This window comes from Diadema setosum, chromosome 2 (assembly GCF_964275005.1).
Source record: "Diadema setosum chromosome 2, eeDiaSeto1, whole genome shotgun sequence".
Taxonomy (NCBI): Eukaryota; Metazoa; Echinodermata; class Echinoidea; order Diadematoida; family Diadematidae; genus Diadema; species Diadema setosum.
In genome coordinates this window covers 11,466,977-11,539,065 of record NC_092686.1, presented here as the reverse complement: position 1 = coordinate 11,539,065, position 72,089 = coordinate 11,466,977, and the positions used below count along the sequence as shown (strand labels likewise).

At 36.8% G+C, this 72,089-nt stretch overlaps 1 protein-coding gene across 1 annotated transcript; it reads right to left on the bottom strand.

Annotated features, from left to right (window-relative positions):
• Positions 1 to 26,543: 26,543 nt before the first annotated feature.
• Positions 26,544 to 70,553, bottom strand: LOC140239785 (uncharacterized). Its single transcript, XM_072319608.1, has 9 exons — positions 70,449 to 70,553; positions 69,094 to 69,673; positions 68,583 to 68,747; positions 67,095 to 67,270; positions 65,290 to 65,436; positions 63,825 to 64,042; positions 40,192 to 40,380; positions 34,186 to 34,281; positions 26,544 to 26,856 (listed from the first exon to the last, which is right to left on the bottom strand). Exons 1-9 carry the CDS (start codon positions 70,551 to 70,553, stop codon positions 26,664 to 26,666), a joined length of 1,869 nt encoding a protein of 622 aa, XP_072175709.1. The 3' UTR covers positions 26,544 to 26,663.
• Positions 70,554 to 72,089: the final 1,536 nt, after the last annotated feature.

Genomic DNA, 72,089 nt, shown 5'->3' with positions numbered 1-72,089 from the left:
TAAGACTCGAACTCGGGAGCTCCGTTTCAAATTTGGTCTAGAGTCTTATCCACTAAACCACAGAGCCCAGGCAACTGACTGCTGGTACACATTTTCGTCTCTGTTAAAAAAAATAAATGAATAGATAAAAAATAAAACTGTACAATAAATTAGATTCGATGTAATCGGTTAAGAGTCTCTGTAGAAAACCGTGATTGAATGTTCCTCCTAAAAGAACCTAGAATGAAAGTCCATCTTCAAGACGACGTATAGAAATATGAGTAAATGGAATAAACAACACAGTTTCATTCAAACATGTACATGTGAACATGAAACAGTGATATATATAGATATATATTTATTTATTTATTCATTTATATAGAAAAGATGACGAAGTAGGGAAGTAATGCATTTCATAATTGTTATTGTCGACCCTGAGGAAGATGTATGTGTACGTCAAAAATTTGGTCTGAATAAATAGCACATGTTGGACTGAAATGCATTGCTACCCTACTTCTTCTACCCGTCATCTTTTCTGTACTGGTACCAACACGCGGACTACAAACATCATTATATATATATATATATATATATATATATATATATATATATATATATATATATATATATATATTACATTACATATATATCTGGTATAAACTACAGGTGTTGAAATACTAGAATTACAAACAGCACGTACTCTAACACTGATCTGGTATCACACACAACTATTTGGTAGTGATACTCTCTCTCCTTCTCTCTCTCTCGCTCTGTCAGAGACAAAATTGGCCATTAAGGGGACGCACCCCCTCCCATGTCAATAAGTTAAACCTTTCAAGTGTTCTTGAGTAAAGGTCCATAAGTGTTTCAGTATACATAGCTTGCTTCTGTTATGTCTTTGTTATACGTTGAGCTCCAGATCTATTTTTATCTTTGCTGGGGTTCGTTTCGGGTAAAGAAAAAATACTGGAAGATTGTAAGAGCACATTGAAGTCGATTGCAAAAAAGAAAAAAAAAAGAAAAAAAAAAAGAAAGTTTTGTTGCATCATTTGATGTACCAAAACGACTCACACTGTACTATCAGGGTTGGGGAGTTGTTTTGTGAAGACTGTTCAATATGTCTGGCATCACTGTAGTTCCATTCAGATTCTTAAGATTAAAAATACAACTGATGACGAACTACACCATTTGTTAGCTTTTGGCGGATAGACAAGTTGACACTGAATATACCGCTTTTTATCATTCATTTATCTCATTCGTGTTTACTCATTAGCTGTAATTGTGTATATGTTTCGAGATTTTGCAGTCGGAATCAGGATCAACAAAATGTTGGAAATACCCTTCCCAAGTTTTGTTCCGTTGGGCTTGGAAAGTAAGCCGTCGAGCAAATAGGACGAGAGTCGGTAGGTCATATTGTCTCTCCTTGTTTTTCTTGGGAGGAGGGGGAAAGCTTGTTGCAGAAAGCGCATCATTGAAAAAACAAAACAAAACAAAACACAAGACACACACACACACACACACAAAAGAACCAAAACCAGACAAGAAAGACATTAAAATTAAAACGTTGTTGGTTCTGGTGAAGAAGGCAGCAAACATTTACTGAATACTGTGGAGATTTAAAGCACTGAATGTTCCTCTCTTGTTAATATTTTGTATTATGCTAACATTTTACGGTGTGTGTTTGCGTGTATGTGTGTATTTAGGTGCGTGCGGGCGTGGTGTGTTTGATGTAGAATCTCTCTGTGATCAAATTCTCTATCCCTCGAGATGTTTTCAGTTTCTTTTGGTCTTATGTGTGTTTTTAGATTAATGCAAAAAAAAAAATCCCTTTTTATTCACGAAGAAGTATTGGTAACTCAACCTGAAAGGACGCGTCTGCGCATGAGCGCTTGCGAACAATGCACAACATTCTAAAATCATTATCTCAGCATGTTACGGAGCAATCAAATACTTTGAGTCACACATGAGGAAAAAAAAATGAGCAATTGCACCTCATGCTAAGTTTTAGTAAATATGACGTTTAATCTCTGGCCTCAGCCTATCCTTGAAATCACGTCTAGATACTCGTAGCCTTGGACAGCGTTGGAATGAATCCGAACGAACGTGTCACTAACAAATATAATTACAAGTAGGCCTTATATACCATCAAGTCATGGGTGTGATTTTCGCTGCCAAGATAAATTCCTGTGAACTGTAAACATCCCACGCAGGAGGCTTATATATCTTTGAGGGAGCTTTCTTTATAACTGTCGAAGGAACAAAAACTTACAAATCTTTTCCAAAGCCTGATAAAAATGATAATTTGATACATGTCTGACAGCCTTATGAAAACACTTCCACATTATTATAGCTTTGTAGAAAACTCATAAAAACTGAATGAAATTGATTAGCTGAAGCCGTTATGACTACTGAATGCTTCAAAAGGCTTTCTGAAATATTTGACCTCTCCTTGAAACAATTTCGAAATCGTTTTAAAAAAAAAAGTTCCTTCGATTTTGCTTTGAAGTGATCCCAAATCGCAATAATTCAAATCGAGTGTCAGTTACCGTTAAGATGCTTCTAATGAAATTCTTTCATGAAAAAAAAAAAAAATCTTTCGTGAAATACATCCTATCCGTCATTGTTTTTGGATTATTGTACAGGGTGAAAATGAGCAAAAAGATATATGAATTAGCTTTCTGGTGTATATCAATAATATCTCTTTCAGAGCAATACTAAATTCTCATCAAAGGTCAAGTTCATATTTGAAGGGGAGATAGGCCTATTCATAGTGGCTAAAAGCTTATTATGGTAAATGTAAATGTGAAAATCCAGCATCTCAGAGCCCGATCAGCTCCTTTCGTATACAGACACACATTTTCGCGTGAGTAGTTATCACCTGCTTGTTCTCGACATCATAATCACTTGACAAAGGGCAGGGAGCCCGAAAATTTTTGTATTCTTCAAATAGACTGTTGGTATTGATAGCATGATTCATGCCCATTTCTGGAGTTCTGTTCTGTTATTGATAATAATATTTGACCAACATGTGGAATACGAATCATACTTAACATAATACCATGGAAGAAAATCAAGTTTGAAGCGGACGTACTTGCTTTCTACTCTTTAATCAAAAACCTTTTGGCCTGTCATGGCCTTAATCAGGATCTATACCAAGAGAACATATTGCAATTTGCAATTGTCTAGAAGGCATGATATGCCCTGAATTATCAGGTGCAATACATGTATCTTATAATGCATTATCAGACAAGAATACTACATTTCGTCGGAAGTACATGTATTACCTTTGCACAAATCAATCAAATACTTCAATGCGGAAATGCAATCTGACACTACCTTATTGACAGAAATGCGTTGTTGTTTTATCCAAAGGGTAGATTAAATTCCCGCATCATACTTCTGAGGTACAATAATCATACTTGACCATAATTTTATACATAAAATATATATTATTACAGTGGTATATTATCATTGTTATGTAAGTCAACATTATACATTCGGATATTAACAATAAGATATTATTTTTAAAAAACAGCTTCTGAATTATGTCATCTTTGGGATCAAGTATATTGTAGTAACAATTTTATATATAATATATACATATATATATATATATCATTCTTGGAAGTTAAAAAAAAGAAGAAATAAGTAGATGAAGCCTCTTTAGTGATTGAAAGTTGGACTCACCGCTGAACATGACCTTATGTCGATCTGCAACTTTCCAATCTTTGTGGATCCCTGCGAACTGCATTCTCTTGGTATCTCTTGCTGATCAAAATGGCTTTCTCCATCACCTTATGGGACCTCAGTCCAGCTCCTGTCCCGAACTGTTCGATGGGAACAGACGACATTTAACCTTCCCTCCCCGTCTTTCAGTCGATCACTTGATGTCCACGTGCATTTTGCGTGCTTTGAGTATGTTTGCGTAGATGTAAGATGTGTGTGTCGACTTCTTTTCCAGGGACCTAACCCCCAAAGCATCTGCAGTTCTGCAGAGTTCCCAACACAGTATTCTAATTTCAAATATGAATATGACAAGCTCTAGACGAATTGAAGTTCAACCTATGATTAATTATAATAATAATTAATTATGTAAAGTTTCTTTTGTGCACATGCTACTTTCACGTTCGTTTATTTTGTTTTCTTTACTATCGTTTAATCTAAAGACGGTAGATGTATATGCTACGAAAGCAATTTATGGAGAAGTTGATAAATGAAATGATATGAATAACAATGAATTCTTATTCTGTGATTTATGAGACATGATTGGACAAGATGGCGGTCAGCTTTAGGTCCACTTCTCCCCCCCCCCCCAACTCTCTCTCTCTCTCTCTCTCTCTCTCTCTCTTTCTGTGTCTCTGTGACCCATTGAATTTTTGTTTATGTGTATCGCAATTTGCGACACGACTGAATGCGTGGTCTGTATCGTGGAGTGATTGTGGTGATCGTATCAGATCTTGAGGTCAGTCGTGGAAATCACGATGATCGTAGAAAAGTTTGTCTACGATCAACGCGATTGCCGCGACTGACCTCAAGATCTCATACAATCTGATACAATCATAACGATTACTTCACGACTGAGGCAACGATGCCGATCGTTGCACAAATAATAATAATAATAGACATTAACCAAAAATTCCACAATCAGCTACTAATGGCCAATCGTGGCGTGTGTAGCGGATCGCAATTTGTCATGGCCTTAATCAGGATCTATACCAAGAGAACATATTGCAATTTGCAATTGTCTAGAAGGCATGATATGCCCTGAATTATCAGGTGCAATACATGTATCTTATAATGCATTATCAGACAAGAATACTACATTTCGTCGGAAGTACATGTATTACCTTTGCACAAATCAATCAAATACTTCAATGCGGAAATGCAATCTGACACTACCTTATTGACAGAAATGCGTTGTTGTTTCATCCAAAGGGTAGATTAAATTCCCGCATCATACTTCTGAGGTACAATAATCATACTTGACCATAATTTTATACATAAAATATATATTATTACAGTGGTATATTATTATTGTTATGTAAGTCAACATTATACATTCGGATATTAACAATAAGATATCATTTTTAAAAAACAGCTTCTGAATTATGTCATCTTTGGGATCAAGTATATTGTAGTAACAATTTTATATATAATATATACATATATATATATATCATTCTTGGCAGTAAAAAAAAAAGAAATAAGTAGATGAAGCCTCTTTAGTGATTGAAAGTTGGACTCACCGCTGAACATGACCTTACGTCGATCTGCAACTTTCCAATCTTTGTGGATCCCTGCGAACTGCATTCTCTTGGTATCTCTTGCTGATCAAAATGGCTTTCTCCATCACCTTATGGGACCTCAGTCCAGCTCCTGTTCCGAACTGTTCGATGGGAACAGACGACATTTAACCTTCCCTCCCCGTCTTTCAGTCGATCACTTGATGTCCACGTGCATTTTGCGTGCTTTGAGTATGTTTACGTAGATGTAAGATGTGTGTGTCGACTTCTTTTCCAGGGACCTAACCCCCAAAGCATCTGCAGTTCTGCAGAGTTCCCAACACAGTATTCTAATTTCAAATATGAATATGACAAGCTCTAGACGAATTGAAGTTCAACCTATATGATTAATTATAATAATAATTAATTATGTAAAGTTTCTTTTGTGCACATGCTACTTTCACGTTCGTTTATTTTTTCTTTACTATCGTTTAATCTAAAGACGGTAGATGTATATGCTACGAAAGCAATTTATGGAGAAGTTGATAAATGAAATGATATGAATAACAATGAATTCTTATTCTGTGATTTATGAGACATGATTGGACAAGATGGCGGTCAGCTTTAGGTCCACTTCTCCCCCCCCCCCCCCCAACTCTCTCTCTCTCTCTCTCTCTCTCTCTCTCTCTCTTTCTGTGTCTCTGTGACCCATTGAATTTTTGTTTATGTGTATTGCAATTTGCGACACGACTGAATGCGTGGTCTGTATTGTGGAGTGATTGTGGTGATTGTATCAGATCTTGAGGTCAGTCGTGGAAATCACGATGATCGTAGAAAAGTTTGTCTACGATCAACGCGATTGCCGCGACTGACCTCAAGATCTCATACAATCTGATACAATCATAACGATTACTTCACGACTGAGGCAACGATGCCGATCGTTGCACAAATAATAATAATAATAGACATTAACCAAAAATTCCACAATCAGCTACTAATGGCCAATCGTGGCGTGTGTAGCGGATCGCACGCCAGTGGGAACACAGCATTCCAGCACAGGAATGGAGACCTTCTTAGGGTCATCGTACTCCTGTGATTTGGGTATAGGCTATCAATGCTCAACATATTATGCAAGCTGTACTACGAACTTAATTCATTTGTTATAATAATCACTATAAGAATTATACTAACCACAACCAGAACTGAACATGATGTTTCGTTATTCATATAAAAAGTGTACTGTATGCCTATATATATATATATATATATATATATATATATATGATATACAATGTATATTTAAATAAATGAATAAATAAATAAATATATAATATAAACATACAATTCAGGGGCGGATCCATGAATCCCGTAAAGGTGAGGCGCCTTTAGAAAATCCCCCCCCCCCTATTTTTTTCTTTTTATTTCGTTTGTTTTAACAAAATAATAATAAAGAAGGGGCGCGCACCTGGTGCGCCCCTTCTGGATCCGCCACTGCAATTATTATCAATAGTAGGAGAGGACTTAAGAAATGTATCATGCTGTCCATACCAGCAGCTCATTTGCAGAGCACACAAATTTTCGGGCACCCTGCATTGTCAATTGCAGTCTTCAAATCACTTGATAAAGTGCAGGGTGCCCGAAAATTTGTGTGCTCTGTTAACCCATTCAGTACGGGAACCTGGTGACCCATGCGTGTTAAGTCTATGATGGGCATTTCAGAATTCAGTATGGAATGGGTTAATAAGCTGTTGGTATTGACAGCAAGATAAATATCTGGAGTTCTGTTCTCCTACAATTGATGATATTATTGGTCCAACGTGTGGACTAAAAATTACTTAACATTGTACACAAAATTATACATATAAGATTAGCTACATTAATGTTATTGGCATTTCCAGTCAAGATTTTCTGTTTTGCAGTTCTAATACCTCATTTAATTCTTATTTCATTTTGTGTGTGTGTGTGTGTGTGTGTGTGTGCGTAAGGGGGGGGGTGAATGTAATTATGTCACACTACAGTGGTGTTGTAAAACCCCTCAGCTCAAATTTCGTAATGCGTATAAACACGGCGTACAGTAGCGTAGAACTGCGTACTATTGTGTGGGCATGGCGTACAGTCGTGTAATGTTGAGTAGGACTTGCATGCAAACTGCATCTTTTTGCGTTCTGTTGTGCTCTACGCCGAAAGTACGTTAAAAAAAAATCAACACTTGTTTGATTTTTTTTTTTTAAATCCACGTACGCCGACGTACCCCTTTGCGTTGCCGGCGTGGGCACAGCGTAGAACAGCGTTGTCGGTATACGCAACACTATGCAAGTACCTGCAAGTCCGGTTTTGAAGCATTCCCAGCCATTCTGTCACTTTCTGGCGCACTTTGAGCATCGACTTGCTCGCGTCTTACCCGATGAGGAACGTGCCATGTAATGATGACTCTTACTCTAGGTCTTCTTACGATGTAGAAGCACAATCTTTACAATTCACGAGACCGCAACATAGCTTTTCTATGACTGTACCTCAGGGCCGATTTTCTCAAAACTGTAATGACCGGCTTTCAGATTCCTTTTGTGACAGGTCACGAACTTGATTAGAAAGACAAAATGCCAATATAAAGCTGACAGTTTGGATCATGTAAAAATCTAAATCAGGGAATTCGATGTTCACGGAATTTGTGAGGCCATTTCGATTACACTCTTATAATAGCTATCATTTTTTCTAAACATCTTTCCTCTGTGACCCCCCCCCCCTCACTTCTCTCCCTATTTTCTCCATCGCTCCATCTCTCTCCCTCTCTCATCTCTTCGGTTCTCCTATCTTTTACTCCAAGCTAGGTCGTAAGGCCCACTAGTCACTGAGCATCGAGCATTTCCGACGTTGAGAAATCGACCCGCTTCTTGAACAGATTTGGAGTATGTCCTCGTCGTGCGGATCACCGGTACTCAGGCAACCGAACGTTCGAGTCGGCCAGATCCGATAACGCCAATTGATACCGTCCTCGCACTATTTTTCTTTACGATGTTAATTGTTTTTCTATGACGTGGTGGAACCTAAAAACGGCTATGTAAGAGGCGATGCAAGGTGTGTAATATCAACTGAACACCCAAATAGGTATATGATGTGTGTGCGCTGGCGGGCGTTTGCAGAGGACATAATCAGTGTGTGTGGAATTGTATGAAATAATTGAGTTTCGTGTATTATTGGTTGACACTGCAAGCGGGTTGTGTAGAAATAATAAGGATACAACTGCGATGTTACGAGGAACGTATACCAATCTTATTTTCCTGCTGTTTAACCTTAGTGGACACAGGTATAATATTTTGCTCTCAGAAAAAAAAAAGCCCTACAATTTAAACGTCAGTAGTTGCTCCCTTTCTATCTGTATACCTAACTCTCATCATATACGAGTATGGCCTATTTGTTTGTTTGTGTTGTGTTTATAATACCTGCTTTTCTATTTTGTAATTCCTGTCATCTAAAATTGTCTAGGAATGTCAACAGCGCCTACTAGCAACATGTTTAACCTGCAGGATACACACATGACGAAAAACTGTTTTTCTATTTGTGCAAATTGTTCCCCTTCGCACGACTTTCGTCGCACTGACTTATGAAGATGTTGCAAGTTGTACATGAATAGCTCATCTGTTCATTATGCAAGGTAACGATAACTCATTCCATCTTTGACGATAATATTTAACCGCGGCATTGATATTTCAATGACTCACTCTTTGGTACACTCGCTGCATGGATGGGAGGTTATCGAACGCACCGTTCCTGAGTTCTCTTTTCGGAACGCCCGACAACATTGACGAAAGTCAACAGCTTTAAAAGAAGAAGAAGAAAAAAAGACGCACACGTTAATCTTAATAACTTTCTTGATAGTCTTCTTAATCAAATTTGACGTAATAATCTGGTTTGGTATACCACTATGGCAATTAGTTTCCCCTCCATTTAGTGACTTATATTAGGATAGAACTATTCTCGCAGATAATTTTCTGTCGCCATTCTGCGTGCGGTAAATTCACCGCCATATCGCCATTACGCAGGCAGGTATACCTTCAACAAGGACAGAGGTATAGGGACATCCACACACAATTATAGTTGACCACAAATTAAATTACTTCTTTCTGACTGGATCACTATGAACCAGTCTACAAATTTGGTAAAAAATCTGGTCATCCGTTCTTGAGTTAAAGGACAAGTTCACCTTCATTAACATAAGGATTGAGAGAATGTAGCAATATTTGTACAACACATCATTGAAAGTTTGAGGAAAATCGGACAATCGATGCAAAAGTTATGCATTTTTGAAGTTTTTGTGCAGTCACCGCTGGATGAGAAGACTACTGCAGTGTATGATGTCACATGCGTACAACAATACAAGGAAAATATAAAGAGAATTTCACAAAATGTAATCTTTTGAAAAAAGTACACATTCCCTTGACTTGTTATTGACATATGTTATGGGTAATATTATTCCCATTGCCTTTAGAAAGAGGCAAGTCAAGTGCTCTTTTATTACGCGAAAAAAGTGAAAATATGTTGAATTTTCTTTACATTGTCTTTATACTGTTGTACTCATATGACATCACGAGCCTTAGTAGTCTCCTCATCCAGCGGTTCCAGCACAAAAATTTTAAAGATTCATAACTTTTGCATCGATTGTCCAATTTTCCTCAAACTTTCACTGATGTGTTCTACTAATATTGCTGCATTCTCACAATCCTTATGTTTATGAAGGTGAACTTGTCCTTTAATGATAGATATGAAGCTTATTTAATGTATTTTATGACCCCTATGACCGTTGAACTTTGGCTTCTTGACCCCAAAGTTTGTTTCTTACCTCATTATGTTCACACTCTGTAAATTTTGTAAAAAAATCCGTTCATTCGTTCTCGAGTTATCCAGTACACAAAGAGACAAAGAGACAGACAAACATCAAGAACCGAAAACATAACCTCTGCCGGCCGCAGGTTTCGCCTACTGGCGGAGGTAAAAAGCAGTAAAATCATTCAAATGTTGCAGCAGCAATTTCGCATGAAAAAGCGCAATGCTGACCATATCCTTATTAACCTCAAGAAACTAAAAAGAATGGAGGGGCGGATCTAGCTTTTGGCAAGGGGTTGACCCAATTACGATGTGTCATGACGAGCAGAAAAAAAAAGAGGCAGATATAAGGTCTTCATGTTTTTTCGCTGAGACAGAGGAACATACTGTGTGGGTCTGCAAATGTCATGTTACAGAAGAGGAACAAACCCAAGACCCCCAAAATTCAAGCATTAGAAAATGAGCACGGGATGCGTGCTGCAGCGTTTCTGTGCCAGGCTTGCGGCGCCGCAGCCAATTAAATCCCGGAGATTTTCGCGCTCTCTCGAGTCCCCGAGATACCAGGCTGCTGCACAACAATTTTGTTTCTCTAGATATAGGTCACCACGGCAACGTTTGGTCAGTCATTATTCGCGATGGCTTGTGTGCGACAAAAATAGGCAATGTGACTCCCCATTGGTCCTCGGGAGAATGTTTCAAGCTTCATGTGTGTCTCATTGAATTCAGGAAACAGGCTGAGGCTTCCATAACTTAGAAGCAACACAGGACGACACTTCTTTCGATTTCACGAAGTCCTCACACTAATAATGAAAAAGAAAATAAATGAATGAATGTATTGGCCATATATTAAGCCTTTTCATTGAAGGATGTCTGTGGCCAATCTTAATATAATCTTATTTTATAATATGGTCATTCATTTCAGGAAGAGGGAGTTTATACGTCAAGAATGGAGTCCACATAATATCATTATGTACCTATACAATGTACAATAATTATTCACACCAACTGATCATGTTACACATGTTAAAACTTTGGACGCGTAAGCTGGTACCTAGTGAATTTAAATTTTTGATTTCCTACATTGATTATCCTTCATATCACCGATCGGGAATACGGTTGTAATTATCATTGGCACTGGAACCAGATATCAGTTGATGGCAAGTATTCTATGACAAGACCGTTAACTGCTATACACAAGTATGAAATCAACATGATAGGGTTTCAAATTTCACGTACAAGAACAAAGAATGTAAATTTATTCTGCAATTTCCAATAATGATGTCTAGTGGCTCAAAATCACCCAAGTAAAATTCATATTCTTTGTGATCTTTATTTCCAAATCTTTAGCTGAAAGCTTGCATCATGGTTCATTTCGTTTTCATCACGATTCAACGTTGTATTCAAACAACGAGGAACACATCACCCTGGTCTATTCATTCATTCATTCATTCATTCATTCATTCATTCATTCATGTTTTTATTTTCATTTCCAATCAATATACATAGGAAATACAAACGTCAAATGATATAACATATCTTGTAACATATAATACATCTTGTTTCATAAAGGACTTGGTGGAAAATGAAAATTGATGGGCTGCTAAAAAGCGAACTTGTATGGTGCAGTCCCCTCACTTACTTACGTTACATTACTACAATACATTAATACATAGCTTACAAAACTACAATTTGCAAGATAAAACTACTATTTGCAAGATAATCCTTCAAAGCAATAATATTGTGAAGATATGAAATATCAGGCATAAATGATTGAATTCCAAAAGTGCTATAGTTCATTGATTGATGTATACTTCAACATTTAATGTAAGGATGTATCGAATCACCAAAAATCAGCACGTACAAAGAGAAATCAATTAGGAGAATACCCTTTCGCGGCATATCGGCTTCAATTTCGGCAGCAAATCTTCTTCTTTTTTTTTAATTGCTTGGTTGTTAGGTGGAGACAACTTTTTTTTTCTTCCTTGAAGTCGATACTTATCAGCATGACGAAAACGAGTTCCACGCCTCTGAGTACATAATGGTCCGGTGGAGAAAATGTCAAGTTGCCAGTTACGTTTGTAAGAGTCTTGATCAATGAACGTATGTGTGCGTTAGTGACCTTCCTAGAAGCACATGGACGTAAATGTGAGCTTATGTCTTGGTTAATATCACGTTTTTGTTGTGTTTTGTTTTGTTTTTCCAGGAAGTGCTTGGCCTTCAAAATAGAGAATCACAATCACGTTTGATAACACTTTTATGTAAGTGGAGAACTGCATTATAATTAAGTGGAGACCTGCATTATAATATTCAAACGCATGTCCAATTTCAATCATCATGTTGTACATCAAATTGTTTAAGAAAAAACAACCCAATGAAAATAAAATTTGAATTGAGTTGAACTAGATAATAATGTATCAATATGTTTACTAGTTTATATTTGAAAGATTTTTCTTTTCTATTTCTCTCTCTCGCTCTCGTTAACAAACGTGAATAATAATACGTTTATAATCATATGATGTAGAAATGTATTTTGGTTGTATGACTCGTGGACTGTTTGATTCGTGGGAGTCCAACTCGTGGACCCCATGGGGTTGAGGGTAACATTACTCCCCCGGACTTCTGAAAAAGATAAAGCCATCTGCCATTACACTAGAAATATGAAAATACGATTCATTCTTCTTATGCATATCCCTTATATCGTTGTCCATGTGTGACATCACGAATTATTGCAGTCCTCTTGTCCAGCGATGGCTGTACTGAAACTTGAGAAATGCATAATTTTTGAACAGATCGTCCAGTTTTTCTAAAACTCCTCTGATGCGTTATATTGACATTTTCTACATTCACCCAATCCTCGTTATATCTGGGGTTTATTTTCCTTCAAATACTAATCTCTTGCGGAACTTTATTCATCCTTGTCTCTCCGTAAAGCCTTACAAGAGCTGAGATCAGAAAACCACTCTTTGATACAATATAACACGTACACTTACAATATTAGGTGAGTGCGTGTGTGTGTGCGTGATGGAGTGCACAATATTCATGTGTGTGTGTGTGTGTGTAATACTGTGTATATACATGATAAAAAAATAATACGTACAGAAGCGCATTATCTTATAGTTGCGCTCATGCATACGCTTAAATAATATTATGTGCGTTTTCATCTATCATAATGTTATTTTGTTGTCTGTATATAGTCAAACTTATCAAATTGTTATTGTGAAAACAAAAAATGCAGGAAAAAGAAACTGGAGGCTGTCTCAGCCGTTGTTTCCTGCCTCGCAAGGGACCCCTGGTACAAGGAGATGGCCAACAAAAATGCCATTCTTCAGGCGCCATCTATAAGATTTATTTTGGAGATCGAGAGCTTGGTTACATAAATTCGTCACCAAGGGCGATCTTCTGCCACCTGTACCATCACTATCACCATCATCACAACAACTGTACATGTATTACTCACACATCTTCATCACCTTCTCCTTCCACTTCCCACGCAGTCTTCTCCATTACGTCGTCACATCCTTATCTCCCCTATAGAGGAGCGACTTTCCTCAGAAAAACGTAGTAGACACATATTAAATTTGCAGGATTAATTTGTAGTTACAGAAACACAGAAAATATAGTTATTCTGAAGTCACATGACGTATGATATTCACAAGATGATTATATGACTCGCCTTGATGGTGAGTATACATTGTACCAAAGTACTGAGTGCCTTATAAGTTGTCGTGTGACTGTTACGACTGAATTATAGAAACAAACGTTTAGGAAATAGCCTGAAATGCCAGGATAGATTTGACTTACGCAATTTTGAGTTGTTTTTGTATAACAAATGACGACACATCATTACTATATACAATCGGTGGAAAGCTCCCCCCCCCCTCACAAAAGAAAGATACAAGTGCCATTATCCTCAATAAGATTCTTAGAAAATGCTCCTCAAAAACACGCGTACAAACATCACAGATTCTTGTAGGTGCGCCGGCGTTCGATAGGTGATAAAGTCACAAATGCGATAGAAAGATCTTGCTTCCACATTCCATGTAATTCTACGGCTGGCATGTCACTAAATCCGTCTTTAAATTCATTATCTTCCCTACCGTAAAGAAAAGCGATACACAGCAGAGCACGCCGAGCCGTAAAGTCAGATAGACCGAGAGCCACTGAGCGTGGATATCGGTTTAAAGTGATCTTGTGCACCCTCCCCCCCTTTCCCTCTCTATCTCCTGTATTTCTCTCTCTCTCTCTCTCTCTCTCTCTCTCTCACTTCAGATTGGCCTTTGTTGTTGTTGTTGTTGTTGTTGTTGTTGTTGTTGTTGTTGTTGTTGTTGCTGTTGTTGTTGTTGTTGTTGTTGTTGTTGTTGTTGTTGTTGTTGTTGTTGTTGTTGTTGTTGTTTCTGGGCGCCTAAACATAATATATTACGGTTTAACCAAGTACTCAAGCAGGGTTACTGAACTTGTGCCCATTAAAATGAGATCTTATGTCAAGAGTGAAATTGAGGATCAGACAGACCAACGAATCTGGCTTAACTTTCGAAAGGTGACAGTAACACGATCGAAATATGTGACTAATTCACGTAATATGCTTTATTTCGCTTGCACGCATGTTTCTACCGGTGTGAACAGCTAAATAAAACTTGTGACTGATGAAGCTTTGCGCTAAAATAAGGAAAAGTAATAAATGAGCTATTTTCCGTGGACGAAGTACGTGCACATCCTCAACCTCGTACTTATACACACGCATGCCATATATACCTGTGCTATATTCGTGAAGCAGACGGAATAGAGAAGTTAATGATACAAGCATTTTGACAAGCTAGAAAATATTCTCAAAAGCAAGGGCAAAAGGTTTGTTATAAATTCATTGTAAGTAGTTTTGTAATATTCTCAAACCCTGAAATATACTCAAAGAATGTTTTTGTTTGTATGTATGTATGTATATACATACTAGTATATATGTGTGTGTAAACATTATGTACGTTTAACATACGATGTAAATAATTGCACACGCTTGATTGAATGCTCCTTTTATGAACGTGTTTGCCCATGTACGAATTTGAATACAATGTACTTGGAAAGAGCTTGCGACAGGTGGCAACGAAGATGAATAACCATTGCCGAAAATGTATGAGCACTAAATGATTTAGAATGCGCAAACGTGAAGTTGGTTGCCGAATTTGTCAACATGGTCAATTTGAACGAAGTAATACGATTTTGAATGACCGTATTTCACTGCATGAGCAAATTAATCTACTTTGACGAAAATAAATGCTTCTCATATGAAATTGAATGACAAAAGGATGAAATTGGCCGGGGAAACCCATACTTAATCTTGCCATAGTATCTGCTTTGACGTTAAGATATAGGCAAGTCTGCCGGAGAAAAGACTTTTCAACATCGTGGTGAATGTTACTTAAAAACACTTTCAAAATGCAGCATTCTTACAGACTTTGACATTCCAAAAGAAGGTCACGATCACGAACTGTCGTTTCTTCAGCTGTCACATACCACATACGAGTTTGGACCTAGAATCACATCATCTCATTTTTTTCTTCTTCTTCTTCTTCAACCAGAACATCATCAACTGTAGTTTCCCCAACTTAATGTCCTTGGCTTTATAAGGGTAGCGCGTCGATGCACAAGAAAGTTTTATAATCACAATGTCATGACCAAATTCTCCCCTCCATACGTACCTCTCTGCTGAAAAAAAAAAAGAAAAAAAATAATAAAAAAGAAAATAAAGATAAGACAAAAAATATTCAAGAAATTTTGTTTTCCATATAGAGGTCGCTTGAAATGGAACGAAATACCACATAAAGCAAGAATCATCTCTATACTAAATCAATTTGAAAAGAGATATAATGTCTTATTCATTAGATTCATATAATTTGCAATTACCTTGTGAAATGTAAACGTTTACTATATCTTATTATTATAAGTGTGTGTGTGTGTGTGTGTGTGTGTGTGTATTAGTATGTAAATCTAAATGAATTACTTTGTTATCATCCACGGCCCAACTTTGTATATGGCAATGAACATTTCTGTTGAGCCCTTACACTTTTATAATATTCTTTTTTCCTTTTTTTATTTATTTATCTTCTTCTCTGTGTAAAAATATTATGGTTGTATAGTTGCCAATATGCTAATGTCCTTTTGTTCTTTAAACCCTTCAATGTGTATTGTTTCATGACAGTGTTGAGAGATATGAAGAAAAAAAAATGATTCGAACTTGATTGATGTGACCGCCTCATTGGCAAATGGCTTAGGAGGAATTTTCCTCCTTCACGGATACACAGTTTGCACTTGATCCTCGAGCACTGGAATTCTTTCGAACACAAGTTGACAGTGATATCGAGGGATAATTAATGCAGCTTTCGAAGGAAAGCTATACAGAAAGCACTTGTTTACTTGCTCCTTTTAATAGCAAAAACAATTGCTTTTTACACTGACGCTCTTTTTCAGATTGAGGTTGAAATGAATTTCATGAATATTCTCGCGAGAGATTTTGAGCGCGATAATTGTGGGAATAAAATAAAGTTTTTTATCCTACATGAACGACAGGTGCATCAAAGCTCGTTGCCCATACAGGAACAGTCCCGCCCAGTTAATGGAGAATTCATATTCTTTGTAAACGTCAACACTGTTCATTTTCCTCGCTCATGTACATTTGTTGCTAACCCTCTGGGTCCCACATTAAATTGCCTTTCCATAGGTTTGTGTGTGAAACGTGTGCATATTTGACCCATTGGCACTCAAAGGGTTTATCATCTTTTCATTGCTAATGTATATTGATTTTGCCTTTCTCCAAACTGTTGAGAAAGCATGGTGACTTTCACAACAACCATTCATAACAACGTGTTATAATTTCTTTCACATAGAGAGAGAGCTGTTGGGGATATTCGACCCGCTGCGTGCCATGCTTATTATCTGTACACATAAGTTTGTGTGTAAAACATGTGCACATTATTTTTTATGTGTATATGTATATTATGTGTATATACCATACAACAGTACACTTACATGCTGCATCTATATCTGTGTTTGACTGTTTGTCTGTGCTTAGCGTATATGCACTTTCTTTTTTTTTCTTTTTATCTTGTCCCTAACCACACATACAATTGTACATATATACACACACACATACATACACACATACTCACGTACAAATAACAAGATATACTCATTCTATATAGTTAAGTAGAAATTATTTTTTTAAAAAAGTACACGAGATGTGTGGATAGAAAGAATATGACACGACCGAATTATTTCTTGTGAGGAGAGCAGGAAGAAATAAGATCTCAAAGCAGACACGCAATACAACAGGAAGAGGAATCCAAGCAACTTCTCTTTCATAGTTACAGACGTGACAAACTTTCTGTCATCAGTGGAAGGTAAATTGCTAAACCCCTGACGTACTCAATCAGTTACCAACAGACCCAATAACGTGCGTGAACGTTAAATTGCTATAGAAACGCGTTCTTCGAAAATTAGCCTGTTCGGCTGTCATATGTGATATTACCGAACAACTGCTCGTGTGTGTTGTGTCGCTGATTGACTGTTAAAACTAGAAATGTCGCTACAGCGACTGGTTATACCCCCGCGAAACAACATTTCATAAGCTTTGGTCAAAACAACATTTCATAAGCTTTGGTCAAAAAACTGAGGAAGTAGTTAAATCCGCAAGATCTTTCCTTGATCTTCTGCCATTAATATGCCGTTACCATGGCAACGTACTTTCGGGTACTGTCGAAAATGCGTCTTGCACATCTACAACCCAAGGCACACATCTGTACCAAGTTTCATGGAAATTGGGCAAAAACTGAGGAAGTAGTTTGCAACACAAAATTTCCCATCATTTTGGCTCATAATATGTGAGCTGTTACCATGGCAACATACTTTTTGTCACTGTCAAGAAATGTGTCATGCTGACCTATATCCTAAGACAAACATTCAATATGAATTCCATGAGAATTGGAAGAACACTGATGAAGCAGTTTTGCCATGAAGCATTTTGCCCTATATTTTACCAATAACATGCCGTTACCATGGCAACGCACTTTTTGCCACTGCGGAAATATGTGTCTTGCACATTAACATATTCAGATGAACATCTATAACCTAATTTCATAAAAATTTATCAAAAACTGTGGGAGGAGTTCGCGACGCAAGATTTGTAGCCATTTTTGCCCATAATATGCCGTTACCATGGCAACGTACTTTTGGGTACTGTCAAAAAATACGTCTTGCACATCTACAACCCAAGGCACACATCTGTGCCAAGTTTTATGGGAATCGGTTGAAAACTGAGGAAGTAGTTCGCGACGCAAGATTTGCAACGGACCGACCGCCCGACCGACCGCCCGACCGCCCGACCGTCCGCTGATTCCTATATACCCCCTTCAAACTTCGTTTGGCGGGGGTATAAAAAAAAAAGAGAAATGACCGTCAAGTACGTTAAAGTCTTTCATGAATCTCACTGGGTATGGAGGATTTGCTCCATATCTACAACAGACAACAAAAAAAAAAAATACAAAATACAAAATCGCATGGACCAACGGGAACGAAAGAGGGGCCCAACGACTATAAAGCTGTGGTGGGTCATTGTGAGCACAATCGCAAGAAGTGTGATTTGACTGTCTACGCTCATACATGTAGTTGTACAACACGAAACAATGAACAAGAGACTATTATATACATGTACTTGAACCTTGGGCGCCATATTTACAGCAGACTGTGCTGGGCGGTGCGATCTGTGATTCCATGCGCGGGAAGGCATACGCATTTCTACGCGCGGCCAATAATCAAGCTCGGACGACTGGCGGCAAATTCGTCTAATGACTTGTAGATGTTGCGAGGAGATGATGTTCGTTATTCCGAAAGTTCATTAATCCAAAAATGAAATCACGTTCGTAATTCCGAAGGCTTTTTGTTCCAAGGCGCAAAAACACCGTATAAATAGATGTTCGTTAATCCGAACATTCATGGAATATGAAATATGGAATTTAAGTGAATTCGTAATTCCGAAAATGAAATAACGTTCTTCCGAAAGTGAAATACGGTTTATCATTCCAAAGGTTTGTTAATCCGAAAATGAAAAAAAAAAAAAGGGTTCGTTATTCCGAAGGTTCGTTTATTCGAAAAAGAAAGGAAGGTGAGTACCAGGAACCTTCGGAATTACGAACATCATTTCTTTTAGGATTAACGCGAACCTTGGGAATAACAAACCACTTGTCATTTCTGAATTAACGTACCTTCGGAATGTCGAACCTTATTCATTTACGGATTAACGTACGTTCGGAATAATAGACCTTACGTCATTTTCGAAATTATGAACTTTCGGAGTAACGAACCCTTGGAATAACGAACCTTATTTCATTTCGGATCAACGAACCCTCGCTACAACGATCATTGCGAAGTATTGACTTTAAATATCACACGTTTTGGGCATTTGGAATACACAATATCTGATGAGGCAATAGAGTTATAGGCCTTCACAGGCAACTCGTCGTTAGGTCATACATGTACCCTTGGAGTAACAACACTAGCTAGATACAATTATTTATTGATCGACTGACTTTCAATGTAATACTCTTCACGCACATGTATGTAAAAAAACAAAAACAAAACCAAAAACAAAACAAAATAAAACCAGAAAAAGCCTTAGATGAATCGAAAATAGCTGTCTGTGTTAGACACGTTGAGAACGTTCATATATAGCATCCACAACGACTCTATTAACGACACTCGTCCAAACACTCTCCATTACAATTGACAAGCCGCACAGCGACAGAAACACTTAAAACTGATTAGTCATGGTTTTATGTATACATGTCCATCGTATATTTTGATAAACACAATTTCTACTTTTCAATCAAACAAAAAAAGGAGAAAGACTAATATAAAAGGTCTATAAGAACAGTCTGCAATCACAGTATACATTCGTGCGGGGAAACAATAAAACAAAATCTGAAAACGGGTGTTTTATTCTAATACAGCATTGCTAACATTATTGCACCATCCATAATGACACTATTAGTAAAACTTATGTGAAAGAAATAATTTAAAAAATCACAGAATTACGACAAGATGAATCATTCATAAAACAATTTCCACTAGGATGAATTAAACAGAGTTCCATTTAAAGATGTGACCTTAAAATGCCACTACAATGTATCAAACCGTTATATGTCATGAACTTAGACTGCAGATAATGAATAATGAAATAAGTGTCATATTTAGATTTTATAGGAGTTGGTAACAGTTAAGAGAAGTATAAATACACATTGCTGCGTTAGACACGCTGCACACACAAATTGATGGGAAGCGTTTGTCTCAATCATTATACAATGTATTGTACACGAAGTATACTACTGAAAAAAATACTGTACATATGTTTTCTTCAGACAACAGGCTCATTTCTTGTCTGATTTCTCTCCAGATTTGCAGAAGCTCTACAGAAGGAACAAGTGGGCTAGAATGAATAATACTCACATAAACAACCATATTATAAATTCTAAATCATGGCAAGTCTATTCAATGTCATCACCCATTATAACGAAGCACCGTGGTATCTCAAAGCCGAGATATTATGTCCAATTTTTGACATTAGTTTCATACAGAAAAAAAAAAGTGTATACTCATAGGATTTCATACAGCTAAAATCTACAAACAACCTTTAAAATTTAGTAAGTATATTCTGCATTTCATATGGCAAATAAGGTTTTGTGAGGAAGCAAAAGAGAGAGAAAAAAAACCCTCATAACTACTTCAATGCAGCACACTGATTTTGGAGGAAATTCTGGAAGACTTGCAAACAATCGATACCTATCTCACACTGCTAACTCATAATAGACAGCATTTCTTACCACGTTAAAAAAAAAAAAAAATCATCCTTTGGTATGAAAAATCATATACTGGTATGTTGTCTTTTAAGAACCTATACACCAATTCATCGATATCGAACAGAAATACCGTAGTGCTGCTTTTTTGGTCAAGATTTATGGTTTTCACGGCACACAAACCAGTTGTATATATTGTACAAGTTCCTGAAATAAGATTTATTTCACTACATACATGTGTATAGACGTGCCCAATTATCAAGCAATTAATCTTGTTAGTTTACCCTGTCTTTTCCCGGTGCAATGCTAAATACTGACTCTGCAACACGTTCGAGCATCATGTCACTTGAATGGTGCGAGTACAAGGACATTCATGAACACATTTGTCAGGTGAGAAACAAACTGGGGGCGCTATCAAGTTCTAAGATTTCAGCGAGCGGAAATGAAACTGAAACAATCAATTTTCATCAAGTAAAAAGTATATTCCATCAAAAGTGGGTAGATTTACAAGCATTCTTCCAAATACTATAGGGAAAAAATAGCACCCTTGTGGTTTTAAAGGGCTTGTATAGTATTGGTAGAGATGAGAACTGGGCTTTTAGCTTCTTGCGAGATACCAAGAAACCACTTCTGAAATGGTACAGAACATGCCATTCTAAGAGGCACTCAAAGTTTAGCTGATGAAAATCGGTTTTGGAATGGTTGAGACATCCAAAAAAAAAAAAAACAAAGTAAAACAGTTTCAGTAATAAAAGGCGGGTCCCACCTTTTATTAGGATTGCTCTGTTTTGGATATCTCAGCCATTTCAAAACCAATTTTCATCAAATAAACGTTGAATTCCTCTTAAAGGGACTGCACAGTACTGGTTGAGGTGGGGATTCATGTTTTGAACATTCTAAGTGAGATAATGAAAAGCCTCTTATGAAATATGAAAGAGCATGTAATTTTAAGAAGGATTCAACATTTATTTGATGAAATTTGGTTTTCAAATGGCGGAGATATCCAAAAAAGCGCTAATAATAAAAGGCGACATGCCACAACTTTATAAAGATCTCTGTTTCACCTTGTTTTTGGATATCTCAGCCATTTCAAAACCGATTTTCATCGAATAAACTTTTGATACCCCTTAGAACTGCATGCTCTTTGACATCTCATAGAGTGGTTTCTGAATATCTCGCAAAACGCTAAAAGCTAAATCCTCACCTCGACCAGAACTGTACACACCCTTTAAAGTTACATGCTCTTTCACATTTCATAAGAGGTTTCTCATTATCTCAACCAAAAAAAGAAAAAAAAATGTTAAGAAACCTGAAATTAGGTCTCAACCAAAACTATACAATCCCTTTAATCTTTAACATTTTGCTGAAATTGAAAATAATCTTAAAATGACACAATAACGTAGAGGAGATCAAGCTCTACAAAAGGATACCAATAACTCAGTACCCCCAAAAACTGAGATACTATAAAGCCCTTCTAGTTCTGAGCTGACAATATGATTTCATATGAATAGGTACATGTTTCTAACATCTATATCTAATACTGTAAGTAACCTCATGATGTATAATATGCACAACACAAAGTTAAAATCTGAATGGCAAGGTGATTTAAGAACATGACTTCTCTAATATCCTAAGAATAGAATGAAGTCAAAACTTCTGCAATATACTCTATCCTTGTTCCATTTAAATGCATTAAAGATAGCATTTTGATTTTTGAATTATATAGCAAGCAGAGATGCCAACTTCTTGACATAAAAGAAGGAATATCCTAAAAAATCATATTTTTGAGTGGAAATCAGATTTTCATGAAATCTCGACACCACCACCAGCCTGTTGGCCATGGGCCAGTAAAATGTTAAAAAAAAAAAAAATGTTTACTGGTATATAAGGAAAAGGTAAGTAAAATGTTGCTACTTCATCAACATTGATGTGAAAATTGCAAAGAATCTGTATATTTCTCACCCATTTTATAGGTTCATCATTCAACCTTTTTGTAGAGGTTGCAGGAATTTAGTAGTACATCTATTTATGTAAAGAAGTGGTTTTCTGCAGTTTTGTGTGGTTAGTATTGGATTCATTTGTTCTTTTTTCAAAAGATGAAAAGTCATACCTTCAAGAGACAATATTGTATTATCGTATTTCACTCTGTTTATTATACTAAGTACTTAGTGCCATAAAATCATATTGATTGGCATCTCTGAGAAATATTATTATGACAGATAATTAAAAAGCCATCCTGATTTTATCACGAAACAAAAGAGAAAACAAAGGCTTTTGTGCCTACAAAGAAATAATTAAAAACTGATAAAGAATTGCCACCTATGGACATACACCTTCACAAATCAGCAGAATTCACCTTCATCCTCCTCCAACACATACCTTTTCCACCCACTCTTGTTTCCAATTCGTAAGTTCAATTTAAGTTCAAAGCCAAGAAATGCCTGCCTGTGATGTCTAGATATCGGGTAACTGTATTTATGCTAACACTTAAAAAAACAATAGAAAGACATGCAAACTGCAAATCTTGGACCCTCCCACTAACCATCTCTGTAATCACACCATTTGTCTTAAATGCATCCCGTAAGCTGGTATTTGCATTTGAATAGCTCTTATAATTACCTGGGATTTCCACCTAAATAAAATAAAATATTAATCAGTAAATGCATGGTCCTGTATATAGGAGAAATCAAAGTTTGCTTTTGTTTTTTGTTTTTTCCTTCAATTGCACAAGTCAAACAATTCTACTTTGCATTTATAGGCCTAAAAGAGGAAAAGAAGAAGAAAAAAAAAAACATCTACACTTTTTCTGGGGCACCATGGGAAAAAAAAAAATGTAGCATGCACCTTGAGAAAGAAATATTTCATTTGAGTTAAAAAAACTGAAAGATATAAAGGCCTAGCAACCTATTTTCTCTAAAAAGATCATAGCTCCCATTTCTTCATCTTTCATAGATAAGATTTCACACAGCACCTTGTACCACATATCACATAGAACATTCAAATTTTATGACACAGTGTATGATGTAATTCATGAATTTAAAAAAAAAAAGTTGCATATTCATGATAAATCAAATTCTTGAATGAACAACACACCCAATATATGCAGTGGTTGCATTTCAATACCTAATTTTTTGTGGGTTGCCAAGTTAATATCAACTGGAGCATTTCACACACACACACACAATAGCAATATGGTAGCCCCACAATATATATTCAGTAACCTCTACCAGTGTTCAGTCAAAATCTTCCGACACATCGTGCATATTTCTGATAGGACTTCCTTGAGAAGTGAAAAATTTATCACCTACCCAAACAGAATCGTTCAATGCTGATGCTTTCCATATATATTCCCTGCATCACACAGCCCAAAGCAAGTGGCAAGACAAAATATTATGTGATAAGGTAAAATTCTGAAAGAGGAGATTCTCAGCTTAAATATGATATATGACTCAACACAATCGAATGATCCTGCCCCACCAAAACAAATCATTACAATAAATACATAGTAATGCCATTTTTGAGAAAATGGGCTTTGAAATTAAAGGTCTAGTCAATTAAACTAAGTCAACCAAATAGATAAATGAATAAATAAATGCATAATTAGCATCAACCAAAAATGACTTTCAAGTGAATTTTCAAGATGTAAGGTCACACAAAATCTTTCATTTGAAAATGCGATGCTCTCACTTTTTAATGCCAGTTTTACTTGTGACATTCTACAGCTCTTCTCCAGCTGAATTGCAAAAGAAATTGTCATTGCTAATTTTTTCCAAAGTATGATGATCGGTTGACACTTGATTCAAACAGGAGGGGACCAGAAGACTTTAATCTATAATCAATGAACCCCCCCCCCCCCCCTTGAAAGGCAGTGGCTAAGATATGCTCCGCAAATGAGGATGGTTAAATCATAAAGCTTATTACATAATTATCTCTTTTTCTTAGTAAAGTATTTCCATATAAAAAGGTGCAGCTCTACTTTGGCAAATTAAAGAGTAAAATAATATAGTTTGGGATAATCTTCCAGTACTGTAATATTTTAACCCGTTGAGGACGAGTCCCGAGTATACTCGGGCAGGTGTCTATGGGAAATGCGTGTTCAGCAAAATCAGTCCATCCTCAACGGGTGAAGGTAGATCAGGCAGACACAAAAAGGTTTTCTTCTTTTGTTCTGAATCCAAGATTGCATATCAATGTCATGATTGTCAACATTAATTATACTGTACAGAAATTTGACATAAAACTCCCCAGAGATAAATAGGTGTGGCAACTCATATTAAAGTGTAGGTTAATAGTGGTATAGGACAGTTAACTGATAAGCAATTTCCTTTCATGGAAAAGTCGAACTACAAGTATTCTTTGATGTGATGCACAGAAACTGCGCATGGCAGAGATATGTCATCACTACATACGTACATTCAGGCTAAAAAATGTCTCTTCACAGTATTCCCTTTAAGTGTACTGTGGTGCAAGATACTTTTAAACATCCTCTGAAGATCTCTTTGCAGTCTCCAGTGACTCCCCATGCTATTATGTTATTGCCAAGTAATGGACTGAAATTAATGACGGAATTAAAATGTCCGATATTCTTTATCTCCCATGTGCCACACAGCAGAAACAGACAGGTTCTGTCTGGATAGAATGCACAACTTAAAGGGATCGTACAGTTTTGGTTGAGACCTAATTTCAGGTTTCTAACATTTTTGGTGAGATAATGAGAAACCTCTTATGAAATATGAAAGAGCATGTAATTCTATGAGGATTTCAACGTTTATTTGACGAAAATTGGTTTTGAAATGGCTGAGATATCCAAAAAGAGCGATTCTAATAAAGTGTGGGACCCACACTTTATTACGATCGCTTTGTTTTACTTTGTTTTTGGATGTTTCAGTCATTCCAAACCCGATTTTCATCAAATAAACTTAAAATCCTCTTAAAATGGTATGCTCTGTACTATATCATGATTGTTTTCTTGGTATCTCGCAAAAAAGTTAAAAGCCCAATTCAAATCTCCACCAATACTGTACCATCCCTTTAATTCCAATTGCAATGACGGATTAAGAAAGTGATCGGTACATCATATGGTTATCTGCTGCTGTTGTAGTGAAAAGAATGATGGATCAGTCCATCACTTCAAGACAGAAATGTGAAATTAATCTGCCAACATCTACCACCACTTATCATAGAAAATATAATCTACTTATGGGTGCTCTGAAGGTCATAATTGCTTTCTGTTCATTGCACTTTTTTTCTGGTAATAGCTCATTCTGCACTTCCATTTCCTCAATGAGGTAATCCATGAATTGTTTAACTGCTTACTGCTCAAACCAGAATCATTGCAACCCCCTCCCCCCATGTATGCATTACAATGCGATTAAGATGTAATGCTCTAGGGCTCCTCTACATACTAGATGGAGGGATTAAATGTCTTCCGATGTCTCAACATTTTTCATGCATTTATTTGACAAACCGGATGAATCTGCATCTGCTGAGCAACAGTAGAACCTTGATTATCCGGATTCTCTGTGATTACGTGAGACATCCCTTGAAAATAACAATGTTCATAATAATGAGAATCATTCACTAATACTACTGAAAAAAAAAAGACAAATAATACCTCTGGTGACACTTCATGGCAAAAGCATAATAAAAAAATTACACACAAGTAAAACTAAAAATCCAACTCACAACACATAGACAGACATTTGTACCCTAATCTGTATGCACTTTTCGTAAAGTGAAGAGACCTGTACATGTATTGACCATCATACTGCACGTGCTGAACAAAAGTTTTACCAGTTTCCAGTTGTCAAGGCAACCCCATCATGTCAAGCAGAGCATTGATCTTCACATCCAGCCATGGAGTGTGGCCTTTTCGAAAACCTCTGACCCATGAGGGCGGCAGACTCTTGAAGCCAAAGTGGCAGCCAAGTACAGCTCCTGCTACGCATGCGTTGTGTGTGCTGTCTGCACCCTGCATCACAATCTGTGTCAGTATCGTCCTAAGTACAAAGAGCATTATTGGGAAAAAAACACCCAAATGTATATATGTGTATATATATATATATATATATATATATATATATATATATATATATATATATATATATAATATAGATATATATATGCATACATGTCAATATGCCATTAAATTTTCGGCATATGGGGTCAAACGTATCATCAAAGATCCTACACTCCATAAGATGGCCAACTCTCAGTCGAAAAGTGAAATGCTGCCGCTTGGAATTGTGGGAATTTGAAGGAGCGCACCAACTAGCATTTAGCGGGTAAAGTTTCCAGGTTTTTCCAATATGTTTGTGTGAGGCCAAAACAAGCTAAGACAAGAAAGAAGGAATTTTCTGCAAAGAATCATGAGTAAATCTAAGAATTGGTGCAGTGCATTAAACTGCACCCATAGCTACACTATCGTAAACCATCAACAGGTTTATCATTATTTCGATTTCCAATACCCCTTTCAGTAACCCTCCTGGCTCAGACCAGGAACGGACCAAGTCGAAAATTTTGAGTTTATGAATGGGTGGGGGCCAAAGTGGCCCATGCCAGGTGCGGACTATTTTGGCGCTGCTGCAGCTAGCACCAGGCGCGGACCAGGCGCGGGCCTGGCACTGATCAAAGAGTTTATGAACGATAGCAGCGCCAGGCACGGGCCAAAATTCCTTTAACGGTCAAAGGTCACAGCTTACGCCGCTCAGTTCATAAGTGTGCGGCACACACATCAAATATCGCGCGAAAATGCACTTCCGCTCTGTCCATGAGGTGTTCAGTTACCATGGCAGTTATCCCTTACTTGACTGAGTTTATGAATGGGTCATCGTAAAAGTAGCGCGGCTCTGCTATAGTTACTGTGAGTTACAATTTTTAATGCTTGGCGCGGGCTAATTGAGCTCGGACCAGGAGCGGGCCAAAAATGCATGAGTTACTGAAAGCGGTACAAAAGATCCAAGAAAGTAAGAAATGTGTTTCATCATTCACATTAGCCTTTTGCAAAGGGAGTTCGCCGCTCGCGCGCTGAGTGTGCGAGTCCACTGCTCTTTGTGTGCGTGTCCTCAAATTATAGCAAGCTGCCCTTGCAAAAGGCTGATACTGGTCTGACGCTTGTTCGATTATACCCGCTCAATGCTAGCGGGCAGCAGCCACTTCCGTTTCACCAGCGGCCGTGTAAAATCGGGAGAGTTGATCACCTTACATAGTATAGGATCTTTGGTATCATTTAAACCATCTGAAAAAGGAAATACTGTGTTATCCTTGATAAAATCATGACATTTAATGCTTTGAATTTGTATTTTAAAATGAAAATAGAATATTTCAGTCACAACTTCAATGATTTTGAAATTCATTCACAAACTAGCAATACCACACCTAGTAGTGATGAAATAAATAACGTTAAATCACTTTAAATCCTTTAGCAAGGTCTCATGCAACGTCACAGTCAGAATATAAAAAATGTATGACAGAGAGGAGTGAGCAATGCTTCATCATGTCAGACTATTTCCAACCCATAAGTCACTGAAATGCCCAAAACTGCCGGTCCGCTTTTTTTCTTTTTTTTTATATAGTTTAAAGCTTTACTATTTTTTTTTCATATAAAATATTGAATATGTAATCCTTTTAGACAAACATGATTAAAAAGAAAAATCAGGCATAACAAACCCAATGAAACTTTGCTTCCAGGGTCGCAATAAATCATATGCATGTAAACACAAATCACGGTTTGAATTCCTTCTTTGCTATGCACTTGAAAAAAGCCCTAAGGCTGCATAAACAGAACTTTTTCCGAACTCCTCCGCCTCTCACACCACCCATCTTAACTCTTCACATGTCATTGCAAGCTATCATTATCCCCATCCCTCCTGATTGACAAGCTGAGCTGCACGTATTAGGGGATACTCTCAAAATGTCAATTATAGGATGTTAAACTAATGGCAAGCAATTTAAAGTAGGTGGTTTCCTTATTACAAGCTTGAAATAAAAAACTAGAAATGTTGCTATGGCGACTGGTATGCCTCCGCCATAATGCAGGATTCTCCTAAGAGGTCTATAGTACATCTTGACAATGTGTGATAACAGTTTCACATAATAAGGAAAATATTAAAATGACATGATTGTCACAAATGTGTTGAATGTTTGCTTTCCTTGAACTAAGTTTAATTGGATGAATGGCTGTATTTTCCAAGAGAGCATGTATTTGGGGATTTGATGATTTTTTACTTGACTTTTGACTCTGAAGTTTTATATGCATTGACTAATTTTCAAGGGATGGAGGAAAAAGTATAATTTCAGTATTAAATAGTAAATTGTTAGCATTTTAACCTGGCCTTTGACCATTGACCTTTGACCCTATGACCCTAATATTTCTAAGAGAATCACTGTCAGGCAAAACATGCATAAATATGTACTAAGTTTCATGATGATACCTTGAGCCCCTTCCTAGATATGGAAGAAGTGAAATTTACCACTTTCACATGACCTTTGACATTTTGACCTTTGACCTTTTTGGCAAAAGACTTCCAAGAGAATCTTTATCATGTAATACATGTATACATCAAGTTTCAAGAGAAAACCTGCAGGCATTGCATAAATATGAGGGGAAAAAGTGAAATTTTGAGGAGTTAATCTTGACATTTGACCCCTGACCTTTGACTCCATGACCCCCATATTCCCTAGATACTCACTTCCAGTCAGTAATCATTATGCATATGTACTAAGTTCCATAAAGATACCTTGAACCACTTCCGAGATATGGAGAAAAAAATGAAATTTGAACATTTTCACTTGACCTTTGACTTTGAACTTTGACCTCATGACCCAAAACTCTGTCTAGAGAATCTTCATTTGGTAGTACATGTATACACTAAGTTTGAAGAAAATACCTTCAAGTATTGCATAGATATGGGGGAAATAGTGAAATTTTGAGCACTTGACCTTGACCTTTTGACCTCTGACCTTGAGCATGTGCACCCAAAAGTTGATAGGCATAATTTCACCCACTCATACATACACATGCCAAGTTTCATTAAAGTGAAAACAAAGTTCTGGTAAGGGCCTGAGAACCCGTCTGGCACCATTTCACATTTGCTTGCAATATATCGAAAGAGTCTACAAAGAAACTTACCTGGCTGACGTGGTTTGCCGGAATGATGAGTCGTTTTGGAGTATTTTGAGAAAAATAATAAAAGTCGGTAGACCGACTTTTATTCCAGAAGGCTCCAGACTAACTCGGTCTCAGGGAAAACTCGACCCTATTTCAGACAATTTACACACAGTTCGTGATCGCCATGTTAGTACTCTATACTACGGGTACCAAACGAGGCCTTGATGAGCAGACAGGAAAGTGCGTGCTAATCCTGTACAAAACAAATGGACAGCGCGCGGTCCTCAAGCCTACTAGCAAAGACGCTTCTCAGTTGCTGAGACGCGCGGTCTTTGAAGTTTTTGTTGTTGTTTATCAAGCATCTTTGATTGTTCTTAGAGATGCTTGAGAGCCGCACACTAATTTTGCATGCGCGCCAAAGAGGTTTTTGATGCGCGCGTTGTAACAACTCGGACCATTACTGCGAGTAAGAGTAGCCAGAACGCTACAATGTAGTTTATACAGGCCGCTCCCATATGCACAGTACAACGCTGTACAATCCAGAGGGACAACCAATTATCCCGCCGTCAAGCAAAGCGAGGCCGAGTTATCCCCGAGTCCGAGTCTAGCCTGACCCCGTTCGGGTAAGTTCTGAGACTGAACGTTTTTGGTTAATATTTCCCATTTTCGTCGTTACCCATCGAATATCTTGTTATTACAGCGTTATTCCGCACATTTCCTAGGCATACGTTCACATTTTGGAGCAAAATTTGACAACTTTTGCAGGCGTACCAGAACTTTCTTTGGGCTTTAAAATACCTCAAACGGTGACACTTCGTGGCGGAGGCATAACAATTACACATTAAAAGCAGAATGAGACCGAGCCATGATAACAAATATTGTATACGTGATTTTTTTTAATGGAGAAAATTGGTACCAAGATAACGACTGAAATAATAGCAAATAGTCCGCTTGGAGTATTCATATGGTAATATGGAGAAAAGCTGTAGATACAAAACATATCAGACAAAATACTGGTACATGAGAGACATTGATGGACAAAATGCATACAATATTAGCATTCTCTCATATTAGTTCACAGAGCAAATATTCCTTCACAATCACTCAGCAAAGAACACAGTTTAAAACACAAAAACATACAAAGTATATATACACACAATGTTTCTAATAATGATAACCCCTGGATCTGTTCAAAGCAGGCTTATTAAACACTGGGCTTTTCTATTTTGAACACAAATGCCAGAAGAAATATTTGGGTTTTTTTAAGCACTCTTTAAGTATGACTTTAAGAAACAGAAGCAAAATGAACTGGCATCTTGCTACTCTTGGTGGAACAACATGGTTTATTTTACGTCATTATTACTGTTACTAGAACATGTACAAGAAATATTATGGCATTTAATATGACGTTAATCTACCTGGGGCTGCAATATATGTCTTTTCAGCAAAAGAAACAAAATCTCTAGAAGTGCATTATAAACAATGTGGAGTATATCTCTGCTCCTCTTCAAATGCAATTTCATTAATCCTACATGTTGCCCTCTGGCAAAGATGTATGCAAATGCTTTTCATGGAATGTTTCAGAAATAGACATGCTAAGAAGAGAGGGACTTTTTAAGTAGAATATCACAAGGGAAGATGTGTATGGAACACCACATGGATAAACCTAGTTTCCAGTTGTCCCGGGAGCAAAGATTAACATTGATGATGTAAGAGAATAAATTGGAATGAATGAAGGGAAGGGTTATTTATTAGATGCCCAAAAATTCTAATGAGAATGAAAAAAAAAAAAAAAAACCCAGCATATTGCCATGACAATAAGTGAACATGATCTCGAAAATACCCTTTTCCGTCTGTGGTACTTGAAAAGCATATTACATGCAAAACTACTCCAAGATATTATGTGAACATTATATGGATACAAAAAGCATAAATGCGAAAATTATGCACATATAAAGCAAGATCGTTGTCATTTCAAGTAGCCACACAGGTAACATCCAACACATCTTCAGCTGTCACACATGGGCCACACCCACCCACATCTTCACTGGTCACAAAGACAGAGCCCCACCTATTACACTGTCCACAGGAACACACTGACCACCTTTATCCCATCTTCAGTAGTCACACGGAAAACAGCCTTCGTGGTTAATCTAAACCACACTCATTATGCCCGCATGGTCATACCGGTAAGCCACACTCATTACACCTTCAGCGGTCACACTTAACCCGTTGAGGACAAGTCCCGAGTATACTTGGGCAGGTGTTCATGGGAAATGCATGTTGTAGCAAAATCAGTCCATCCTCAACGGGTTAAGCCACATGCACCTCACCTAAGTGATAACACAAATGCCACACTTTATATCACACTTTTAACACCGTATGTCCTCAAAAAAAAAAAAAAAAATACAATGGGACCCTCCACAATAACTTTAAAAGTAGTGAATCAATTAAAATACAATTTCAAATTTCAAATACAATAACTCATTGAGTCATTGATCTTACAGAAAATCCCATTCAATTTGCTTCAGTGCTCAAAGAGAAACAAGGAATTTTGTAAAGCATGTCGGGAATCTCTTCCCTCCAAGTTCTGGCTATTGCGTTCACACATTAATATGCAGTTCAAAGAGCATCTGAGTGCTAAACTTCAAAAATCAGACTCATGGCATCCTTTAGAACAATCCACATTTCTCTGTGACTGCTTAACCAAATTGAGTGGGGTTTTCTGCAATCTGCATTTCTGCAAAATACATGTAGAGCTAAGATGTTATGTTTTAAAACCCTGAAGTAGCATTTAGACAGTTTAATCATATTGGGAGTTATCAATGTGAAAATCTGATGGTATTTTTTTTTTCTACATACTGTAGTGATCACACATAAGCCACACTCACTACACCTTTGTGATCATTTATAAACCACACTCATTGTATCTATAGCCCCGTTTTAACAAAGCCTTTTGAACCACAGTTACCATGACATTGTCCAGACATTCTTTTTTTTTTTTTACCCCTGCCTGTTAAGCTGCTTTATGAAAAATGTTGCATAGATGTTGTCACAGGATGAAAAACTTTTGGCAAATTCTACCCTAGCAAGCTAGGGTAATTACCCCAAAATTACTCTGACATTACTGAAACAACATCCTAACGATCCCTCTGTTTAGATGCTCTTGTGGTAACATTCCGCTAAAACACTCAACAAGCATGCACAACAGTCCAGACAGTATGACACACCATGAACTAATCACTTACATGGATTGTAACCACTTCTCCTTTAAAGAGATATATTCCCACATCAGACAAATCAAGCAAATAATTGAGACTAATGAATGCTCCTATATGAATACCACAAAATGAGGAACACATGATACATATCTCAAGAACTTGTTGGATGACTGCACATTTTTACAACCTAACCTACTGGTTCTGTCATTGAAGGAAGTTCATCCTTTGGGGATGAAGCCTGACTGAAATCGGATGAAAAAGAAGGAAGTTATGACATTTTTAAGCTTTGCTAATTTCTGCAAAACAGTTCTTGTACAGTGGATATGAGTATGCAAATGAATGAACTAACCATGTCTACCTCACAACTTTTCACTGATCGTGTCCAAAAAAAAAGAGCAAATATTCAATGTTTCTGTCATTAAAGTCTGAAACATGATGTCATGCCTGGTTGAATAACTTCAGAATAGTGATCTGTTAGATATACCAGGATTTGAGCCTCGGGCATAACTGCATTTGAATGAAAAACTGGAAATTTCAAAACTTTATGCACAAACTACATGGCAAGTTGTGAGGGGATGACATGTTCACTTTGCCATTTGCATTATTCATATTGACCGTTCACGAGTTGTTTCCTGAAAAATTAGCAAAACTTCAAAATGTCATAACTTCCTTATTTTTCACCTGATTTCGATCAAAATGGTACTGTTGAACTCGTAATATTTTACTCTTTCTTATATGTATTTGGACTGGATTTCCCCTTCAATACCATTGGCCTATCTCTGGGGGCAACATCCTCAAGGTAGGTCCACTCTGCTTGAATATATGCAACTAAAAGTTCTTGGGAACCTCCAGCACATGTATACTTGTGCAAGATTGACTGTCTTCATGATGAACATTGACTGATTGATTGCTGAATGTCTACCATGCTTTTTATTTGCATCATTGACTGCTGCAACCTGAAGACATTTCTGCACATTGAAACGGGTGTCAGGACCTACCTGAAATCTTTCTTTCTGGATGCCCTCAGTGCAGCAAGGCATGCAGCGACAGGTCTGAATGTGTGACTTGGTTTCTCGGGGTGCAGAGATGACAAACTGCATGAAAAGGGAACAGATCGCAGCAAGAATACTGTAAAACCAAAGACTTTTGCATGCATGAAACTACCGCAAATTTCGCGAGGAGGCAAGATTCGTTATATGCACACGAAAGTTTTCTACACAATACATTGATGTCAGTGGCAATTTGCAAAAGTTTCATACCGCAAAAAAAGACTGTTGGCTTCAATTTACAAAGGTTTCATGCCCCACATGTTTCTGGTTTTACAGCATGTAAGGCTAGTAACATGGGATTTAACAGAGGAGACATACATGTAGGAGCCTATCGGCACACACACACACGCACACACAAAAAGACAATTCTTAGGGATAACACTGACACATACTAAATGATGCACACTTATCTTCCTTCAGGGAATGGGGAGAGAAATAGCCAAAGGGAAAGAGCTAAAACATGAGATAACAATGAAATACAAGTGAAAAGATTCTTCCCATAGCATTGGGCTTAAAGGACAAGTCCACCTTCATATACATCTGGAGTGAGTGAATGCAACAATATCAGTAGAACACATTAGTGAAAGTTTGGGGGAAATCAAACAATCCGTTCAAAAGTTATGAATTTTTAAAGTATCTGCGTAGTCACTGCTGGGTGAGAAGACTACTACAGTGTATGATGTCATATGCGTACAACGATATAAAGAAAATAAAAAGAGAATTTCACGAAACTTCACTTGTTGAATAAAGTGCACATTTCTCCGACTTATTACTGGCATATGCTAAAGGTAATATTATTCCCCCTGCTTTCTGAAAGAGAGAAGTCTAGTGTTCTTTTGTTATGCGAGAAAAGTGAAAATATGTTGAATTTTCTTTATTCGTTCTTTATATCGTTGTACACATGTGACATCACAAGCTATAGTAATCTTCTCATCCAGACGTGACTGAGCACAAACTTCAAAAAATCATAACTTTTGAATGGATTGTCCAATTTTACTCAAACTCTCACTGATGTGTTCTAGTAATATTGCTGCATTCACTCAACCCACATGTATAATACCGACTTGTCCTTTAAGGCTTAGGGGAACACATCAAAAGGCTTATCAGAATTAATCAATGCAAACCAAATGCAAGTTACAGGTAAGTTTTATTTCTTCTAGCCATAAGAAGGAAAATTAGGCAAAATTCACTAACACAGAGGTCATAGTTTGCATGCTACTACAAATAGCATGACCAACTTACGTAGGCAGTGCCAATTTGAACAAAAATCAAAATCGAAGCTCTTAGACTAGAAGCTTTTGGACTAGAGTTTTAGACTAGAAATGTTGCTTTGGCAACTAGTATGCCTCCGCTAAAATGTTCTTCCAGCAGGTCTGTGGTATGTACAAGTACTGTCAATGTGAGATGGCAGTTTTATATGACTGGCAAATAATCACTATCTGGTACTACATATACACCAATTTTCAAAAGCAGTACTTTTAGCAATTTTGAAGATATGGAAAAAAGAGCAAAATTTAAGCATTTTCCCTTGTCCTTTGACCCATGGCCAAATTCTTTCCCTACAGAATCATTGTGTGATCATGTATGCACATTTACAGAGTTTAATTAAGGATGTACATCAAGTCATTTATAAAGTATGGAGAAAAGTGTAATTCTAGCATTTTAATATGACCCTTGACCTCATGACTCAAAAATTACCATGAGAATCATTGTCAGGCAATATGTAAATCGAAAAGGTTTTGTAAAGATATCTTCAGCAATTTGGGAGGTTTAGAGAAAAAGGTGAAATTTTAGAATTTTCACTGGACCTTTGACATTTGACCTTTAAACTTTGACCCAATGACCCAAAACTCTTTTGGAGAAGCCATATCTGGCAGGGTGCTACATAAGCACTTGCCCGATTGCCCAGGGCAAGTGAAAATCCAATTTGGGCTAGTATTTTTTTTTTTTAGCAATGAGAACAAATGCTTGCCCGAATTGGGCAAGCAAAAAATTTTGAAGTCACTTTTTTCACTTATTCCCCCCAACAAAAACACAACGTCAACAGTACAAAAGCCCAAAGATAATGGCTGTTTAGTGATGCAGCACACTTTATATCTCATTTTAGCAACTTTCCAACACTTACATGAAGAAGCCCCAATGCAATGCAACAGCAACACTTGATTGGACCAAGTTTATCACTCCACTGTTTTTAAGCACGCAAATCAATGTGTGCTGTTCAATCAAATGATTGTTTTATTAAGCCCTTGCTTACAAATTATTTTCTATATTATTTTCTTATATTTTGGACTTTCGTTTCTGGCAAGTAAAATTAATATTTGGGCTAGTGTTTCACGGTAAATTTGAAAATCTGCTTGCCCGACCCGGCAAGTGGTCAAATAAAGTTATGTAGCACCCTGTCTGGTGATACATAGCTATATACTAAACTCCATGAAAATACATTCAGGCATCCAGGAGAAATGGAGGAAACAGTGACATTTTAGAACTTGACCTCGACCTATAACCTTTGGCCTTGAATGTGTGTAACCATGCGCAAATAGGTGCAGCTTTGTTCACTCATACTCTTTTTGTAAATACATGCCAAGTTTCATTTGAGTGCAAATGAACCTGAAGTTATGCCATTCTTAAGATAGATTATTAAAGGAAGGATGGACTGCTAGACAGATAACTAGAAAACACAATAATGCCTCATTGTGGCAGAGGCATAAAAAAAGGAAAGAAACTCACAAATCTTGCTTAAAAGTCCAGATGTCACTAGAAAGAGTCTGGTCAGGCTGTCCTATTATGTACATCCATTTGTAAAAGGGGTTATGTACTGGTTCTGCAATTCATCTCTTCATCAGTCACTTTACTGTTTAGACATCCTTGAGAAAATGGGTACTCTACCCCAATTCAATCTCTGTCAAGATGCTTCTGGAGGTCGTACACCTTTGTTTTTTTTTTTCTGTTATACTTCTCATTCTTTACACACTTTATGTGACGGACTGAAGTGTTGTTGATTGCACACTGACAATGCATCAGCATAAAAGACAGGAGTTTCAAGCACTCTACATGTACACAGATTGGTATTGTGCATCACATCACATTCATATACAATGTAACTGCAAGTCAATAATACCACGGATACAAATCAAAAACATAATAGCTTTTGAATGTATTTCAACTTTAAAAATATATTTCTAATCAATACCTCACCAAAGGTGGTAGACATCTCTCAAACAATAGATACAAACTGGATACGAGGGAAATTTATTCAGTTGATTTCAAACAAAATTGCCATGAGCACATCTTGGAGAGATACTGGTTGAATCTCAACAAACATCATTTGAGGGCTGAGGTTTTCTTTTGTGTAAATGTTGAATACTTCATTATACATTTAGAGTACCGGTACTTGGGACTGTGAAGTACCTAGAAATTACAAAGAAAGAATATACAGTCACTGCACTAGACTTTAAAGTTTAAAACTGACTGCAGGGTGCACACTTTAAATAATAGAAAATATACATTAATGTCAAGAGGCAGACATCTTAAGGCAATTTATCCGACAGAATCAGAAAATTTGTTTTCAAAATACATGCCCGCAGTAAAACAAGATCAAAAGAAGTATAGGGAAAATACACTTTGACTCGAGGTATCTGCAAAATAAGATTCTTGGCAAGTGTTCTGTTTATTATAAAATGTTTTACATCAGTCCTAACAAAACACATTTTCACAAAAGGTCAATAGCACAATCAGGGTATGCAATTGTGTAACAGGGCAAAAATGAAAAAACTTGGTGAAAATGCTTTTTTTTGTTGTTTGTTGTAGCTGAGTATTCAAATTATCATTTCATGTAAAGAAAGAGTCAAAATTTTGCATTAAACTGCACATAAATTAGCATTTAAATTAGGGGTGTCGAATTACATTGAAATGACTAACATATTGGAAAAATTCATTAAAAAAAAGGAGAATGTTTTTTCATCTGATATTGGTGTTAGATATTCCTGATAAATATCCCTTTCATTCACCACCAGTACATAGCCATGACATATCACAAAATATGAATGAATTTCATATTTTCACTTCTCGAAATGGATGATCAATTTTGTAGGCATTATTTTGAATTCAAATAAAACCACTTTTACATATTTTATCATATTTCACTTTTGCAAAAGAGTGAAGAGGCGAAACTTTCAGGAATAGGTAACAGACATATAGTGGCCATTATTACAAATTTTTATGAAATTAGGGCTGGTACTTTGGAAGATATTATATTTTTCATTAAAAAAATTATCTGTACAGTTTGACCTTGAATGTGCGCACAGTGTTTGGATCAATTCTCATATTTGTAAACACAGATAGAAGAATGAATGTGAGATTTATGATGACTTGAGTTGATATCCAAGCTGTGACACTCAAACAATGACATATTAAGCCAAAATACTATGTTTTTGCTTATGATATCTTTAGAAATTGAACAAGCATTGAAATATGAACACTGAACATTTATCATATGACCTTCATGCAGTATAACATGGGCGTGTATCACACTTTTTTATGCTCAGCAATTTGTAAAAATATAAAAAAATAAGTTCCTATTGCTCAAATTTGCTAAAATTTTCACACAATAGATTTCTACATATGTACAATTCATGGTTAAAAAAAAAAGGATATTCAATAAGGGAGAAAGATTCTTTAAAGTAGTCAAATTAGGATATACCTCACTGAAAATACTGAAAAACGGCTGCACTTATCTTACTCAGCATTTGAAAATGGCTCAAAACTCAAAACTGGCTGAAAATTTATTGGCAAACAGCGCACCATATCGTAGTGTGTCTCCAGTACTCTCAGGAAAAGCAGAAAAATAAGCTGTTTCTCCATGTATAGCTGTACAGCATGGGTTAAAAGGTCACAATGTCACAAAAATAAGCCAGCATTACACTCCTACCAGGATGGGACTTCAGACCTTATAACTTTCTCCAGCTGAAAGAACCACTGTTTTTTATTGCATGCAAGCAATGCCAGGAAAAAATCCATTAATTTGATACCAAACACATAGGGATAGACTTAAAATATGGACCTCAAATCTTGATTTTACATAAGTTGTAAAACGCTTTTTTTGACGCATTACGTGGGTTTTGGGGGACTTTTTGGTAATTAATCTTTAATAATTAACAATAAATGAGAAGAAATTAGCTATTGTCTTACCACATGTGATTACTGATGTCTTAGCATGCTGCATGTGAATTTTGAAGTCAGTTGGTGCATTCTTTTAGAAGTTACAATTTTTTAAAGTGAGAAAGTCATGATTGCATACCCTGATTGTGCTTATCACCAAAAACGCTTTTTCAATATACACAAGAAGGTACAAGGCTCTTGATATTTCATCCAGAATCACTTCCAAGAAGTGTAACTACATTGTAAATCATCTCTTGGTAGAGAAGATTAGGTGCAGTAGATTTTCATCACAAGAAAGATGACAAGCATAATATTGAAAAAAGAAAGAAAGTGGCAATAATGTGAAAGAAATAGCATGACAGTGACTCAATACTACAGACTGGCTGTTGGAAAGACACACACATACACACAATCATAATCGATGAGGTGACAAGAGCTTGTGCTTCAAAGTTTGGTGAGAATCACTTTTTTTTTTTTCTAATTAAATGTCAGATAATCAGTTTAAAGTGAACTCCTATCCAAGTCCTAGTTGTCTCATCCCAAAAATGAAGCCACCATGGCGCGTCAAAGGAAAGGTAATCCCATCTATTATTGTGCTTTGGCTGCCATGTTTTTTTCACTCTCCTGAACATTTAACATTTTGGAGATACGAGGTTTTGTAACCCAACAGCATGTATGTTTGTATGTATTGATCACACACCATAACCATCACCATTTCCATTAACAGCAGCAGTCTGTAGACACACATGCATATGAGCGGTCAAGATCCTGCGACACTGAAAGAAACTATGACTCTACCTTTGAATACTGGATGTTGAGCAATAGTCATTAAACATCTGCCGGTGCTCTTCATGAATGAGAAGTTTTCTCCCTGTCTCCGTTGCCATAGCGATAATCCGCTCCAAATTCTCAGCATTTGACAGGCTGTGATTGTTTTGGAGAATGAGGGCAACCAGCGTTGATACCAACAAACAGCTGGCTTGGCACCTACGGACAAGAGAAAGCATGCAGAAAACAAGCTCATAAAAGCATTTTGTGAGGTACGAACATCCCAGCGCAAAGATTCATTTCCTGAGTGTCTCCATTGATGTCAGGGCTGACACACTGAGAAAATGACAGAGCACTGCCGTCATGCAAATTAATTTCCAACAAAAAACATTAGCACATGACATCCTGCATCACAATCTTTTGACAGATTTTCTTGGAAAGGAAGCTGCAATCAAGCATAACAAATCCCGTAACTGACTGTAATTGTTGTTGCTCTGCATAAATCTTTACCTTGATAATGTTCATGGTTCAGAGGAGCACAGCTGAAGTCGCTGAATTGATGGAGCACTTCAGAAGTGTTTAATTTTGTCTCTTTGGAGTAAAAAAAAAAAAAAAATCAATTCAGTCATGGTGTCAATAATAGGGATAAATGTTTGACATATGTTTGACATGATATTATGTGTTGGTGGTAACTGCAGAACCACAAAAAACAAACAAACAAAGTTCATATATAATCAGTTGGCCTCCTTGGCCCTATAAAATTAGCCAATTTGAATCGAGCCTGATCATAAGAATTACAAAGAAATGCATGCCTTCTGACACACCACAGACCTGAATTTCCCTGGTGATGGCTGTTATTCCAAAGATAACTTGATCACAAATGAAATGATGTTCACTATTGTGGAGGTTTGTTATTCTGCAACACACAAATTTCCTATACCTAGATGTTTGTTTATTCAAAAATAAAATAGGGTTTGTCATTATCCAAACATTTCTGACGTTATTCCGAATGTTCGTTTTCTGTACGCTCGTTAATCCAAAAATGAAATAAGGTTCATTATTCTGACAGCACATTTATCCGAAAATGAAATAAGGCTTGTTATTCCAAAGGGTCTTTAATCTCCCCAAATGATAAGAATGTGTGTGTTAATGAGCCTTCAGAATTAAGAACCATATTTCATGTTTGAATTAACAAACCGTTAGAATGATAAAACCTTTTTCTCATTTTTGGAATAAAGAACCGTGCTCTATTTTTGGATTAATGAACCTTTTGAATAACAAACCTTTGGAAAAATGAACTGTGACCAAACTTCACAGCAAACTGAGAAGAAGGCATGATATTGGACTGAATAAACTATTCTTTAAATTATTGGCATAAGCATTCAAACAGCGGTGTCGATCTGTTTCCACGATTGGTGGGGGGGGGGTGGATTTGGAACTGGAAGATCTGTGTGAGGGAGCAGAGCGACCAAGCAAGGTGAGGGTGTGGGGGGGGGGTATTCCCCCTCCCACACCAGGGAGATTTTGCATCTTCAGACCTGAAATTCAGCAATCTGCTGCACACTTTTGGTGAAATTTTGGGATCTTTTTTTCCTATAGTATATTTCCTTTTTTCCCTATTCATCCTATAAAGACTTGTTTGACCTTATCCAACATAAATTTTTTTGAAGTTCAGAATTTAACACATTAACCTGAATGTGAGGATCTGAATGGGAAAGAAATATACATTTGAGTCATCAGGAAACAGTACAAAAGACAAAATATTAGAAGAATTTGTTATATCATTTATGTACAGAATGAATAAAAGAGGTCCTATTAAACTACTCTGAGGAACGCCACAGTTGACAGAATGGTTGCAGGTGTTTTGACCAGATAATGAAATGTACTGTTTGCAATCCGTAAGGGAGCTCCTGAACCACTCCAAGGCCTTATCATGAATACCATAGTGACATAATTCATGAAGTAATATTTTATGATCAATGGCATCAAAGGAGGTCCAGGAAGATACCCACTGTGTGATGCGCCCTATCAACAGCTTTGGTTAAAAGGAGAGAATTGCTTGAGAAGTGCTATGTGCTTTACGAAAACCGAATCGTGAATTGGAAATGATATCATAACAATTCAGAAATTTAAGGAGTTTTGAATAAACAACTTTTTCTAACACTTTAGAAAATGATAACAACAATGAAATGGGTCTATAATTACAAAATAATATATTCTTTATTAGCTTTCTTAAATATTGGACTTACATATACTTTAGCAAATTTGCATTCATGATGGAACAACACCACAAGTTAATGACATAATTAACAATAAGTTAAAGGTTTAACAGTATTCTCATTTATATTTTTCAAAATAACATTATCATTAAAATCAGGTCCAGAACTTCTTTCACTTTCCAAACACATAATATCTTTTACCTCGTAACTAATAATCGGATCAATAAAGAATGAATTAGAATTGGGTGATTTTGGCGAGATCATGTCCAGTCTGAGAAAAATGAAGGTTAAATGCATAAGCTATCTACACAGAGTCTGTTATTTTCTTATCATCTATTCCAACTCTTGCTACATGAGATTTATCATTATCTTTATTAATAGCACTATTTATCATTTTCCAAGTCTTACTCACGTCGTGCTTAACTAGAAATGTTGCTATGGCGACTGGTATGCCTCCGCCATAATGCATGGTTCTCCAAATGGGTCTATGGTACACACGCTGTATGTCTTGTTTTAAAATGTGTAATGACAGTCTCAAATAATTGGCAATTGATTAAAATGACATGTTTGTCACAAATGTGTTGAATGTTCACTTTCCTTGAGCTAGGTTTCATTGGATGAAGGGCTATACGTCTAAGGGAGATTACCAACAGGGATCGCACTTAACTTTTTTTAAATCTAGCCAGGCGGACTACTTGGAATCAATTTTGACACTGAAGCAATATTTTGGCTAGCCAGACGGACTAGTAACTTCAGAATTTTATGATTTCTAGCTAGTCCGACGTGATTTCGGGTGGCCAATGGCCAGCGGACCATCGCTAATTTCGAACCCTAAGAAGGCATTTGGGGATTTGAGGATTTTTACTGGACTTTTGACCCTTTTTCAAGTTTATGCATTGAGTAATTTTCAAGGCGTAGAGAAAAAGTGTAATGTTAGCATTACATAAAGAGTGAAATTTTCGCATTTTAACCTGGCCTTTGACCCTTGACCTCTGACCGTAAAATTCCCAAGAGAATCACTGTCAGGCAGAACATGCATAAATATGCACTACATTGTAAGTTACATGATGACACACTGTACCTTCAGCCACTTCTGAGATATGGAGGAAGAAGTAAAATTAAGTATTTTCACTTGACCTTTGACCTTTTGGTAAAAAAAAAAAAAAAAAAAAACTTTCCAGAGAATCTCTATTGGGTAATTCATGTAAACACTAAGTTAAAAAAAAAAAAAATCCTGCAGGCATTGCATAGATATGAGGGAAATAGTGAAATTTTGAGGAGTTGACCTTGACCTTTGACCCCTGCCTTTTAACCGGATGTCCTCAAAATTCCCTAGATAATCACTGCCTGTCAGTACATGCATAGAGCCTATACATATGTACTAAGTTCCATGAAGATATAAACTTTGAATAGACCAATGTGTGATATGGAGAAAAAAAAAATTCATGTGACCTTTGACTTCATGGCCAAGTATGTACATGTATGCACTAAGTTTAAAGAAAATATCCAACAGTACAGGCATTTCATAGATATGGGGAAACAGTTAAATTTTGAGTACTTGACCTTGACCTTTGACCTTGAGCATGTGCACCCAAAATTTGATAGGCACAACTTCACCCACTCATATATATGCCAAGTTTCAGCAGGATACCTCAAACGGTTTTTGAGTTGCACTGTCCACAAAATTGATTATGGATGGATGGAAGGACAGACGAAAGGACAGACGGACGGAAGGACAGATGGATGGAAGGACGGACAACCCGAAAACATAATGCCTCTGCAAACACTTCATGGCATGGGCATAAAAAAGAGATGTCTGATCTGCCTAATACTTCTTTTTTTCATAATGCAGTATTCTTGTAAGAATATTTTTATATGTAATACATGTATATTTACAGTGAGATTGTTCAGAACGTTTAATTCTATCTGCATAATATGAATTATATCACTCATAAATTATTTCTTGTCCTCTGATCATTCGAGGGCATTGAAAGTGACAAACATATTTCCACCATGAAAATCCTAGTCCAACTATTTCCCTAGGGAAATAGTAAAAATTATATCAGGCTGCCATGAATACAAATTATGTCCCAGTGATTTTGATAATGAAATAAATAAAATAAATGAGAACTCTCTTAGTATCACTCATGTCAATGTTAGGTCTTTAAATAGAAATATAAGTGGACTGCAATTATTGTATGATCACAGCCTTAAATTCAAGTTTGATATTATTGCACTTTCTGAAGTTTGGAACGTTAGTACATGTAATGTTAACACATTACCACTACAGGATTATGTTTTGGAGGTCAATTGCCGCCAGGGAAAGGAGAGGGGTGGAGGAGTAGGAGCTTATATTCATAAGATGCTTAACTATGTTACATTGAATTATTATGTTGAACACACGGAAAGTCTTTGGTTGAGGATAAATCAGAATTGTTTTGATAAAACTGTGATAGGAATAATTTATAGAAAACCAAATACTGATGTTGAACAATTTCGAAATAGTTTGCTTAATGTTTTAGAGGAACTTAATGTTGGAAAAACAGGCATTGTACTTCTTGGTGATTTCAACATAGATATATCTCAAACGAATAATCAAAAGGTATATGATTATCTGAGTATGGTAGAGAGTACAGGAGTGCAACAGATTATCTCGTCACCCACAAGGGTGACAGATTCTACGTCGTCTATTATTGATCATATTTATACTAATGTGTACAGTCATACAATTCATTCAGGTGTCATTGAGACAGATGTGTCAGATCATTTTCCAATTTTTGTAATTTTTGAAAATGGGAACAAAAATACGAATGTCTTTGTGCAGAAATTTGCCCGATCCTACAAGTCATTTAATGCCCAGTCATTTCACGTGGATCTAGGGAAAACTGAATGGGCACATGTATCTAGATACGACAATGTAAACACAGCTTATAAAGTTTTTCATGATATGTTTGAGAAAATATGTGATAAGCATGCACCTACAATAGAATATAATGTATCCCACAAAAAGAACAGCCCAAAGAAACCTTGGATCACATCAGCGATTCTTAAATCCATCAAGAAGAAGCACAACTTATACAAAAACTACAGGTCTTCAAATTTTAGTGACGAATACGGAAACAAGTATAAAAGGTATCGAAACACTTTGGTAACAGTCATTAAAAATGCAAAGAGATTATATTATTGCAATTCTTTTAATCGTAATAAAAGTAACATGACAAAGACCTGGGATACTGTTAATGAGTTAATTGGTAGAAAGGGTAAGAATAAGCATTTGGATATAGAAAAGTTAACTATTAATCAAGGTGGAATTGATAAAGTTGTATCTTCTGAAAATGAAATAGCCCAAGAACTCAATAACTACTTTGTCACTGTTGGGTCAAATTTGGCAGAACAAATACCAAATGGGCCTCCTAATAGTTGTTTTCAAGATTATTTGGGTGCCAGAAACACAAAGTCTTTGGCTTGGAAACCTATAAGAGAAGAAAAAATTATGGATATTGTATATGCTCTTGATGCTACAAAGTCTCATGGTTATGATAATTTGTCAATAAGATTAATCAAGGACGCAGCATCATATATTGTTTCCCCATTGACTTATATCTTTAATTTGTCATTGGAAATGGGCCAATTCCCAGATGCACTTAAGATTGCACAAGTGACGCCTTTGTTCAAGAAAGGTTCCAAGGATGACCCAGGTAATTACAGACCTATTTCGGTTCTGCCAGTAATTGCAAATATTTTTGAGAAATTAGTCAATGGTCGTCTAATGGACAAGTATGGATTTTGTAAGAAATACAGTACAAAATTATCATTAATCAATTTGGTTAATACATTAATACATTCAAATGATAAAGGTGAAATAACCCTTGGTATATTTATAGATTTCAAAAAGGCGTTTGACACAATCAATCATCGCATTCTTTCAGCGAAATTAGAATATTATGGCATAAGAGGTATTGTGTTGCAGTGGTTCCAAAATTACCTCTCAAACCGATCGCAGGTATTGTGCTACAAGAATGAAGTATCCAGTAGTAGAACGATAACATGTGGAGTACCACAAGGATCAGTGCTAGGACCCACACTGTTTCTATTATACATCAATGACTTACCTAGCTCATGTAACTATTTTCAGTTTAGACTATTCGCTGACGATTCAAATATTTTTCATACATTTCCTAAAGGTACAAAAGAAATTGATATGAATGATGTAAATGGAAAATTGAATGAGGTACAGAAATGGTGTACTGTGAATAGTCTATTAACTTGAAGAAAACAAATTATATGATTATTAAAGGGAAGATAAACCCCAAGAGCAATGTGGATTGAGTGAAAGCAGCAGCATTAGTAGAACACAACAGTGAAAGTTTGAGGAAAATCGGACTATCGATGCAAAAGTTATGAATTTTTAAAGATTTGATGTCTTAACCGCTGGATGAGGAGACTACTAGAGGTTATGAGTGGACAACAATACAAAGAAAATATAAAGAAAATTCTGCAAAAATCCATTTTTCATGAAAATTACAAATTCCATCAACTTGATATTGGCATAATATTAAGGGTAGCAATTATTCCCCCTGCTTTCTGAAAGCGGTTGGTCCATTGCTCTTTCATAATTCTAGAAAAGTGAATTTTTGTTGAATTTCCTTTATATTTTCTTTGTATCGTTGTCCACTCATACGTCATATCCTCTAGTAGTCTCCTCATCCAGTGGTTCCAACACCAAAATTTAAAAATTCAAAACTTTTGCATCGATTGTCCGATTTTCCTCAAACTTTCACTGATGTGTTCTACTAATGTTGCTGCTTTCACTCAATCCACATTGTTCTTTGGGTTTACCTTCCCTTTAAAGGACCAAGACAACCAATTGCAGTTAAAGGTGTGTTAACAGTCTCTGAAACAGTTATAGAAAGAGTAAATGTAGCATCTTTTGTAGGTATCCAAATTGATGAGACCTTGATGTGGAAGGATCAGATTAAATGTATCAACAAATGCATTAGGCGCAAAATTGGCTTAATCTTCAAGTTAAGATACTTTGTTCCAAGGCATGTTCTCATGCTTTTATATAAATTCTTTATACAATCACATATACTTTATGGAATTGAAGTATGGGGAAGTACCTACAGAAGCCACTTAAATTGCATATTTTTAGCGCAAAAAATGGTCGTGAGAACATTACATTTTCCCCCTTAAGAACAGGTTCTAGGCCATTATTCACCAGTATAGGAGTGTTAGATGTTTTTGACCTGCATAAGCTTGCAGTGTCAACCTTTGTATATGATCTACACAAGGGACATTTACCACATTCTGTAACGCAATATTATGAGCCAATGAATCATGCATACAGGACTAGAGGCAAAGATCATTCCATGCTTAGACTCCCGAAATGTAAAACGACACATGGTACATTTTCTATATCTTTTGTCGGATCAAAGTTTTGGAATAGTTTGCCCAAAAATGTTCAAGAGGAAAGAACAAGATCTTCATTTAGAAGAAACCTAAAAAATCACCTGTTAAAAGAAGTTTAGTGATGAAAAGAAATTTCAGTGTTCAGTTTAATGTACTTCTATAGTACAGTTACTTTAAAAGAGTAGACCTTGCAATAAGCAGCTTAAATATACATGTAGCTATGATGGGAGAACCATTCTCGACTAGCACTTGTGCTAACTTTTGGTTCCCCCTTTAATAACATTATATTCTGTTTTTCTAATTTTTTTTCGATTATTTTTTTCAGAACCTCTGTCTATGCATATATGTCTACATTACATACTTATTCATTCTCTTTGCCTTTTCAGTGATAAATGTATCACAACGAAACTAAATGTATTATAACACATGTATTCTTATGTAAGGTAAATATAAGTATGTAAAATATATGCTTGCAAAGCTGTAAGAACCTTGTACAAAATCATTGTATTCTCATAAAAATTCCATGTTATTGTATCTTACACTGTGGAATTTCATGTTATCATGTTATCATATTCATATGTATGTTGTTAATAAACTCAACTCAACTCAACTCAACTACTTGCAAAGCACATGCGCACCACTCTTGTCACAAGTGCATATTTTAGTGCATGAGGCACACATCACAGTACGGTTTTCCACTAAACGCACTGCACTGCACTGCACTACGCTTCGTGAGATAAAGGGCATCGTGCATTCGATGTATGGGCCATTCTTCCCAAAAGTGTGCAAAACTGTGATTTTTGTGTCGCCAGCATGTTCATGCAGTTTAAATTGATATTTTGTTCCTCAGAAATCAATTTTTTTAGTTAAATTCATCCAAGAGGTTAGACCTGTAAAATACATATCAATAAAGCTATTGGAACCTCCGGGATGATATAAAACCCCATGTCGCCAGGACAGGAAATGCTCATATAACAAGTTGTTACTCATTAACATATCATTCAAATCAAATCTTTTGTACCTCATTCCATTGCCCCTCGAGTGCCTGAGTGAAAAATAATACTACATACCAATAACATGTTTTGATATTTCTCTAAGAGATCATTTATATCATGTCGCCAAATCGCCGTCAGATACGTTACCCTTTTTGAGACTCTTGAGAGAAGATCAAAGACATGCTGCATGGCAGTGTAATTTCATGTGTTAAACAAAGTCAACCTAATGCATACATGGAACCATGATTTATTCATTGAATCTCTTGTTACAAAAAAATAAACTGATCCGAAGCCGCTGAAGCCTAATGTTACGAAGAGCTGATATCAGATACGTTACCTAAACTTTGCTTCATTTAGAAAAAAAGTATGCTGTAAATACAAACAAAACTCAGATACTTTTTAATACTTAAGGTAATGATTAATGACACAACAGAAATTGTTGGAGAAATTGAATATTTTTGTAGATAATAGTGTGAGAAAGGTAATGTGCATCAGATACGTTACCATCCAATACGTCAGATACGTTACCAATAAAATGTATCGTGCAGCAAGGTTAATCGCGACGCGCTTTTGAGCGCCGATTTAAGCGGTTGACAATGTGCTCTATATGACTTGCTAAGAGAACATGTAGTTCTAAGAGGAATTAGAAGCTTATTTGATGAAAATCGGTTTTGAAATGGTCGATATATCCAAAATAAAGTAAAAGAAAGAGGTCCTAATAAAATGTGATGGCTCATCTACGTTTATTTGGACATCTTTCCTGTACTTTATTTTGGACATCTAAGTCATTTCAAAACCAACTTCATGAAATAAATACTTAATTCTTCTTAGAGTTGTATGCTCCAAAGTATTTCGTATAAGTGGATTTCGATTATCTTGCAAAAAGTTAAAACCTAAATACTCATCTAAACCAGAACTGTACTATCCCTTATTGTGGCATTAACAAAAAGTGCCGTCAGATATATGTTACAAATTCACTTTATTTCTGCTTTGTTGTGTTTGTGTGTATGTGTGTGTGTGTGTGTGTTTTGTTTCACGATAACATAGAAAGACTTTAAAGGGAAGGTAAACCCAAAGAGCAAGTGAAAGCAGCAACATTAGTAGAACACATCAGTGAAAGTTTGAGAAAAATCGGACAATCAATGCAAAAGTTATGAATTTTTAAAGTTTTGGTGTTGGAACCGCTGGATGAGGAGACTACTAGAGGATATGACGTATGAGGAGACAACAATACAAAGAAAATATAAAGGATATTCAACAAAAATTCACTTTTCTAGAATTATGAAAGAGCAGTGGACCAACCACTTTCAGAAAGCAGGGGGAATAATTGCTACCCTTAACATATGTCAATATCAAGTTGATGGAATTTGTAATTTTCATGAAAAATGAATTTTTGTAGTATTTTCTTTATATTTTTTTGATGTCCACTCATACGTCATAACCTCTAGTAGTCTCCTCATCCAGCGGTTCCAACACCAAAACTTTAAAAATTCATAACTTTTGCATCGATTGTCCGATTTTCTTCAAACTTTCACTGATGTGTTCTACTAATGTTGCTGCTTTCACTCAATCCACATTGTTCTTGGGGTTTATCTTCCCTTTAAGGGCTGAACTGTGATACCCACTTTTTTTTCAACTTCACAGCAAACGCAACTACATGAACGGTCTACCTTTGTTCATTGTATTTTGCATCTTATCTATATAAAATGGGGTTAGTATTATAGTGAAAGTCAAGAGCACTTTCTTCATTGCAGGTTTATGTTCTGAAAATGACAATAGAATTTGATGTCTAACGTTTTACATCAGGTTTTTTAATCACATGTTTGAGTGAGTGCGGTTTGATGTAAATCGGTAGTTTATTATGTCAACGAACATAAATACTTTGTCAGATACGTTACCATCGCTTATTGGTTCTAGAGACCTAATTATTACAAACAAGAACAAAGGAAAATTGCATTTATGTGTATCATTTGCATAAATCTTTTCCAATTTCATTCTTACCATCTTCCATGTATCATAATGACAAAATTTCGGAACTATATCAGAAAAGAAGCATTGTGGATTTGTGCCTGCTTGGCTCTCGTATTTCACCGTACATCTCAAAGTTTTATTGAAGGGTTATCTAATCTTCTATCTATGATGAGAACATTCTTACGTTTAGAAGTGCAATGTTTTTACAAAAATAATCACATTGTGATGCTCTTACAAGTTAAAATGAATATATTGGCATGATTGGTGTTAGGTTTAAAATTGTATACTAACGGAACGTCTAATGCGTCAGATACGTTACCACACACAGTTCTTGTTTCGACCCGAAATGTATTCAATCTGGCAGAGATGTTACCTGGCATTAGCTACTTATGAAAAGTATAATACTTGTTCATAAATTTTCATACATAATCAATAAGATTATTGATATAATTTAAATGCAGGTAAAAAGTAAGATTAGGGTAACCTATTTTAAGCCGATATGTTTTGATTTTTATTTAGCCTTCATTTTATAAATTACAATCATTTTTATTACAGATTAGATCAAGGCTGACTCCAACATGTTTCCATGATGTTTTTAGATGTTTAAGCTTGTAGTTTTGCATAAGCATTGCCATTTTAAAGCAAGAAATAAGCAGACAATCAACAGTTTTCTAAGATGCTACCTCTGGTAATATCTGATATTTGGTTTTAACATGCAAAAAAGGACTCTACGTTTGGAAATGTTTTTAGAAAAAGAATGGGCTCTCAAAAATCACCCATTGATTGTTTTGTATTCCTAAGGGATTGAAGTTTCTGAATTGATAAAAAATGAATGAAATCTCTGATGTTGAATTTTTGTCATTTGTACAACAGTAATTGCACACTTTTTTGGAGAATGGCCCGTATACACTTGCATACTGTAATTTTGTGCGTTCAAAAAAGATAACTTCAGATCAGACAACCACCCACTTTACTTTGCTGTTACTCTTGAAATCCATTGGGATGGATATAAAACAAATATTTTTTTTCTCTCTCTCTTCCTTTTTTTTTCTTTAAAACAAAAACAAAAACAACAACAAATATATCAAGGTTCTGTTTAAACCATGTGCCTTCGGTGACTTCAGTAGCACTTTTTTCTTCGGGGCTGCACCCCTCAGAAATTAGTACTACTGAAGTCACCTCATGCACATAGTTTCAACCAGAACCCCTCAGGCCTGGCATATTTGTATATCATTTTTTTTATTTATAGATCGTAAAAGAGATTTCGTTCTCCTTGGTAATCTAGTATGCTTTTTAAAATCATGTTTAGTATACTTTCCTTTTTAACTTCAACCAAAGGAACATATTTATCTATGAAATGAGAATTCGAAATTTTTATAAAAAACATCAAACGATAAATCAGTATCGAAAGTGCTATGTACTTTTCTCCAAGTTTCTTCATTCAAGTTCAAGAGTGATTGATGGGAACTTGGAAAGAAGCCAACCTCCCCTCCCAGTTCTGAAATTCAAAAACCACAGAATCCATGAAGTCTTCCTCAGTTGTGTGAACAAACAATGATTCAAATTGTAATTGCAATAGTGTTTGTAATTCAGCATTCAAATTAAAGGACTCTCGGTACGTGCAAAAGCACGAAGAGACTGCTGAATCTAATGCCAGTGAATATAATTTCCTCATGTTTAATTCATTTTTATCTTTTCTTTTTTCAATGGAAATCTAGCATAGATTGGTTATCAGTCTTTTACAGAAATGCTATCCTAAGCTCTTCATTTGCTGTGCATCTGTGTGATATTCATCGAATGCAAAGTTTTACAATGCCATTCATACCTTGTAGTCTTGTTTTGAATTGATTTGAGTGGAGTTAATGGAAGTTTCACTGAACGCATTTTGATTTCATTGCATTAGCCGAGGAGAACTTTATTATGGGGGTGGAGTATCCTCTTCAAGCTTGATATAAGCCTTGACATAAGCCAACTCACAGCCATTGATGATCTTTCTGAGAAAATACACACTTGATAGAATTATTCATACAACATTATAACTAACTGTGTTCTTACCTGTCGTATTTCTTCTCCAGGTAAAAAGTTTGGAAGTGTATTCTGTACATTCCAAGGCTGACATTTTATGAAATTATAGTACTTTTCATCACACATTATGCACAGATCATTCCCAATGGCTCAAAGTTCATTTCATCTAGTCAGACAGTCACACAATTGATCAAGTTGCTTTGTAAATCAACTCAGTTTTCAACACAGTAAGGCAGTTCAGACAGAACATCAAATATCTTGAAAATCAATGTGTTTGTTATGTTATGGCATTCAACAGTAACAAGTCTCCATGGATAGCAGTTGCCAACACTTTTGGGTACTCATTTATTGCAATAAACCATACAAATTATGCTGACAGGTACAGAGAAATTCTCACTTCTAACTAAAGGTTTCTGTGATTTCATGATCACCATTAATCAAAAATCAGACACCATTCAGGCCTAAAAAACCACATGAAGATTTGTTTGATAATCTGTACCCTACACATTGCAAGCCAGAGATACCTTTAGATGTTACTAATTCCAAGATGCTGGGGGCGGTTGACTCAACCAACTTGCTCTTAGCTCCATAAAAATTAGTAAGTACAATTGTGTTACTAATTTGTAAGAATACAGAGCTTTCAAAGTCCTGTGAAGTAGGCATGAGTACAAAATGTACTTCAGCAGTATGTGGAAACTCCCACTCGTGCATAGTATATCGAGGTTTAGGGGCTCCCATCTCAGGGATTTTCTTTTCTGGAACAGACAAGGAGTATCCGGTAGTGATGAAATACACTTACATCAACCAGGTGAAGACTGCACGCTTTGCGCCACATGACTTTTTTTCATATTAAGTGACAAAGCATTATTGTATAATAATTACATGATGAGGCACATACATCTCTATTTCATTAATTCAAACTAATGACAAAAACAAACCATACTCTGAGGTGTTGTCCATACAATGGGTAACAAAACTTACAGATTGAAATGCAATCTAATTTGTTGTGTTTTCCACATTCAGTGGAACAACACCACATTTCACAATGTTGATGTGGGCTCACTATAGCTCTTTTACAAACTACACTTCTTAAGTTGATTTTAATACATACATTGTAGGGTAAATTTTTTTTTTTACAAAATACAGAATTGTGAAAGCACAATCAAAATTTAGATTTAAAGTTAAAGGAGAAGAGCAGTAACAAAAATATGGTGGATTCCGTGATTACAGCAAGATTAGTAATATAACGTTTAGCAAAATCACTATGTGTACATCCATTCCAAAGTTTCATGAATTTTGAATTTTTGGATTGATTCCAAGTGCTGCCCTCTCTACAGAATTATATGTAGAAACTCTACAACATCAAGATACCACATTAGCAGAATGATCTAAAGACATCGTAAAAGAAATGACAAACACTTAATTTTCACTTAAAATGAAAAGCATATACCTGTACATGTACCCTGGACCTAGTATTGAGATGTGTTGGGCAGGTATTAGTCTATTAAATGCCTACTGCAGGAGACCGATTGACAGGGTTTTGTTTTTTTTTTCTAAGCCTTAGAATTATGATTTCATTTATTTTGTGATAATGATTATGAATTTATCATTTATGTAGGGATTCCCTTTTTAAATTTACGTCTTTTTAGGTGATACGCTATCAGCGTATCACCTATTGTGATTGTCAAAATCTCTCTTTATTTTTTTTTTATTCTTCTTTCTTTCTGGACAATTTTGTGTCGTCAATATCTCAAGAATGACATTACGAAATAACATGACATTTTCAGTCAACATGTCTCATGACAAAATCTAGCCACAATAAGGTTTTCATGACAGTTACATATCTATGACGTCATCTAGGCGCCATTTTGTGATTTTCGGACCTTGTCACATGATCGATCATAACTTCATAACTAGATGTCATTTCTGTATCATTTTCGGTGGACATGAAGTTCAGGTCACGCTCTATCTTACTTTTTAACGCTAGTTACACAGGTCATCATTACGCGCGCGTAAAAGCGCGTCAAAATTTTAAAAGGCTCAAAACGACTTCCCAATGGGAAATCTCGAAGTTTCAGACAATTTTAAGCATTTCACACATTTTCTCGCGTGCGCGTCCGTCCGCGCAATTTCGCGCGCAGAGCCCGTAAGCAACATGAAAATGCAATTTTTTTGACTGATTTGGATTCCTGATACTTTGAGTAATAATATCCATTGATTTCCGATCGATTACGACCTATAACAAAGGAATGCACTGGCGTCAAAGTTGAAATTCCGCGTGCGCGTCTTTCTGCAAATATAGTGAAAAAACATGTCTTTGTTTATTTCGCCATAGCTCTTTAAATCGTCCGTTGACCCTATATTTCTATTGCATATTACAAAAGTATATGAATTGTAAGTAACATTCCAAGTATCAGTATTGCCAGGAATACGCGATGACGTCATCATATCGTCATTTTAAATCAAAAAAGTGGAATTGATTTTTTTGAGGTACTGTTTCTGACATTCATTTGCTCGTATCTGTTGTTTAAGCTCAATATTACCCCAAATTCAGATATGTTGCACTTTGAACATTTGCCTTTCAAGGCCATGTGATGGTTTTGAAATATGATGACGTCATCATGCTAGAAATTGTGATTAAAGGTAAAGACTCAAAATCAGACAAGTTTACGTGTTATGTCTATGGGAGGTGATTTTTTTTTTTAACCATGCATTGACTTGACAACGTTTAAGCACCTTTACCTCATCTGATTTTACTCCATTTCCTCTGAAACATAAATATGTTGTAGCTGAGACAACAAGCTTTAGTAATCATGCATTTTATGTTTTCAAATCTCCTCATCAGGTTGACAATTTTGCAATTTAAAACTGAAAATGAGAATGCAATCTGTACGGAACGATTCCCAATTTTTCTTTGCAACTGTATATTGATCGAATCCACGCTGCCACTTGTGGGAAGTTGAATAGCGCCATCACAAGTCAACACTGTCACGATAGTATTTAGATTTAAGTTTCGCACTCGATCTTCAGGACAGCCATGTGGCATAATCGGTTAGCGCGCTGGTTGTTCATAACGCCATACCGGAAGGCGAGAGGTTCGACTCCCGCAGGACTTTTATCCGTTCTTTCTTTTTTTTCTCTTTTTTTTCCGGCAGTTCAGCTTTACTCCGATGTCATTTATCGTATTACTTTATCAAGTGTACGTAACCCGTGAACACGGCTGCTCTATTTCCCTTGTTTTGTATTGGAGTTTGGAGATTGGGTTTGCTTTATTAATTTTGTCACACTTAATGTTGTAAATTGCCCCTTGTTACAGTGTCCCGCTTGCCACCTTTCGTTTGCTCTTTCCTTTTCTCTTCATTGGTTATTGTTATACTGTAACAGGATAGGTAGGAACATGTATGTTTAAATAACTTGCAGGAATGGGAGCTGAATTGATTAACTCTAGTCCAGGTGTATGGCATGCATAAATGTAAGGGTATCATTGCTTTGGAATTGCTGAGACAATATGCTTGGCACGAGGGCTTCCACTTCTAATAACTGATCCCTTTGAAGATGTGTCGGTCACGGGTGATCGTCATGATTCATCTTTCACGTAGAAGCTTGCGTTCCACACTCTTGGTTCAAGAAGACTTACCATCATACTTCAAATTGTTATTAAAGGTAAAGACTCAAAATCAGACAAGTTTACGTGTTATCTCTATGGGAGGTGATTTTTTTTTTTTTATGTGCATTAACTTGACAACGTTTAAGCACCTTTATCTCAGATGATTTTGCTCCATTTCCTCTGTAACTTAAGTGTGTGGTAACTGAGACAATAAGCTGCAGTAATCATGCATGTTATTCTTTGAAATCTCCTTATTAGTTTGACAATTTTGCAGTTTAAAACTGAAAATGAGAATGGAATGTGGACAAAACGATTCCTGATTCATCTTTCACATACATAAGTTTACGTTCCTCTTTTTTTTCTCGTCGAGACGTATGGCCGAGTGGTTAAAGGCGACGTCTCAGAGACGTGAGGTTGCACACGTGCGGGTTCGAACCCCACAAGATCACGAAACAAATTACTTAGCTATTTTACTTTTTTTTTCTTCAATTTTGTATTACATATATCGTCCATGTAGAAATCACATTCGTATATAAACGCACCTATACACACACACAGACACACACACACACCATATCCCTCTTTTTTGTGTTGGAGACCATATTGCTTCGACTGCTGCAAAATTTTGCAGGCTGACTTTGTCAAACTGATCATAATATGTAATGACGACGACGAAGGTGTTGTACTTTGAACAATTGTCTTTCAAGACCACATCATTGTTTTGTACTTTGATGACGTCATCACACTGAAAATTGTGATTAAAGGCAAGGTATCAAAACCAGCCGATTATAGGTTTTATGTTTACGGCACGTATTTTTCCCAAGTTGCCAGAAATGGCATAGCGACATCAGTAGTTACAAGGCCGCATTTCCGTCTAGCAATGCAATACATGTTCACGCGGCCACGTTGGTTGAGTGGGCATTGACTTTTCTCCCTGTAATATCTATACATTTCTTTTTTGCCTTACCATTTCCGTGGATGTCCCGTGGCCGAGAGGTTAGGGAAACGGTTTTGCATGCAAACTCAATTATAACTTCAAGGTGTCTATATCACATTCTTTTCTTTGTCGATCACAGATGACCGACATCTGATAACCCCAAGCGTATCACCTAACTCGTCAGTCTGACGAGTTTCATATCTCGTTATATAATTGGCTTCACATACACAGATAAAAAATCAAATGCAAAGAATGGTATAGATTTTATCAAATTGCAGCTGACTGAACAAAAAAGATGATGTCATCACCATGCATGACATTCCTTTGATTTGCATGCAGTGCTGATGTTGGGGGGGGGGGTGTTATAGCTGCTATAGGTTACTCAAAACAAGGTTTCTGTGATATACTGTGTTTGTGCATGAACCAATCATGTGTTTGCACAAATACCATCATACAGTAAAAACATTTGAAAGTTAAAAATGCCATAACTTCCCTAGTTTCTCCCCCCCCCCCCCAAGTTTTGCTGAAACTTCTACCAGTCTGATTTTACTCTACCTAATTAAAGTCAACTTAAAGGTAGGGAATCCCATTTGCATGCCTTAAATGAAGAGTTGTATAAACACAGTGGTATGTTGAAGAGAGTATCATTTTAGAAACTCCCATAAAGTATTGAAAGTGGAAGGTAACATTTAGTACATTTTTATTGACCGTTAGATTTTGAATTGAATTCTTTTCGGGGCTCACCGTAAATTCCAGTACATTACTAGGCTACCTTTGCAGACCCATGCACTGCATGTGTGTCCATCATGTGTATTTTGTGAATAAAGTTCATCAAAACTTACAAACATTTCTATATACATTCTTGCCACACACTCTATATGTTATTACATCAGCTCTTTACTTTTAGATTTGTGTTTATAGATAAAAAATACAGAAGACTGCAACAAAAAGGCTCAAGTGTGGCTGACACACAGAACTACTGAGTAGTTGAGTTTTGTGCATTATTCAAATTGTAGATAACTGTTGACTTCCAAATTTCTAAGCAATGGCCTAAACAAGTCCCCTGAGGTTCATATTTAATGTTTTGCTGCATTTTGAGAGTTCTGTAAAAGGTATTCCCTACCTTTAAGAATGAAGTGAAATTTTACTATTTCTTACATTCAGGAAATCATATCACAGCATATTCACATTCACTGTGGTCAAACTTTTTGCATCCAAACAGTATGCAATAAAAACACAAAGCACAGTGAAATAGTTTGAGACTGTACCAATTTGATATGAATACATAACCCTTTTTTTTTTTTTTGGTCAAATTTCAGGCTTGTACCACCATCTAGGTACGTGTATATTCTATTCTTCACAGTGCTAGTTCCTGTACCTCTTACGCTCAAGAGCTTTGGTTACTCAAAAACAAATGATGAGCACTATATTTCCACAGGGTGTGCTTTGACTAAATATTCTCATTTTGTTGTACACCTTGCAAAACATTACAAGGTCACAAAGAAGAGAAAGAGAAGAGTTCATTTAATAATGAAAAAAGTTGTTACGTATAGACACAAGTCTCTGGGGTGAGATGCAGTACAATGATTAATCACAGACGAGACATTTTTCCTGGAAGAAAATCACCCCCTTGTGTAACATGAACGAGCGTGAACTTAACCAAATACAACAAGAAAAAAACAACAACAATCAAGCACCATCTCTGTTGCACCACAAGTGGGCGGAATATGATTCTGTACCGAATTTTTATAGTACAAAAACTACAAATTTGAAAACACACCACTCAGCTCTCTTTAAATAGTCATTTCATCTGCACTACATGATCCCTACATGAGACTTTTTGCTTCATAGAGTAAACACTCCAACCAAGGATAAAGACCCTTCCTCTGTCTTCACAGTTACTTGAAGAGGTTAACACTGAGCAGCATCCTGAATATGTTATCAATTGTCTACTACTTTATTATCGTTATCACAACATCCTCAACTTTGGTTGATTATCTTAAATCTATCTTTGCTCACTAAACACACTGCAGGTCTCTGATTCTCCTCAAGAAAAGAAAACTTAAGTTGGTGAACAGTAAAAATCTGACTGTAAAATTGACTTCACTCTCATCTGTTTTGTAACTTGGCGTGGGATGATCTAGTATTACCACATCTATCTTCCGTTCTTCTTTAGTATCGCAGGTTGATAATCTCCATTCATTTCATTCCATTGTGAGCAAAACATACATAAATGAGAAAATGAATATTAACCATTTGCATGCCACATTAAAGGTACTGTTTACCACTGGGAGCAGTTATTCCAAAAATGTTCAGAGTTATCACATTTGATGCATATGTGTAGGTCAGTTGCATCACAAAACATCCTACTACATATTAAACATTTTGCAATAAAGCCTAAAATATAACAGATATCACTATTTTTCTCACAAAACCATAACTGTAGACAGTTTAGTCTAGGAACAATTTTATTATAACTATTGTTCACATTTCGTATATTTAACAACACTTAACATTGATTATACTGATTAACATGTTTATACTGTTTGTTTCTATCCCTAACTCACATTTAAGAACTATTTTGAAGCACTAGATCTAGGGTTTTGTTTCATCTGTAAATGTTAAACAATGTCTTTAAGTTTCTGTACATAGGATTGTGTGTGACATTTGTGCCCATTTGACTCAATGGCACAGAGAGGGTTACACATTAGTACTTCAAAATGTGCAATGAAATCCCACAGTCCCTCCATGAGTATCATGTTCCTACAAAAATGTGACATTCAAAACAAAGAGTATAGTTGCCATAAATTATTAAAAAATCCACAAGTTGAGGTGTTTTCTGACAAAAACATATCAGAACATAGAAAATAGAACATAAAATTTAGTTTGAGTATTACTCTACAAAGTGGTTTTGTGGGCTTGTCTTTATTGCCTGAGGTTAGCTTTCTCAATTTCTTACAAGTTCACCTTCATATACACGTGGATGAAGTGAATGTAGCAATATTAGTAGAAAACATCAGAGAAAGTTCGGACAATACATTCAGAAGTTATGAATTTTTAAAGTTTCTGCACAGTCACTGCTGGATGAAAAGGCTACATCTCAATCAGTTTATGATGTCACACAAGTAGAACGATATAATCAAAATATAAAGAAAATTCACAAAATTCCATTTTTAGAACAAAAGTGTACACTCCTTTGACTTAGCACTGTCATTTATCCTAAGGGTACTAGTATATCATTCCCCCTCCCTTCTGAAAGAGGCATTTCAAGTGCTCTTTTATTATGCAAGAGAAATGAAAATATGTTTACTCTTCTACATATTTTCTTTGTCTCATTTTGCACATGTGAAAAAGTACAGGGAAAAGTCAAGCTTTTTTTTTTCCATGTACTGCTGTTAAAGTTTGTGTGGAACCTTGATTGTATACTGGTGCATGGCACGCACATGGACCGTGGTACTTGTTTACTCTAATGATCCTGCGTGCTAAGCTTCACAATCAACGTTGACAAAAAGCAACTTCATTGTGATCATACAATAACATCTATATCATATAGTGCACAAAGTATGTACATACTGCAGCAGTACAAGTGATATAATCTGGTACATGGTTTTAATACGTTTGTTTGCATGTGTGCGACAAAAATTCTACAGTATTTGGAGTTAGCATACAAGGTTTCCCCTTGTCCGATTTCTTTTTTTTTTTTTCATTTTGCTTCCAAGTATTCCTTTTCCTTGAACTGCTTTCCCAAGTGCAAACATACTTTTGAGAGTGTAGCGTGTTTTACATGATTATAGGAATCATCATTTTGCTTGAATTCAGAGGTGAGTTTCTGTTTGTGTGATGCCTGATTTGCATGACGATGTGCACATGAAAAGGCATTTCTTGTGTTTTTGTCAGATTGTGCTAGCATTCACCATAAACTTGATTTAACTTTTGTTTCACTTCAGTTATCTCTCTTTCAGTACCATTTCTCTCACCCTTTCCCTTTTCATTTCAAAGTAAAGCTGTACTCTCAAGTGTGTTGTGCTTACTTTTGTATCAGTAATTGATCTGATGGTCTTCCACTTTTTTGAAGGAAGTTGTGGTCCTTCTCTCTGAGCTGTGCGTTTGTCTCGCAACCACTTAGTGTTGGTACTTTGAGCTTTGTCTGCTGAGGTGTTTGTCGAGAATGGTGACGAGGATAGCGGTTCAGAATGATCAGCAAAGGATCACTTATTGGTTTGATTAACGATAGTGATGGTGATTAGTGATCCTGGTGTCAAAGACAGCTTGCTATACAAGCATTTCCTTTTTTTGATTTCCCTTGTCTGTCACTGTTTTTTCCTCCCAAGAATGATGAACAGCAAGGACCATGTGCTAGCAACCAATATTGCATGCAGGTGTCTGGAAGTTTCATAATGACTAACTAGAAATGTCGCTATGGCGACTGGTATGCCTCCGCCATAACGCACGATTCCCCCAATAAGTCTACTGTAGATATAAAAAATGTGGACAATGTGTGATGACAGTTTCCCATTATTGGCAAAATATTAAAATGATATGTTTGTCACAAATGTGCGTTCACCTTCGAGAGTATGTATTTGGGGATTTGAGGACTTTTACTTGATTTTGACCCTTTGAAATAAGTTTATGCATTGAGTACTATATACGCCATATATTTCGCAAGTCTAAATTTTCGCGAATTGAGACCTCCTGAGGATTTTGCGAGTAGTTAAATTCGCGATCATGGAGTCCTGTACTGAACAGAGAAAATGTGTATGCGTACGTCACATTCATATCAGGATCAGAGTCAATATTTTCGCAAGTTTTTAATTTCGCGAATAGCACCTGACTCGCGAAATTTGCGAAAATAAAAACCTCACGAAATATTCGGCGTATACAGTAATTTTCAAGGTATGGAGAAAAAGTGCAATTTCTGTACTGAATGATAAATTGTTACCATTTTCACCTAGCCTTTGACCCTTGGCCTGCGACCCTATGAACCTAAAATTCATAGAGAATCACTGTCAGGCAGAACATACATAGTATGTACCAAGTTTCAAGATAACTTGAGCCACTTCCGGGATATTGAGGAAGAAGTAAAGTTAAACACTTTCACTTGGTCTTTGACCTTTTGACCTTTGACCTTTTCGGCAAAAAAAAAAAAAAACTCCCAGAAAATCTCCATTGGGTAATACATATTTGTACATGTATACACCACGTTTTAAAAAAAATCCTGCAGGCATTGCATAAAGGAAAGGGAAATAGTAAAATTTTGAAGCGTTGACCTTGTCCTTTGACCCTGACCTTTGACCCCATGAACCCCAAATATCCTAGATAATCACTGCCAGTCAGTACATGCATATATGCTATGTTCCATGAAGATACCTTGAACAATTTCCAAGATATGGAGAAAAAAATGAAATTTTAACATTTTACTTGACCTTTTGACCTTTGACCATTGATCTCATGACCCAAAACTCTCATCAAAGAATCTTAATTGGCTAGTATATGTATACACTAAGTTTCAAGAAAATATGTTCAGGCATTGCATAGATATGGGGGAAAAGTGACATTTAGAGCATTTGACCTTGACCTTTTGACCTTTGACCTTGAGCATGTGCACCCAAAAGTTGATAGGCACAACTTCACCCCCTCATACAAATACATACCAAGTTTCATTAGGATACCTCAAAAGGTTTTTTAGTTACGCTGACCACAAATTGACTACGGACAGACGGAAGGACGAATGGACAGAAAGGCGGACGGACAACCCGAAAACATAATGCCTCCGGCACCACTTCGTGGCAGAGGCATAATTAGAAAAAAAAAAACAAGAAAAACAATTACAGATATGAGACAGCAAACAAAAGCGAAACAAGTCTCAAACTACAGAACTTTGCATTTTTGAGGTTGCAAACAGCCTGGGAACAGTGACAAAATGCTTACAAGTATTATAGTCTCTAGTGAAAGTCCCTTGGTATTATTGCAAATGACATGATTCTATTTTTTTTTTTTTTTTTGGTACAAAAAGTAGGCCAAAATGAAATTCCACTTTTCTGCATAGTTTAAATGAGTATTAAAGCTCCAAGCTTTAATATGATATATGTACTTGTTAATATTCGACCATCCTAAAATAACCCATTCATAAAGTGATTGAAATAAGAGAGAGTTTGGGAGGTGAAGCTACATAGAAAAGAGAGAGAAAAAAAAAAGAATTAAAGATTAAGGTTACTCGGGCATGATTTCACAGTGAAAGCAGCATCTGTCTTTAAAAAAAAATTAAAAAAAATCATGATGCAGAAAAACTGTTTACAATGTATATCTTGATTTCTGTACTGTTTTAAGCTGCCATATTTTGACAGTAGGTAGAGAAGAGATCACTCTCCCAGGTGAGACAAAACTTAAAAGATTTGAGTCAGTCAACCCACATACTTTGGTCCATATAAACAGAGATTCCTAATCTGTGACTTTCTGTGGGTTTGAGCTGGGCAGTCACAGACAGAACTGACTCCTCTTACCTTGGATCGTAGTGGGTGGCTCTGCATATCCTCAGGGCATTGGCCTCTACCTCCTCCAGCTTGTAGAAGTGTGGCACACCCAAGATGGCAGTTCGCACCACTGCACAGTTGTCCGCCAGATGCTCGCAGGAGTCCGGGTCGTGGCAGTCGTTGTTCCGGCCCCACAGACCCCTGGCAACTGCATTGGGCTCCTGGCAAAACAGCGAGTTTGCTGTGACCTAGAATACATAGTTGAAAGGCATAGACAAATATTTCAGTATACAATGCTTTCATATTATTAAATCACAGCAGATAATTATGTGCTATGATTGAGATAATGATACTGGTGGTGATAGTGACCATACTGATGATACAGATAGTACAGGTGACTCCCGTTATGATGGAGTCCTCGTTAACCAGCAGTTTTCTTTCATTGTATTGAAATTTTGATATATCCAACACAAATAAAGTGTATGAAGATATCTAGCTCATAATTTTGGGTCCTGAATTTTAATTTGCCGTATCTGAAATTTTGTTGCAACCATGCTCCTCATAACGGGAGTGCAATGCAATGATAGTTTAATCACATTCACAATAACATCCCATCATAACAGTAATCAACAACAGTAACATAACAATTACTTTCACAATCACAATAATGAAAACAATAATTATTATTTCTGTTATCATTACTATCATTATCAGTATTACTACAAATTTTGTATCATCATTATATTAACCCACTAACGGCGGGCTGATTTTGCTACAACACGCATTTCCCATAGACACTTGCCCGAATATACTCGGGACTCGTCTTCAACCGGTTAATGATTATAGATATCATCATAATTACTACACTGTACGTTCATATTGTGCTGTATCCACAACAATCAACTCTTACATTGTGTGTAAGGATAAAAAACATGTACGAAGGAAAATGAAGTGAATATATCTCTTTGGAAAATACAGAAGAATTAGAGACAGGGGTGAAACAATACATTGAACTTATTTTCTTTTAGTCACTGCAATGACTTGTGAAAACTTGACTTCATTAACAACTTTGCTAAAGAATAGCTAAATGATTTATCACTGGATACAACATTACACACACATCATCAGATGTGTATGGTTCATTCTCCATATTCACACTTTTGAGCTGAATTCTATTGAAAGATACTTGCTCAAGATGTAAAGAACTTATTTGCATACTATCTAAAAGGAATGATACAATATGAAATTTTCTCTATATATTCCCACAGTCAAAATCAACTCCCTTATTTTCAAAGAGTAAATTGCATTTTTCATTTCCTATTAAATGTAAAAAATACCATCAAATGTGCACAAGTTTGTTTGAACAGTCTGAATTTGATCATGGGGCTATTACATACACTGGAATATCAAAATCTATCAGTCATGCTTGCCATCTACCACACACACAGTTGTTACAGAGGCCCCAACATCCTACAGAACAACAGATTTTAGTTACCTTGGCAACAGTATTGCTGAACCCCTGGAAACCCTTGGTGTCGCCGAGCTCCTGGTAGCCGTGGTTGCACCAGTGCACAAGGCGCTTTGCAAAATCCAGCTCATCCACGACACCGGCCCACTGCAATATGGAGTCCAGAGTCAAGATCTGTGTGTATGACAAGAGACAGGACAGGGATGTGATGTGGGTCTGTCCATAGCATGTCTGCCTCACAACCATAATGACACGGAGTTGATTCCCATTGTAGTCCAGCAGAAGTTTTTCAGACCTGGGAAAAGTTTTGTCACAAGAACAAGTGAAAGAGTGGATATTGTAGCATACATGACAGATACATTTGACCACATTTTCCCAGAGAGCCCAAAGCAGAAGAGTGAGAGAGAGCAGTTCTCGGAGAAAGACTGTTGCAGAAGATCGAGAAGCAATAAGAAGAGAGCTTGCTAAGCATTCCCATCCCGTCAATGACACTAGCGATTGCTTATACAACATTGTAACAGGACAAATTGCCTCACATGAAATCAATGCTGAAGAAGCGCTCAGCATTTGCAAACACATGATGGCCAAATTTGTCTCAAATCTGCCTGAAAAAAATTTCACAACAGTATAATAAGCAGTCTTGTCAAGACTATGGAGATGATGAAGAAAGGATTCAAAGTTGGAAACTCTACTCTGAACGATACAGAGACAATCTTTCTGAGGTTGATCACACTGGGGCAAACACGGCACATGGAACTCGCTCCAATATTTGATTTTAAACTGTGTGCTGGTCCCCCTTCCTTGATTGATGAGTTTGGATGCCTCCAAAAGGGAACTGAATCAACAATTGTCCACAAGCTAAGAGTACCACAGAGTAAATCTTCTCCTGCTGAAGTGGTGATCATTGACGCACAGCAGCTGCTTTATCAGGCGGAAATATGTCTGAACTTACAGCATCCATGAAGAAGAGCATTGACAAGTACAGAGACTCAAAAAAAAGTCCTTGTGTTTGACAAATATGAAGATCTTTCCCCGAGGGACCAAGAAAGAATCTGTCATGGTGGTGCAGGGTCATTAACTACAACTTCACTCATCAGGCAAACTATCATGCCGAGAAGCGATCATGAAAAATAAGAACAATAAGAGGCAACATTCTGCACTCTTCTCAACATCTGACTATGGAGAGCAAACAATCATCGACAGTCGGAATGATGGCCTCTCTGGACATGAGGAAGCAGATGTCACTATAGTATCATATGCACTTCAAGCTGCAAGTGATGGCCACAACATCATCAGGGTTCTCAGTCATGACACTGACATTTTTGTATCACTGGTGTATTGAGTTTACAAGGCAGGGATTACCTCAGCAGTTCAGATGGAGAACTGGCGTGGGCAGTGAATGCTACATACTGGAAGTTTGGACCAAACAGTCTCCAACTACTTCGCATGCACTTCCTCACAGGATCTGACACCACCTTACCCAAACTGCCAGTTCATGGCAGGTACAGAAGATATTAGGCAATTCTTAATTAAGGGATTCCCCAAATTAGGGGAAAAACTCCAATTGTTGCTGTAGCATGCAAGGCACACAGACACAATCTAAATTAGCTGGGGGGAGGGGGGCTCCCCCATGAAGCTATTTTTAACTCATTATCATGACCATTTGGTCAAGGGTGGTGATAATAAACAGAAAGAATGAAATATCTGAGTAAACACACTGGGAAGCAAAATGCCCTCATTACAGCTGCACACACGGCAGATACAATGTAGATACAATCTTCATTATAGAGGGGGTTCCCCCTACAAAGCTATTTTAAAATCATTATTCTGACCATTTGGTCAAAGGCGGTGGTCCAGTCTCCTTTCTCCCACTGCAGTCTGTGCTTGTCACTGATCCTCTGATTAGGGTGGAGCGTTCCCTGGTCATAGTGAAACCGACACTCGTCACTGGTCAGCCAAGCCGTGCACAGCCCGAGAGCATCGCCAATGGCTGCACCATACAGGAGACCTGTGAAAAAAAAGGAGAATTTTACCACAGTATTCTTTCAATTCAGGACTTGCAGAAATGCAGGACTGCAGTCCATCTAGGCAGGTGAAAAGGCTTTTAATCAAAATGTATGTGTGTACAATACAAATATCTCTAGATAGATAGAGGGGGGGGGGGGAGAGATCAGAATGAAAGCAAAATCATATACAGAAATTACAAAACACTCCCAGCAATAAAACAAAACCCATAAAGGACATCAGATTTCTTTCATGCGAGGTTCTCATTATTCAGTTGTACAAATAAACCCTACTGCAAGATCATATAAAATGCTTAAAAGTGAAATTTCACATCATCTTCAAAGGGATAGTATAGTATTGGTGGAGATGAGGATTGGGCTTTTAACTTTTTGCGAGATACCAAGAAACAACTTATGAAATAGTACAGAGCATACCATCCTCAGAGGAATTCCAAGTTTATTTGATGAAAAAAAGTAAAACAAAGCGATCGTCATAAAAGGCGGGTCCCACCTTTTTATTAAGATCTCTCTGTTTGTGATATCTCAGCCATTTCAAAACCAATTTTCATCAAATAAATGCTGAATTCCTCTTGGAATTACATGCTCTTTCACATTTCATAAGAGTTTCTTACATTTATCTCACCAAAAAAATGTTAGAAACCTGAAATTAGGTCTCAACCAAAACTATACAATCCCTTTAAGTTTGCTTTGATTTAAAAAAAAAAAAAATCAGGCAAACAAATTGAAGATATTTCATCAGAATTTGGCGTAAAATATGACAGTTGTACGATTTTACAGTTTCACCAGTTTTCATACAGCAACAATGATAGGAGCAACCACATAAGGAAATTGGATGCTATTACCACACAAATTAGCTCCCACTGACCTGTAATAAATCTCCACTGATTTTCTTTTTTTTTTTTTACATAAAGTCATTAGTATCAATAGTGTGTGTTAGTCGAGTAATATTCTTGCAATGATGACTTTTAGGGGGAAATGGTTGAAGTTGCTAAACCACAGACAAAAACATGCTTCTATTGATATTTCTGTGAACCAACTGATGGGACATGATGCCAATTTGTGAATGCTTAAGTTCGAGTTCAAGTTCAAATTTATTTCTTTGTAGCTGTTACCAAAATTATGCTGTAGTTCTCACCAAAATAACTATACAGTGAAGTAAAATTTTGAAACCCCACAGCTTTCTTATCTTTTGTCAAAGTCAGATAAATCATATATCTTTGTGTACGTCTGATTTTACTCTATCCATTGAGGTCAATTTGCACTTAGCAGGTATGACAATGTTGGGGCAGAACTCACCAACCACCTTGTCCATCAGTTCATCAGCCTCCAGGGATGTGGCCCCCGGGGGTGGTCTGAGGGGTGTCCTGATGCGACTCTTGGTGTTGGTTGTCTCAGTTAGCTCCTGGGCATACTGGGCCTGGGCACAGTGGGGGTTGGCTACCCGAGATTGCAGCACGTCCCCTTCATGTCAATTATAAAGCACATGGTATACAGTGTCACTTTGAGGATCAAATTGTAGTGCATATATTCCCCGACCTTACACATCCACACCTACATCCACCAACCCCCCCCCCCCCACACACACACACACACACACATTTATACTGTTGAACACGGTCATCATCATCATTTACGCATAGTCTGCATAACATTACCACATAATCAAACAGTAGTGTTGCCTTGCAAAACTAAACAACATATTATATCCTGTAATTTGAATTTTCCTGGGGTACACAGAGAAGGGATCATAATAAAAACATCAGCAGCAGCATTTCACGATAAGATTTTCACACAGGATCCTATTTACCTCTGCATCTCTTGAAGACATTACCCTGGTGGCTCTTCTTGGGAATGTATCCATTCTGGGACTGCTGCCTCAAAAAACTGAGTGTCCTCTCAGAGCCTTCATCACACAAACTCTGTGGGGGCACTGTGCACTTGTTATTGAGTGCCAGCAGCACCTCTAGGGTGGGGGACTTGCCCAGTGAGAGGGGCAGCTGGGTCAGGGAATTGTCCGACACGTTGACTTTGCACAGGGACTCCATGCTGCCTAGGGTCTCTGGCAGGGACTTGAGCCGGTTTGCAGAGAGGTCGAGTTTCTCCAGCTTGACCAGGTGGATGAACGACGCCGGTAGCTCCTCAATGAGGTTGTGGTGGAGGAGGAGGATGCGGAGATGGAAGAGGAGGGCAAAGCTCTCGGGGAGGGCCACCAGCCGGTTGTGGGCGAGGTTGAGGTAGGACAGGTGGGGCAAGCGGAAGGGCAATTCCGGTGGAATGACTGTCAGGTGGTTAAAGGAGGCATCCAGTTGCTCAAAGAGTGAGATGGAATCGACAAGAGCCCAGGGAAGTTCTGTAAGGGCACCCTCTACATCCTGGCCATCTATATACTGGGAATCAACACACAGCACTGCTTAGCCCCAAGGTTCCACATGAAATACTGTACGAGCTGAAATTTTCGCGGTGGTTTTATTTTCGCGAATTTCGCGAATCCCCTTTGAACCGCGAAAATAACAACACGCGAAAATAACAACGTGCGAACAGATAAGCACAGTTTGACCTCGCAACCGTGAAATTAACAACACGTGTAAATGTTCTCCTAGTAGCAATTCGCGAAAATATCTGTACGCGAAAATTGCAGCTCGTACAGTACTCTTCCATTCATGCCAATTATTACTTATTCAGTATTTCTTTACCAGATATTCCTATTCCATTCACTGGCTAAATCTCCTCAACACCTTGCAAAAGCAATTTGTTTTGAAAAAAAGTGCAATTCAACACAATGACAAAGACAAGTCACATTAATTCAGATAACCAAGTATCTGAATTCCACTAATTCAGATGATGTAGATATCTCATTACTGAACATAACGAGAAAAGAAACACTTGTGAAATAATTTCAAAAAATTGAAGTGGGGCAATTACTTACATAATGGTCATTTTCTCTGAATGACCCACTGATAGTGAGGGGAGAAAATGTTGTAATGAGTCTCACACTAAACAAGGAGAGGGTGACTAAGATGAGGTTAAAAGATTGGATGATACTCCTAACAAAAATTATCTCATCTTCATCTCAACTGATCTATACATCAACTAGTAAAGGGACCATTTACTGATTTTGTTTTCTACCTAGACATTTTGAACAAAGCTTCACATTACATATACCTTCTGATAATCTTCACAAGATATCTTTCTTGTCAGCTTCAGTTCTCTCCTCTCGTCTGGCCTTACAGGTGAGAAATCCTGCACCTGTAGCTGCGTGTTTCCCATTCTGAATCAGGACCCTGTTTTAAATGCAAACACTACTGTACGTGAGTTCCAATAACTGCTCATCATGTGTTTGCTTGTTCAATTTTCACTCAATATTAAAGAGATTCTTCATTGCTTTAATTCTCTTCTCTTGATGTTGAAATCTACAATGTGAATGAACAGCTACTCTAACACTAGTGGTGAAGTTGGATGTGATGCATACCTCAAATAGACTGGGAGTTATACAGCCTATTTACCTCCTAACGTCCTACACAATAAGCAATAAATTACAGCCAGAGCCAATGGGGTCTGGAATGTAGAAATGCTGACAGGCAAGGGTTCTCCCACATGGAATAAAGAAATTTTTGATTGTATCCTCTTTACATTACAACTGGTGCAGCTTCATAATATGCAGGATATATCTATACCCAGTTTTTAAAGGTAATGCATATACTCAGAAGGGCTAAAAAATCATCTTCCACTATTTGGACTTTGCTTGCAATATATCGAAAGGGTCTACTAGAAAACTAGTCTGACTGATGCAATTTCATTTGTCAGGATAACGAGTTGTTTTGGAGTGTTTTGAGATCAAAAGTGCAAAATAACAAAAGACGGTGTACCGCCTACCGGTACTTGACTTTTATTTCTGAAGCAACTGCCGTGTTCAGTAGAATCTAGTGGGTATAGATAGTAGGTACAGGAAGAATGTTATGTGATGAGCGAGCGTGCCCAAGCAGTCGTTTTTCTCAAAAAGCTGCGTGCGATTCACTCTCAGTGTCTCATACCAAAGATTGATGGGTAATTACTGCTAACAGTGCCATGTCCCAACTGAATTTATAAATGATTAGAATCACTAGATAAATCAAAAGGAAAACATTACGTCGCAACCACGATCGGAATCGTTCTCATCTCATATTGGCTCGAACATTTCACATTTTGGTCATTACCAAACAGAAATTTTGTCACATGAGCATTGTCATCATTTCACACATTTCTTTGCATACTTGTCCATTTTAGACTTGCTTTGGGGTACGAGCAACAAGTGACAGTATTTCTTCAGCATGCAGCATCGCGTACCACCACCACCTTGCTTGTATCGACTATAGACCTAAATTTTGAATTACCTTGTATTTACTAATTAAGTAAGCAAGTCTGGCAAGTCTAACGTTAAACTAGATCTCTATTTGACTTCATAATTCTTAGCATATCACCCATATGCTTCGACTTCAATATTTGTAAGGCAGGCTATTTCATACAAATTAATGTTGTCAAATGGAATTGAATTTTTATCTAGCATTAGGGCCTCCTATTAGACTAGACGTCTAAATTTTTATATCAACATCAATGATCAACTTACAATTAAATTACATTTTGTAAGACCTGGGCGCCTCCCCTCCTCTAGATGTTCTACTCTCTACAGCCCTTTATGAGCCCGATGAGATATCAATGAAACGCCAATTAAAAAGTCAAAGGGCAATCGACAAAGCAGCCTCCACAGACCACAGTCCACGTATCAAGATCTTCATTATGTAAACAATCCAAAAGTTAGTTACATTT

Bases quoted from the DNA above. Each gene is read 5' to 3' on its own strand.
- LOC140239785 (XM_072319608.1), bottom strand. From the start codon at position 70,553: ATGGGAAACACGCAGCTACAGGTGCAGGATTTCTCACCTGTAAGGCCA. The intron at 69,674-70,448 runs GTATATGTAATG...GTTGATTCCCAG, and splicing joins CTTGTGAAGATTATCAGAAG to TATATAGATGGCCAGGATGT. The intron at 40,381-63,824 runs GTAAGAGGAGTC...TCTTGTCCGTAG, and splicing joins GCCACCCACTACGATCCAAG to GTGCCAAGCCAGCTGTTTGT.